This window comes from Aphelocoma coerulescens, chromosome 26 (genome assembly GCF_041296385.1).
Source record: "Aphelocoma coerulescens isolate FSJ_1873_10779 chromosome 26, UR_Acoe_1.0, whole genome shotgun sequence".
Classification (NCBI taxonomy): Eukaryota; Metazoa; Chordata; class Aves; order Passeriformes; family Corvidae; genus Aphelocoma; species Aphelocoma coerulescens.
The window spans coordinates 1,518,229-1,586,344 of NC_091039.1; the positions used below are offsets into that span (position 1 = coordinate 1,518,229).

Consider the following 68,116-nt stretch of genomic DNA (forward strand, 5'->3'; position numbering starts at 1 on the left):
GAGGGCACAGCTGGAGCTGGCCAGGCTGGCCAGATGCTCTGCTGGTTCAGCCCCAAGCACACAGGCCAATGTTCAGGCTGGACCAGCTCCGTGAGCATCTTCCCAGTTCCAAGCTGGCCCAGCTTGGCAGGCATTTACCTGGTGCTGCATCTGTGTGGTAGCAACCCCACGAGCTGGTCCAGCCCAGCGCTCGGAGCCAGGCAGATGCTCAGTGGGGCTGACACAGAGCTCAGCACTGGGTGGATGCTCCAGGGCTGGAGGCAGCACTGAGGAAGGCAGGAGGAGACAGCACTGGGAAATCAGAATGAGGAGCAGGAGAAGGCCACAGTAGGACCAGGCTCACCAGCACTCCTGCCTTCCCCTCAGCGTAAGGCGGAACCTGGTGGGAGGGGATGCAAAGGGACATCTTGGAAGCATTTGGGGGGCTGCCAGGGGCAGAGAGCAGCTGAAAATCAAGGCCCCCTCTCCCCTCTCCTGGGTTGAGAAATCACTGTCCCCCTCCCTGCCCCCCTTACCGTGCAGCCTCGGGGGGATGTGCCCACCCTTCACCTCCCTGTGTGCACACCCAGCGGGGATGGGGCAGCACATCTCCCCGGCTCTGCCCCCGGTCTGGGGCCAGCGGACGGGAGGGAGCAACCCTGGATCAAACCCTCGGTCTGAGGGTAAAGCCGGAGCACAGCAAGTCCCCCCTCCAACCCACCTCGGGGTAAGGATGACACCCCCCAGCTCAGACTCAACCCAAGGGAAATGGGGGAGCTCAGCGCACCCCGACTCAGACACCCCCTCCAAGGGGGAACAGGGCGGGAGATGAAGCCCCCCCGGAGTGAGTCAGTCCCTTCCGGGGGGAGCAGAGCATCCCCCGGGGAATGGCAGGGCTGAGCATCCCCAGTGCAGCCCCGCCCGGGGGCAAAGGGGAGCATCCCCGGGCGGGGGGGGGGGGGGGGCAGAGCATCCCCGGGGGGAGGCAAAAACGGCAGAGCCCCCCGAGGCCAGCCCCACCGGAGGTACTGAGCATCCCCACGGGGGGCCGAGCATCCTCTCGGGGGGCAGCAGAGCATCCCCGGGGAAGGCAATAATACGGGTAGAGCCCTCCGGGTCCGGCCCTGGGGGGGGGGGGAGGGGGGCTGAGCACCCCCCGGGCAGCCCCACGGGGGTCATGGGGGCAGAGCTCCCCCGGGCGGCCCCGCGCGGCGCCGAGCATCCCCCGTGGGCAGCGCGGCCCCGCCCGCACTCACCGCCCGCCGAAGTCGCTGGAAGCCGCCGCTGCCGCCGCTGCCGCCCCGCCCTGCCCCGCCCACTGCGTCACCGTCCCCGCCTGGCCACGCCCCCGAGCGGCCACGCCCCCGGGGGAGGGGGCGGGCGGGGGGCCGGGGGTCAGGGTGGGACCTGGGGCCGGGGGTTCTCCCGGGGACAGGAACGTCCCTGGGGGCAGGATGCCCCTGGAAAGGAGAGGAGCTCCTCTTTGGGGGTTGAAAGACTCTCCCGAAAGACAGGAATCCCCCCAGGGAACTCTCCTTGAGGGCAGAAACCTCCTATGGAGGCAGGAATCCCCCCGGGAGGACAGAAAACTCAGAGGTGGGGCAGAAATGCCCCTGTGGAAGCAGGAAACTCTCTTGGGGGCACAACAACCCCCCTGGAATGGGCAGAGAACTCTCCTGGGGAACAGGAACCTCTTTGGGGTTTGAAAGCCTTCTTAGGGGCAGGACTCCCCAGGGGTCTTGTCCAGCCCCGGAGGGAGGGAGGCGGGAGATCTGGGCTGTGGGGTGTCCCAAGCCCTGAGTGCCCCGTCCCCCCCCCACCATGTGGGGAGCAGCAATGGGGCCAAGCAGTGACCCCCAGACTCTGCCACAGCCTCCTCCTCACCCTGCAAGGCTCAGTTCTGAACCCAGGGGGACAAGATATGTCACCCCTCCTAATTTCAGGATGTGCAAGGCTGGACCATCACCCCAGGCTCCCCTCAAGGATAGTCTTCAGCATCATAAATGGGATTTGGGACATGAACTGCAGCGGGAGCAGCCAAAAGCCCAACCTGCTCCATCACCCTACCCTGCACAGGGGCATCCTAAACAAACAATTAATTTGGGCCTTGGAAGCACAGCCCCTGGCACAGCAGTTGGGATCCCTCAGCAGCCCTCACCTAACCTACCAACAAGGAGCTCCTTTCTGTGATCCCACTGGGAACAACTGGTTTCTGCAGCGTCATCAAAGAGTAACATCTTCCTCTCTCCAGGAGGGACATCGAGCTCATCCTCAGGATTTTTGCTGGAGGACCTTGGGGAGGTCTCACATAAATGCCTCCAACCCACTGGAGGAGGGAGCGTGCTGGATCCACCCGCCAGCCAGACTCAGGAACAACTGCCTTCAATCCCAAGAACATTTCATCTGTTTTCCACATGCCAGAGTTTTCTAAGCCAAGACAAGCTTTACTTTTTAAAAATAATACTGTGATACAGTTCTCAAATACCAATGATGAATAGGATAATCCAAGGAAAACGTTTCCAAGTAAAGAGGTGGGTGCAGCCAGCAACCACCAGGATCTGGTTTATTGACTGCCATTCACATTAATTCGTATCCATTGCCTTAAGAACAGATGCATTAGGAATAGTGTTTCTGTCAAGGAGTGGCCTTTCCTGCCTGGGATGATCAGAAGTTTTCTCAATCAAATGCGTTCCTTGCTGATAAAATGCTCTTTGTGTATTTAAGAAACACTGAAAGAAATAGGGTCAGGAAGGGAGGTTATGGACATATCAGCTCCTGGCCATGCCAGGGAAGCAGAAGGAACGTGGATTTCTTGGATTTCTCCATATTTTGTGCTTTATCCTGCTCTGGAGAGGCCCAAGAGCTGACACCACAGCTGTGAAAGCATCTCACTGTCATCCCAATCCTCTCCTGAAGTTTTGTAGGAAAGGGGCACAACTGGGAATGCAGCGCTCTGGGGTGTTCAGAGCCGTTGAGGGAGAATCGGACAGGGCTGGGCTCTTCGGTCACTGTGTAAATCCCAAAGGAGGGGAGCAGGATACCACCAGCCTCCCAGTTTAGCCATCCAGGACTGGGCAGGACTCCCAGCCAGCTCCTGGCAGTGCCCAGATCCCCATGTGAGCAGGGCACAAGCACTCGGGGGGACACATGCCCCAAAATCACCATCAGACCTTGGGCTGCCAGTCACGATTTCCCTTTTCAGATCCCCTGGAACCAACTCCTCCCCCATGCGGTGGCACCACTCCTTCAGCAAGCTCCAAGCACCCATTTCAGCCCAAAAATTAGCAAATACAGTTTACAGCTGGTGGCCACCCATTGCTGCTCCCACCACAGAGGTGTGGGTGGCACTGGGAATCCCTGGTGTGGGCTGTGCCTGGGCACTGCTCAGTGGGTGTCTCCTGGGAGTGTTCCAAACCGTCTGAAATCGTCAGGATAAACCCCTCCAATACTGTCTTTTTAGTGTCAGTGGCATTACTTTATCCTTGGCCAGGGTCTCTGTGGCCAACGGAGTTCCAGCCTCCACAGAGACACAAATACAAAACTTTTTCACCTGTTTAGACATTTTTAGCAAATAAAAAAAAGTTCATTTGTTCTAAATTACATAATTCTCTTTCATTTATTACTGTTCTATCCTCTATTGGTTATTGATTCCTCACTTTGTATGTTAATTAGTCCACCTTTTTAGTCTTTTTAGTATCTTTGCAAAGTAGGAACGTTCAACACATAGATGGAGTTTTTGTTCGCATCTTCTTTATCTTCAGGTTTCTGCAAAATGTCCTTGTGATTCATAAATTCTACATTCCAGGTGTCCAAACACACCAATACATCCTTCTCTCCCAGACTTTGTTCACTGAAGCGTATCAGACTTAGTTTATCAAAACTTCAAGTTTCAGTACTTTTCCCAATCTGTGTTCCTATGGAAGTGGCTCATGACAACTTTGCTAAATGGTGGTGAAGAGTAATTTAGGAATAACACACTATTTATAATTTATATATATAGGTGATGATTAATTAAAACAATTAATTTAAAAGCTAATTAAAACCATTAACTAAAATTATCATTTAAAATTTCTATTGTTTCCAACAGGGGGGGTGCAATCAGGGCAATTACCTCAGAGTTCCTCCCTACTGGGAGCACTGGGGGGGGCCTGCAATCACCCCAGAACCCTTTTTACTGGGGGGCCAGTTGCCTCAGAGACCCTCCCTACTGGGATGATGGGGGGAATCCCCTCAGAGCCCCTCCTTACTGGGATGACTGGGAGGGGCAATTGTCTCAGAACCCCTCCTTACTGGCAGGACCGGAGGGTGAAGGGGGGGCACAGTTACCTCAGGGGCCCTCGTTCCAGGGAGGACAGGGGGCAATTCCCTCAGAGATCCATGTTCCTGGGAGAACTGGGCACCCACTTACTCAGAGGCCCTCGCTACTGGGAGCACCAGGGAGCCAGCATGCCTAGAGGCCTTTGTGACTGGAAGGACCTGGGGGAACATTTACCTCAGGGACCCTCAGTATTGGGGATCCTCTCAGGGGCCCTCGTTACTGGAAGCACTGGGGAGTCAGCATCCTTAGAGGCCCTTGTGACTGGGAGGACAGGGGTGCTGTTTACCTCAGGGACCCTCAGTACTGGGAGGACTGGTGTGTGCGGGGTATCCCCTCAAGTGCCCTGGTGCCTGGGAGGGGGCAGGAACCTCACAGACCCTCAGTACTGGAGGGGATCCCCTTAGGATCCCCCATTACTGGGAGGACTGGGGCAGGGGGGAAGCCCCTAAGGGCCCCTGTGCATGGGAGAACTGGGAGAGAGCAGTCCCTCAAACATCCCCATTACTGGGAGGGGGCAATTACTTCACAGATCTTCATTACTAGGAGGGATCTCCTCAGGGATCCCCGTGACTGGGAGGACTTGAGCGGGGGGAATCTCCTGAAGTGCTCTTGTTACTGAGAAGACTGTGGGGGGAGGGAGAAACACCTCAGGGACCCTCAGTACTGGGAGAACTGGGCGGGAGAATCACCTCAGGGGTCCCCGTTACTGGGAGCGCTGCGGAGGGGAATCCTTTCATTACTGGGAGAACTGGGAGGGGGATCACCTCAGGGGTCCCCGTTACTGGGAGCACTGCGAGGGGGGATCCCCTCCTTACTGGGAGAACTGGGAGGGGGGATCACCTCACGGCTCCCCGTAACGTACTGGGAGCACTGCGGGGGGGAACCCTCTCATTACTGGGAGAACTGGGTGGGGGGGTCACCTCACGGCTCCCCATTACTGGGAGCGCTGCGGATGGGGTTCCCTTCCTTACTGGGAGAACTGGGAGGGGGGGTCACCTCACGGCTCCCCATTACTGGGAGCGCTGCGGATGGGGTTCCCTTCCTTACTGGGAGAACTGGGAGGGGGGATCACCTCAGGGACCTTCGTTACTGGGAGCACTGCGGAGGGGGAACCCTCATTACTGGGAGAACTGAGAGGGGGATCACCTCAGAGACCTTCGTTACTGGGAGCGCTGCGGAGGGGGTTCCCCTCAGCACTGGGAGACCTGGGAGGGGGGATCACCTCACGGCTCCCCGTTACTGGGAGCACCGCGGAGGAAATCCCCTCAGCACTGGGAGGACCGGGGGGTTCTGTCCCAGCCGCCCCTCCCGCCGCCCTGGTGACGCCAGAGCGGCGCGCGGAGTCGCGGGGCTGACGCGGCGCGGGGCGGGCGCTGTGGCGCTGTCCCCGCTGTCCCCGCGGGGCCCGGCCGGACATGGCCCCGCGCGGCCGCCCCGCCGCCGCCGCCACCATGCCCCGCAGGGGCGCCCGCAAACGCCTCAAGTTTCGCGCCGACGACGTGTGCTCCGAGCGGGGTGAGAGCAGAGCCGGGCCGGGGCAGCGGGGCCGGGCCTGGGCCGCGGCTGAGGAGGGCCGGGGCTGATGAGGGGAACGGCGCCTGATGAGGGGAGCGGAGCCTGAGGGGAGCTGGGCCGAGCTCGGCCCTGCTGGTGCCGGCCGGAGAGGAGGCCTGGGCCTGCGTTAGCGCCTGAGGGAGGAGGTAGTTGAAGGGCCTGGCCTTGGCCTGGGTGAGAGGAAGGAGAATGGTCCAGTCTCACCTAGGAGTGAGCTGGGCCCTCTCGGGTTTGTGCAGGCAGAGAGCTGCGTGCAGGAGGGATCCCTCAGCAGAGATCTGGACGGATGTGTGGGAATGAGACCTATTTGCCTGTGGAGGTGGAGCCTGGGATCAGAGGATCAGCCAGGCTCGAGTTGGGCTGTGTGAGGGGGAATGGGATTATCGTTGGCTGAGGTGGTGGGAGAATGAGAATTACGCTGGGCTGGGCAGGGGGTGGGTCCCCTGAGCCTGTTAGACCGGTGGTCTGGAGTAGAGACTTGCTGGGGACTCCTGGCCTCCATGTCTCTGCTGAGGCTCATTTTCCTGCTTGTGCATGTCCTCCTCGAGCCTCTGCCCCTCTGGGAACTGTTCCCTTTAGGCATCGTGACTCTTAGCCCTTCTGTCCCCTCCCCATAATCCCTAATCCCTCTGACCCCTGTTTCCCCCTCTGCAGTGACGGTGGCAGATTATGCTAACTCAGACCCAGCTGTTGTGAAGTCTGGACGGGTGAAGAAAGCTGTGGCCAACGCAGTGCAGCAGGAAGGTGAGTCTGCCCTGGGGCCCCTGCCTTCCCCACGTTTTGCTGGCCTCTGCATGACGTGTGAAACTCATCTTCCTTAAACTGAGAAAATGTGTGTCCTTTAGTGCTGAAAACGAGCCCATGCTGCACTGTAGAATCAGATGTTAAGGACTTAGACAGGAGGTTTTGCAGAAAGCCTGCTGCAAGTCCAGTAAAAATTGCTGAGTCTTTGTTGGTGCCTGAAATGGAAAGGCTTGCATGTCATCTCCTGCTTGAAGCAAAACATAACATGATTAGTCTTTATTACTTTATTACCACATACAAAACTGTAGATAAGTTTATTAGCAGGTAAAGTTCTTTGCAGGGGGAATAAGGTTGTGATAGTTCTGTCAAACATGTTACAAGGAAGTCTTGGGAGGGTGTTGCTGTTTCTTTGGTGAACTCTGTAAACAAGGAGTTTTCCTGGAAAGAGAGTGCAGTATTTTGGTATCTACTTCCTCCTTGTCTGGGAGCTTCCTGAATTAACACACCCCACTTGCTTGAGAAGGGATGATGTTTAGGCCTTTTAAATGTAGCTGGTCACACGTGTTGGAGGTGGATGTTGTGCTGACAGTGATGACTGAACTTGGGAATAAAGGGAAACTTGGTTTGCTACTGAGATCTTGCATTTTTGGACACAGTATGCTCTTGGCATGAGTGCCTGTCAGGGCAGTGGTGCTCGTGAGCATCCTCTTCAGCTGCTGCTTCTCAAGCTTTTAAGATCAGGGCACCTCCCTCTTATGTGGCCTCCTTTGTTTGGGGCTTCCCTCCTCCCATTCGCGCTCCTGCTCACCCATTTGTGTTCTGTCTCCTTCAGGCAAAGTCCTGCACTTCAGCATCATGCTGGCAAACTGCTGGTGTTCCGTGCTCCCTGCCCACAGCATCACCTGCTTTATCCAGTTTATCTCCTTTCCTGCTGTGTTTCTGGTTCACTCCCACCTCATGCTGGGGACTCCAGGTCACAGCAGTTCCCTGCCCACCCCTTTGCAGTGCAGTCTCAGGGGGTTTCCCCTCCAGATTCAGGCATCCTCAGGATCTCTCCTCCCCAGCCCCAGGGCTGTGCTCCAGCCTTATCTGGTGCAGCCATGACCGTGCTGCAGCCTTATCTGGCCCAGCCTTATCTGAGCAGTGTGCAGTGCCACGGGGACAGGAGCCTCTGCCCCAGCTCCAGTCTTTGGCCTTGCTGCCCTCCTGGAGCTTGGCTCAGAGTAAACCCCGTGCTGGGTGTGACTGCAGCGGGTGGGGAGCGTCCCACAGGGAGCATCCCGTGGGAGCTTCACCGGCCCGGGAGCCAGAGGCAGGAGGAATTTTTCTGGGTTTTTTTCCTCCCCATTCTAATGCCTAGGATGGGAGGATTACAACAGTGAGGTGAAGGGAGGGTGCCTCAGCAGGACTGCAGTGCAGCCATTCACTGTTCAGTGGACTTGTGCTGTTGACTCAGAGGTTGATTTTTCCTTTGCAGAGTGGGGTGGGCTCTTCTTCTAAACCCCCTTCTGAATCCCTGCCAGTTTTGTCCTCTCTTGGTTGGCTGTATTTGATGTCATAACTCACTGTCATGTGTGTTGCCACCTATTTCACTCTCTTTTTGCCTATAGAAGGTCATGTAGAGAGGGGAGTAGGATTTGGCGGTGGGGGAAACAGCTGCTGTGAGTGCATCCAGGTGCCTTGAATGCATCCAGGTTCCAGGAAAGCATGCAGTTCACAGAACAAACTGTGCAAAGTGAGATAGAACAGGTTTAGCAAAGCACTGAGGTATGTCTAGTCAGTGGGTACAGTCAAGCTCTGTCTTTCCATCTGCTGTCTTTTCATTTTAAAACCTTGTTTGGTGGTTAGAAATGAGAATATTTTTCACCTGAGTTTATTTATGTTCAGTTTCTTATTTTTTTGTTGTTGTTGTTTGTTTTTCTGATGCTCTGTCCCTGTGATTCAAACAGCACATTTTGCTCTTCAGTAGCTCTGGTGACTGCAGTGACTGGAACTGGGATGTATAAAACCTTCCTGGGATTCAGTTTGTGCTGGGTAGAAAGGCTTGAACACTATAAGCCTTCTCTAACCTCATGGTCATGTTCTATTCTTCACCCAGCCTGTTGGGTTGAAATTCAGCTCTTGAATGCAAAGCTTTTGTGCTGCTGTGGCAGTGCTGGTCTCTGTGGCAGTGCCTCACACAGCTGTAATGTAGGACCACACCTTTCTTTTTCCAAGACTGTCATTACTGACTCACATGTGGATTTTTCTCCCCTAATGAGTCCTCAGTTTACAGATCAAGTTTTTAAAATAATATTTTCAAACAGGGATATGTCTAAACATGTCCCCAGATGCAGAAAAAAGCCAACCCCAAACTCCAGCTGACTCAGCTTGCTGTTTTCCTTGCTAGGCCAGAATCTTTCCATTCACTAAATTCCAGGGTAAGTGGAGCTCCTGTGTGCTTGACACTGAGTTCCATCCCTGTTGGATTGTGTCATCGGCTGCAGGATGTTTGTCCTGCTTCGGAGGGAGTGAGTCTTCTCTGTGCTCATAAAACAGTTGCAGAGCAGGTGCTGGCTCCAGGCTGAACATGGCCATGCAGGGCAGCTCTGCTGTTCAGGGAAACCCATTACCCCTGGCCTGTTGTTTTATTTGGAGTTGTAAATAGCTTCAGCTAAACCATTGGGATCTGCATACTGTGCTGGTAATCATCCTCATTGTTCATTCTTTAAAACAAGCAGCTGAGTAATTATGTTTCCAATTCACTCGCCCCTGCTAATCTTTCCCTGACAAGGTAATCCTTGAGCTCAGGATTTACTTGCTTGTGTCACTCACCAGAAAGCTTTAAGGCAGTGGTTCCACTGAAGCATCTCCTGAACTTGCATAGCCTTTTCCTCTGTGCTGTTGTACTTACTGTCGTTTGTCATTCCAGTAAAATCCCTGTGTGGTTTGGAAGCTTCCTGTGTCCCTACTGAGGAAGTTCTCTCCGTGTCGGGAGAGTCCTGTGACAGCAGTGATGAGATGGATACCAAGGAGAGCATCAACGGGAGGGCTGCCTCGAGGAAAAAGAAGAGCAAAAGGCACAAAGGTGTGGTCACCTGCCCTCCTGGGGCTCTGCGGGCTGGTCCTGCATGGGGGATGCTCATGCAGGGGATTTACAGGATGGTCATGGGGCTCTTGGGGTATTCTGGAATTTGTGTGTGCATAAAGAAATGCCAAGGGTTTAGTCACTTGTAAATCTGCTGGCACTTGGTCACAGCAGCTGTATTTGCACAAAGGCAGAGCCTGGGGCATGAAATCAAAGCCTGAGAGCTCCTTGCTTTTAGCAAATATCCCTCAACCTTGGAAAACAAACACTGCTATTCCAGAGTTGTGAAACTTTGCCACTGGCCGTGTTGCTTCACTGAATATGGGGTGGTGGCAGCAGGTTTCCTTTGGGGTTGAAGTGCTGCTGTCCATGATGCAGTTGCTGGCAAAACACAAGCTCTGTTTTCAGGGTGTTTCCAAGGCTGTGGTTTGTTACAAAAGTGTTTAAAGGGCTCTTTTCCCAGCAAGGAAGTGCATTTGATTCTAGTGGCATCATAATACATTAATTCAAGGGAGATGTATCCTTCAGCCTTTACACTTTGTGCAACTCCGTAGAAATCCAATGGCAACGCAGTGTAAGCAGCAAACAGCTCTGCTGCGCTGGGGAACCCTGCAGAAGTTTCTGGTAACAGGTTGCTTTCAGGTTGAGAAGCAAATTTTAACCAGTTTTCTTGAGCTTGATAGTGATTTATGTAGCACGTCCACCACAGAAGGTGGACAGCACTTGCTCTGGGAAGGGAGTTAAAAGAGGCGTCCTTCAGAATCCTGGCAAAATAATATCTGAGTGGCTGGAGCTATGAGTCTGGGAAGACAATATTCTTTTCTACCACAGCCCTCTCTTGTTTCTGCTACATGTTTAGGGAGGAAAAGTTGGTGGTAAAACAGTGATGCTTCTGGCTGCCCTCTGAGTTCAGCAGCATGGAGTCTGATGGCTTCTTGAGCCAGAGCTGACCCAGCTGAGGGGGTGTAGCAGCCTGTTGTGGGTGTGCCTACCATAAATCTGTGCTGTGGGGAAGTGATCCCATCCAGAGCTTTCTTTGGCAATTATCACATAAGGATAAAGAACTGCTGTTTGTATTAACCTGCTGTCTCAGGGTTAGATCTGGCACCCTCAAGTTCCCGAACACCCCTCCTAGGCCACAGACCTCACAGCAGCTTTTCCTATTAGCACTGTGCACACATTGTATTTTCCTTCTCTGTTCTTAACCTTCCTAGTGCTCAGTATTGTTCACCTACAAAACACTGCAGGAATGAAAGGAGTGTGAGCCCTCAGTTCTGTCTGAGCAGTTCTGACACCTCTGAGAGGAAGAACAGGCCATTCTCTCCATCTGAATTGCATTAAAAGTTCCCATCCAAGAAGCTTTAACGAAATTAAGATATTTAAGAAAAACAGCTGATTGCCACTTGCAGAACAGAATTTCCCTCCCTGACAGAGCTTCTGCAAAACTATTGTGACCACTGGAACAAAGAATTGACAAGCCTGGCAGTATCAATGCTCAGAGTCTTCAATTGTGAAGCAGTTTTGCTGATCTGTTAAATGTGCACTTTTGATTAAAAATGCAGGAGCTTGGCCCTCCTTTACGTAAAGTTGCCTCTTTATTTGCCATCCAATTTTTATTTCTCAACTTCAGTGTGGTATTTCAGCTGTGAAAGGGTCAGGCATCAAAACAGGGTCCAGAAAGGCTTTGTGGTTTCCATCCTTGCACACAGAACTCACTTGGACAAGGTGCTGAACAAAATGACCTAACTGTGTGCTTTGAGCTGGGCTGCTGGGTTAGAAACCTCCAGAGAACCCTTTCAGCCTGAATTCCTTTACCAATCTGCCACTTTGCCCACTTGTGCAGCAGGGATAGCAGCAGCAGGTGTCCAGCACAGGGGAGGTGTCATGGCTGCGTGGACACTGATGGGAACAGGGAGGACGGCCACTGAGGTGGTGCAGACTGGGGCTCAGGCTGACTCTGTGTGTATAATTCAGGTGTGCAGCACGTGTCTCTAGGTGGGAATCAGTGCAGATGTGATGTCCTGCACTAACACACCCTCGTTGCCTTTAGAAGATGCCGAAGCGGGAGGAGGAGAGGAATATCCCATCGACATCTGGCTGCTCCTGGCTTCCTACATCCGCCCTGAGGACATCGTCCGGTTCTCTCTGATCTGCAAGAAGGCCTGGACTGTCACTTGCACTGCTGCCTTTTGGACCAGGCTCTACAGAAGGTGAGGCTCTAGAGGGTTTTTAAACTGGTTGTGGGAGGTTTCAGTAGCGAGCAGTTCTCTGCAGAGCAGGAAATAAGGGAATAATTCCCATGGGGCCTGAGCCCTGTGTTTTCACTTTGGTGAAGTGTTGTGGGCCTCATTTGGCAGTGGGTTGTGGAATATTCTTCTCCCACAAAGACAGGCTGGGACAGCTGGGGTTGTTCAGCCTGGAGGAGAGAAGGCTTGGGGAAGACCTCCCTGTGGCCTTCCAGTAACTTAAGGGAGGCTTATAAAAGGGAGGCAGGGAGACTTCTTAAATGGATGGGTGGTGACAGGACAAGGGGCAGTGGTTTTAAACTGAGGGCAGGGTTAGATTGGATGTTAGGAAGAAATTCTTGGCTGTGAAGGCAGTGAGGTCCTGGCGCACGTTGCCCAGAGCAGCTGTGGCTGCCCCATCCCTTGAAGTGTCCAAGGCCAGGTTGGAACAGCCTGGGATAGTGGAAGGTGTCCCTGCCCATGGCAGGGGGTGGAATGAGCTGAGCTTTAAGGTCCCTTCTAACCCAAACCATTCTAGGATTCGAATATCACATCTGGAAATGGATCTTTGTGGTGTATTCCTGTATGTTCCCTATAAAATCTCAGAGTGTTGTGTCCTTTTCTGCTTGCCATGGCCCAACACTTGTGGATGTCGACCTCTCCAAGTGCGTATGGCACGGTCAGTGCTGAAAGGCAAACATCACTGATGGACACCTTGCCCTGCCTCAAGTTCTGATCAAGGCCACCTCCCTGTAATTGGGGCATTTTGGAGGTGTACAGTGGCAGGAGTAAGTGAAAGCAAGGAGGGCAAAGGGGCGGTCAACACCTGATACAAATCCTTCTGTCCCAGTGCATGCCACTGGGATATTCCTTCAGGACAGAACATTTTCTTTACACAGCTCTACCTGCTGCCCAGGAGGCACAAGCAGCAGGGACACAGAGTAGAGAACAGCTGTGGTCATCCTCACCCCTGGTTTTAAGTGTGACATTCCCTAGCAAAGGCTCCTTTGGGATGTGACCAAGGAATGGCCCTTGAGCGCAGGCGTTCAGGCTGCTCAGGCAATGCTGAGAGCTGCAGTCAGCTCAGCTAGGAGTCCCTGGGAACCTGCAACAACCTGCAGCCCTTTGTGCAGCCTGCAGCCACATCCCCGCCTGGTCTCCGGGCAAACTAGGAATTATTGGGAATTGTAGCAGGATGCGTGGGCTGGAAGCCTGCCTGGTGCAGGTCAGGCCTTTGAGGCTGCCATGTGGTGTCCTGTCAGCAGCACAACCCCCTTGCAGCCCTCCAGGTTGACCAGAGGCCTGTGGTCAGTCAGATGTGGAGTTTTCCCCTGACATGGATGTGTCCCTGGGGGGTCCCTGGCCCGTCTGGCTGTGCCCTGGAGCTGACACCATTCCTGGTTGTGCAGGCACTACAGCCTGGACGCGTACCTGCCCCTGCGCCTGCGCCCGGAGTCCATGGAGAAGCTGCACTGCCTGCGCGCCTGCGTCATCCGCTCCCTGTTCCACATGTACGAGCCCTTCGCCACCCGCCTCTCCAGGAACCCCGCCATCCCAGACAGTACTCCCAGCACTTTAAAAAATTCCAGAGTAAGTGGCATCACTCAGGAACTGGGATTTGTCTGAGTTGTTGCTGTTACTGTTTGGTTTGTTTTATTCTTTCTAGAAGAAAAACAGATGATGTGGAGATGGTCACCAGTGAGGCTGAAGTGTGTAGAATGGTCACTAACTGGGTATTCTCAGTGGAATTTGTAAAAGTGTACTGGTTACTTATATCTGTAGAGTTACTCTGTGGAGTAACTTCTGCCTAAGTCCTGCACAACACCCTTGTAAGCAGCAAAAGAGCCCTGGTTTCACTGGGTGTCAGAACTGCCAGGGATGTTTGCAGCTCTCCCCTACTCTGAACGAGGCTCCATAGGATCAGCTTTTATGTTTTGCTTTATTCTGACGCTGTCTGCCAGAGTACAACTTCTCTCTGTAACAGGCCTCTGGAGAGCTCAGGAGTGACACTGATGCCAGGAGTTGTGTCACCCTGCTTTCCTGCAGGTCATCCATGGTCTGGTGTCTGGGTGAGGCGGGGTGGTGACGCTGGGGTGAGCATGGCAAATGTGCAGAGCCAGTGTCTGCTTTGGGACTGGGCTGCACTTGTGTTGGGCTGTGAAGGGTTTGTCTGTGGTGTGGGCAGGTGATTCCCTGTGCTGTCCCAGCTTGGACCACTTGCATATCATTCCTCTTTAATTGCTATTGACCATTAACTCTGAAATGCCTTTGTGTCTCGTTTGGTTTTAACTTGCAACTGGCCGATACTCTGTGAGCAGCTTAAGCAACAATGTGAATTCTCCACCCTCCAAATCCAAGGTCAAACTGAAGTGGGTTTCATTGAGGAGTTGTTCTTTCTTTTCTACTCAAAATAGAGGAACCTCATCTATCCATATGTGACATCCCCCCCTTCTTCCTTCCTCTCTCTGTCACAGGCTGTCATAGGCTCAGGGAGCATCCAGCAGCACACAGGAGGTGGTGCTGCAGCACAGGGATAAGCACATAGCTCTGTGTGCGGTCTTATCTCTGCATCCAGAGCTCCTTGGTCTCTTCCTGAGTCTCCAGGCTGGGGATCTTCATTCTTACCAACTGAAAAAGCAAGACATTTTGAGGAAATTCCAGCTTAACTGTAGTCCTGAGCCCAAGCTCCCACTGCTCATGGCTGTGGGAACCCCAAGGCAGTGCTGGCAGGGTCAGCATTTTGGAAAGATTCCTGGTGACATCATAACGGCTTTGGTGCCCACTGCTAGTGCTTCTCCTGTACTAATGGTTGGAGGAGGATCCTTTAAGTGCAGTCTTTCATTGTTCAGCTTTTAAAAAAAGGAAATTAAATGGAAATGAAATGGAAATTAAACTTTGTCAGAGCAGTAGAAGTTTGACCTAACCCCTTGCAGCATGAAAGAGCCACCCTGAGTCTGGTCTTGCTGTACTACTGTACTGCAGGACTCTGAGCTCCACTTGTGTGACTGTGCACAGAAATTCCTCAGTACAGAGGGTTTGGAGGAGAACCTGGCACTGCCTCCCCATGTTCTGGCTTTCCTGGGCTTTGGTTGTACCTTTGTGGGTTGCTGACACTAACGGCAACGCCTACCTAAACTGCATGTGGCTAGAGGAGAGCCCAGCCCTGGGTGTGATCCAACCTAGCTTTTCCTCTTTAATTTCCTTTTTTCTTTCCCTAGCCTAGCTTGTGTGGGACACTGGAGCCGTTATGGTGTCAGCAGAGGTGTTTGCCCTTTAAAGACACCCCATTATTTTGGGCGGAGCGGCAGCCGCACGGCGCGTCTGAAGGGCAGGACGGCTGACCCGAGGACGACATCCTCTGCCCCTTAGGAGGTACTGACCTTTTGTGCTTCACTACTTGCCATGACCAAACAGGTTGCTAGACCAGGCTGTCTTTGCAGGTGAACTACAAATACCACCGATGGTGGAGTTAAACTCAGCAGCATCTGCTGCTCATCCGAGTTGAAAAAGATCTCGAGAATGTTTTTATTGGAAAAAACCTGAGAGCTGCTTCCTCCCAGGTGGAGGTTATTCCATGCATGTTTCTGAGCTTTACTCCACAGAGCTTTGTTGTTCACCTCATGAAGATTGTGGAGATAAAGGTCCTTTAAGGAGTCTTGTTTATGGATATGACTCAGACTTGAAGTAGAGGGTCTTGTATCCCCTTTGGTCTCTTCAGAGCCCCTGTCGTGGAGGCTGGCTCTGGCTTTGTTTTATTAGGGTCACTCCATCCTGGAGTGAAGTTAAATGTGTGCTTTGCCCCGCAACCCAGTCAGGCCTTCTCTCTTCAGGAGAGACTGTGTATGGATCACAGGGAGTTCTCTTTACCCACATGATTCCTCCTTTTCCTGCTGACACTGATGAAAGATAAGACCAGCTGTGGTGGGCTGGCATCTGTGGTGTGGAAAAGCTTTGAGGGATGGCTGGACTGACTTGCCAGGTTCTTTCCTTGGCTGTTGAAGGCTGGTCTCTTGTACTGACTGGTAGGCAGGGATTTCCCTTCTGCAGGAGTTCTCCTGAGCCTCCTGCTCTAGGACAAGCTCCTGGGCTGGAGCCTGTGGCCACACAGTGATAACAGGTGAAGCTGGAGCAGTCCTGGTGTATGTCTGCATGGGAGGGCAGTGCTGGTGACCTCTGAGGCTGTTTGAGGCTGGTTTCCCATTTTCTTTTGAAAAGAGACAGGAGGTTGGTCAGACTGTGCTGTCCTGGCAGTGGTTTTGGACTAAATGATGACAGTGCTGGTGATGGCAAGGTCAAGGTCTCCATTTGAAACCACAGTGGCTTAGGAACTTCTTCATCCATCATCTCATAGCTCATGTACTGGTCTTTGCATTTCCCTCTGGATCCTTCTCAATCCTTATTCTGTTCTCCGCTGCTCCTTGCTTTAACCTTGTTTGGAACCCAGTTTAATGGGAGTTGCTGGTGGGTGGAGGGAAGGGGTGAATCTGCACCACTCATCCCTGCTTTAGGAAAGGCACAAATGGAACAACAGGATTTTGCTGTTTGGCACATCAGTGGCTATGTGTTGCATGAGGAGTTGGCCAGCTTGAAACTGGGAGATCTACACTGCTGAGAGGGTTCTTGGAACATACTTAATTTGAATAAATGGCTCCTAATTTTTCCTGTGTTGTTTGCAATTGGAAGCCTTTATGATCTGTTAAAACTTATTTAAAGTGGTGCTTCTAAGGGTTTCATAATTTTGTGTTTCTTTTTTCCACCTCAGTGTCTGCTTTTCTGGTGCAAAAAGATTGTAGGGAACAGACAAGAAGCAATGTGGGAATTCAACTTCAAGTTCAAAAAGCAGGTATGAAAGAAGAACCAGATCAGCTGTGACTTTTGTTTGAAGCAGAAATTATTTTTCTGGGGGGTAGAAGGGAAGTTGGAAACTTTTTGTGCATCCAGACAATAAATGCAAACTGATTCCCATGGTAAACTAAAGCACATTGTGGAACTACACTCAGTTTCCAGTCTGTGTTACCAAGGCATTTAGAATCCCACATTTTTATTTCCTCCTTTGGTATCCTTTCCCTGCTCTAAGATGTGGATCATTTTTTACACCATTAATCTCACCTTTGGGTCATTACTACTGATTGTTACCAAAACCCAGACTGTCTGACTGCAGTGGTCAAAATGTTGACCCAAATCTGAAACTTACTGTTTTGCCAGGATTTCTCAGAGAAGTGAAGACAGCCAGCACTGCCAGGGAAAGCCTCCAGTAGTGGGTCTTGGGAGAAGCCAGTAATTTCTGGCAACCTTGGGAATTGTGCAGCTTTCCCCTCTAAAGAAATGGTCCTGAAAATTGCCCATCCTGAGTGGTGGCATTTTGTTGTTAATGTGACATTTTGCTCAAACACCTGGGGAGGAGGAGAGACCCTGCCAGGCCACGCTGGGGCGGAGCAGCCAAACCCAGCAGAGGTTCCTGCTTTGCTAAATCAGCCTCTCTTTCTTTCAAGTCTCCCAGATTTAAAAGCAAGTGTTGCAAAGGTCTCCAGCCCCCAATCCAGTATGAGGAAGTGCACACAAACCCAGATCAGGATTGCTGCCTGCTGCAGATCACCACCTTCAACTTCATCTTTGTGCCAATCGTCATGGGCATGACCTTCACTTTGGTGAGTGGGGGAGAGCTGCCAGGCTTTGCAGATGAGGTTTCTGTAAGGACATGAAGAGGGCACCTGGAATCTCCTGGGTTGGAAGGGACCCACAGGGATCATTGAGCCCAACTCCTGGCCCTGCACAGGACAGGCCCAAGAATCCCACCCAGTGCCTCTTCTGGGCTGTGTAAATCCTACTGCTCTATCAGCAAACCAGTTCTGGGAATCGTATGGTTAATAAAGAGAGGAAATGCTCGGGATCTCAGTTTAATTTCTCCATTTCCGTTGGTTCCTCCCTGTTTGATGCAGTAAATAGAGAGGATGTAGAGAATCCGCCAGGAGCTGTGGTTGTGCAGTGTTTGGGGGCAGGTCAGTTACCAGAGCTGCAGCAGGTACAAGAGACAGGGAGCAGCACAAGTGGAGGTGTGCCTCTCACAGGAAAATATCTCCTTATGGCAATAAATTCTGAGAGGAAAATCCCACATGAGCAAACTCTTTGAATGTGCGCTTGGTCCCTGATTGGGAGTCAGGGTTTCCGAAGTGGCCAGTGCTCAGGAGAAGTTCGGTCTGGCCTCACTTAGGAGTTGGGCAGTGAGTTCCAGACTTCTGACAGCCACTTGCTTGCAGGTTCACTTAGCATCAGACTCATAAAATTACTTAGGTTGAAAGGGACCTTTAAAGATCAAGTCCCAGCACTAAGTTCACCCAAGTGCCACATCTGCAGGCCTTCTGAACCCTGCAAGAGATGGTGGCTCGTGACTCCACCCCTGCCCCAGGCACTTCCAGTGTTTTACAACCCTTTTACAGTTTTACAGCCCTTTTACAACCCTTACAGCTTCCAGCATGATTATTTGGGACTGGCAGCCAGAGGGAGACTGTTTGGATCCTGTGCTGTAGCCTTGAGAGTGCCACTGTGTGAAACACCTTAGACTTGTACAATTCAGAGGGATTTTTAAAGTCTACAAGTGTTGTGTTGAGAGCTCTCTCAGTCACTGCGACTTTCTGAAGCAGCTCTGGTCTCCTCTCTTGCAGTTCTCCATCTCGGTGAGCACGGACATGCGGCACCACCGCGTGCGCCTGGTGTTCCAGGACGCGCCTGTGCGCAACGGGAAGAAGCCGCGCGTGGAGCAGGGGGTGCAGGTGGTGCTGGATCCTGTGCACAGTGTCAGGCTCCTGGATTGGTGGCACCCACAGTACCCCTTCTCCCCAAAGGCTTAGTGCTCTCCTGAGGCCGCAGGGGGAGCCAGGGGACTGAATCTGGCAGGCTGAAGAGAATTTCTAGGAACCAGGAAATCCTATTTTTATTTCTGAAATAAATTCTGCAGTCTCCTTGCAAGTGGTTGAAGCTGCTGAGCTAGTTTGTATGTATATAACTTCTGGTCAGTAATGAGCAGAGCTGAGTGTAAAGCAAAAACTATTTGTAAACACACTTTTATGTAAAATTGACATTTTATGATTTGAAAGGAGCTCCCTGGAATTGTTCATTTAAAATCCTTTTGGTGCTAATCAAAGTGGTCCTGTGTTCTCTTGTTGGGTAAGAAGCAGGAGGTTTTGCTTTCCAAGAACTTTCCTTTTTGCTTTCCAGGAACAATTTACAAACAAAATCCATGTTTGTTTTACTGCAGCAGGATTGTGTTCATGCACGGTGTGATATTTCAGTGTCTGAGAAGCAGTGAGCAAGACAGCAGTGATCAACAATAATCTTAATTCCCAGCCCAGCAGATCCAAGTTTAAGGAAAGAAAAAGGCATAAATGATCAAGCAAAGGAATTACTTCAAAGAGGAGTTGTAAGGCAAAAGTCTCACTTGAATGTAAAGGTACTCAAGTTCTCACCCTGGTGTTTGTCTTTGAAAAGGAGATCTAAACTTCTAAAACCAGAAGGTGTTTTTCAGAGAACATAGGGAGGGAGAGGAGCTGGAGGGGATAAACTAAAATAACTGAAGCAGCGATGAAGGACTCAACTCTGTGTCTTTTCTAAGAGCAGTGTGGAAATCTTTCCTGTTGAAACCCCCAAGCAACCACAGATCTCACTTTTGACTAAACAAATTGATTTCTGTGAGGAAGAAGCAACCCTGAAACTTCCTGTGGCTCTGGGCTGACTGAGAAGTGAGGGGTGCAGGGGCTGGGCCTGTCAGGAGTGTGGTCTGACCAGAATGAACCTGGCTGGAGGTTTAATGGAACACGTGGCTCCCTGGGGAGGTGCAGAGGAGGTGCTGCATGGCAGGGCAGCAGCTGTGCAGATACAGACCCTGGACTGAGCTTTGTTGCCTATCAGATACCAGCTCGTCAGTCCTACTGCGCATCACATCTGGTCCCAAGCAGGAGGAACAGCACTTGTCCGTGGGGAATGTTCAGTGAAGCTCTTCCACCGCTGCTAAACTTCTGTTCGTGCCAGCAGGTAAGTTTTTAAATTAAATTGGTTTAGTAGAGATACAGGGCAAGAAAAATGTGCTGTCCCTGTGATCCTGGGACTGCCATGACAGCAGAGCCTGGGCTGTGTTGTGCTTGTGGTGCAGGAGAGGCAGGGTTGGGCCTGGAGCTGTGTGTGAGGGCTGCAGGGGCTCCATCCCGAAGGAAGCTGCTCCAGGGCAGTGGGGGACAACAGTCTTCCTTCTGCTGTGGGGTTAAACACCACTGAACTCGGGGACAGGTGGTGAAGGTCAGGCAGTGAAACGTGGTCAGGCTGCAGTTTCCTGTTTTCTCAGAGAGAGGTGGCTGCTTTCTCAGAGCCTGGTTCCGACTGAACTTCAGGCTGTTTCCTGCTACACTCCCTGAAAGCTCCCTCTTGCGGGATGATGCCAGGGCTATGTGCCTGGTGATTGCTGCTTATGCAGGGTCTGGAGGGTGGGAGCGGAGGGGTTTGGTTCCTGGTGCAGGCTGATGGCAGGAGCACAGAGCAGGCTGGTGTCTGTGTGAGGCTGTGCCCTTACCTGTGGGGAGCTGCTCCGGCTGGGAACGGCAGCCTGGGCCCTGCTCTGGCTCCTGTGCAGAGCGACAGGACAGCTCCTAGCGTTGTGTGTTCCTGCCATCTGGCAAAGCAGGAATACCTTCTGATCAGGCATATGGCAATTCCAGGGGGCAGAGGTGCTTGGCAGCTCCCAGAATTCCCTGGCTGACCCCGGGTGGTGCAGCTGGAGCGGGCGGAGGGGCGGCACAGGCTGTGGCAGCAGGAAGCACGTGGATGGGATGTTTCCTGCTACCGACAGACTTGCTGGATTCAAATATGGATATTTAGATACAGACAGATGCCCCTAAGCCAGAGGTGCCCCTCCCAGGCCAGGCCTTTTCTAGGCTGAAATGTATAAAATGTACAAGAACAATTCTCAGTCTTTTCCTTTACAAAGCTCCCGGTGATCCCAGTGCTAGAGCTGGGATCAGCAGTGCTGGCAGGGATTGGGGACCTGTTTTGATCCATGTGGGGAGGCTGGGGAGTGGCAGAGATGCTGTGGAGGGGGGACTTTGCCTCTGTGTAGAGCTGCAGCTGCAGGTGTTCCCCTTGGTCCTTACCCAGAGCATGAGACCCTGAACCCTGAGCTGAGGTTTGCTGAGGGAGGGTGATACCAGAGCTCAGCCCTGAGCAGGGGATTTCCACTTTGGCCCCCAAGCCCAGCCTCTCTTGAAGCCTGAGTGCTAAAAAAGTCCTTTTCAGTGTCCTCCAGGGTGGGATGCAGTGAGTGCACCAGCAGGAGTGGTTGTGGTTTGGTGTCACCCGTTTCTGTAGGACACAGCTCAGAGGGGTCCTCAGTGGTGTGGAAATGGAGCCCCAGATCAGCATCACGGTGGCTCTCCCTGTGCTCTCCCTGCTGTGTGAGGCCCCACTCTACCTCTGCTTTTTCCTGCTCCTGAATAATGGAAGGACTGTAAACAGATCCTGCCTGGCTCTCTGGTTTCCTAGGGGAGACAGGAAGGCTTGGCCACCACCCTCGCCCTCTTCCTGTCCTTGTCAGGAATCCAGTGTCCAACAGGAGCTGACCTGGGTGAGGTGAGGCTTGGGGAACGGGGCTGGGCCCTGCTGTGGCCCTTGTGCCTGTCCCACTCCAGTGCTCTGTTCTGGCCTCAACTGGGGGAACTGGTCCTCCCCGGCCCCCTGAGCTGGGTGTGCCTGTGCAGCCACAGGCCCCTCTCAGAGCAGCCTTTGCACTTGGGGCTTCTCTTTCTTCTTCAGCTTATTCCAAAAGCAAGCAAAAATGTGCCTTTTAGCCTCATTTCAGCCACCTCCCTGTTTCCCATGGTCAAATATTTTGGTGAGCAAAGTGTGTTTGGGTTTGGAGCCAGAGGGAGGTTTGAGAGCAGCTACGGCTGCCAGGCCCTGGTTGGTTCCTGGGCACTGGGACTCTGCCGTGGCCCTCACAGGGGGCAGGTGGAAGGACCTTTTTCCAGCACCCCAAACATCATTTGGGACTTGCTCCATAGCACAAGGGGATGGCTGGATGAACTGGGTCAGGCTGGGCTTGTGGCACCTGCTTTGAGAGCAAGAGGACCGAGGATGTTCGCCTGGGCACCAGGAGCTGTGTCCTGGCTGTGGATTCCTTTCCTGCTCCAGGCAGGCTCATGGATGTGCCTGGAGAGGATCAAATCCTGCCCTAGCACTGCACCCTGAAGCAGCCTGTGGGGACCAATGGGGGATTTGGTGGCTCTGCTGCTCCCCTGGGCAGTGCTGGCTGTTCCTATGGCAGGGCTGTTGCACCCTGAGCGTTGGGGACTCAGGGCTGTGCTGGGGACCCCAGGGCTGTGCTGGGTGTCACAGCCCTCCCCCTCTTCCTTTCTGTGGGGGCAGGAAGGACCAGGTTTCCTTCCTGTGCAGGGATGCGGGTCAGGGGCAGCTGTGGTGAGAAAAGCCCTCCCCCTCTTGCTGCTGCCGCTGAGCCCCACGGCCCTTCCCACCCTGGGCCACTGAGCTGCAAAGCTCTGCTGGGCTACACCCGGCTCCCTTGGAGCTCCTGGTGTCCTCCAGCCGCTCCCCAGGTGGGAATCCCGGACTGTCTCTGCTCCAGTGCAGGTGGGGTGTCCCCACTGAGCCCCTGGGACCCCAGTGGGACAGAGCCACTGCCATCCCACCATAGGAATGTAAGGATTTGAAACCAAACAGTGTAGGAAAAGCGAAAGCCAGCAGATCTGGGAGCCTGGGGACGTCTCTTCCTCCTGCCCAGCCCCATCATCTGCTTCCTGCCCTGTCTTATCTCTCTCTCACAGAGGTGTCCCAGGCTCCGTGTGCTCCCAGGGGGAGCAGCTGGGGCTGGAGGTCGTCACGGGGGATTTGTAGAAGACGGAGCCTGGCAAGAGACGTGAGGCCTTCCTGGAGGTAGGAGAGGTCCAGGCCAGCAAGGAGAGAAGGGAAGTGGGATCCACGCTTCTTTGTGAATAAATTGGGTGGAATGGAGGGGAATGGAAGGGGCTTCCTCTCCATTGGGATGCTGTGGGTGAGTTGCCATGTGGGAAGGAGCTGGTCTGGTTGAGAGCTGGGGACAAGCGATGCCATTGGTGGCTCGTAGGTGCTCCAGAGCCATGTTCCTACTCTGGGTCTGAAGGAGGGAAGCAGTGGGAGAAAAGGCTTGGAGGGTGGAGGCGCTGGGAACAAACTGGGCCATGGAAGGGCCCTATGTGGCCCACATTGGTTCACTGAGATTAGAAGGGGCTTCATTCCCAGCCCAGCTGCAATGCCCAATGCTCCAGTGAGGAGCTGGAGTGTGTGGGGAAGCCGTGGTGTCCTGGGGGTACATCCTGGGTGGGATTCAGGTTCTGCCCTGGCCCGGGGTGCCAGGGGTGCCATTCTGGCTCTGCAGCCCCAGAGGCTTTTGCCACCTCAGCACAAGAGCTGGAAAATAAATGGGAAAAAAAGCTGTGCCAGCTCCATGTCCCCAGCTCCTGGCTCGGTGAAGGGGCAGGTTCGTGCCAGAGTTTGGGATGCTGGGGCTTGGCAAGAGCCCCCAGTGAGGGTTGGTGCTGCCCGGGGGACTGGAGCTGCCAGCGGGGATGGGCTGGGTGGCACACAGCCGGTGCCGTCCTGGGATGTCAGTCCGTGAGGATGCCCGTCCGTGAGGATGCCCGTCCGTGAGGCTGCCGCAGTTCCCGCGGTGGGCTGGGGGCCCTTGGCCCGTCCCACGGGGGTTCCCGCCGGCCTGGCCGGTTCCCCGAGGCTCCTGGGGCAGAAGGTCGCCGGTGGACACTCCTCCTCTGCGGGAGGCAGGCAAGGACTCGGGGTGGGGCTTTGACGAACGAGAATCCAGAATCCGGCCAGCCTGGGGAAGTTGCCAGGGCCGAGCACCCCGGAGAGGCGACGCTGCCGCCCACCCGTGAGTCTCTGCCCTCGGTGGGCGCGTCCAGAGCGGGGCTGGCCAGGAGCCATCTCCTGCTGCCGTGGGGAGGGGTGCCTGGGGACCCGGGGGGGAGGGCAGGGGGCTGGGCTGGGGGTCCCCCGGCTGTCAGGGGTGGGGACAGGATCGGTGTAAGTGTCCCCTTGCCAAGCTCCCTGCAGGGACCCCCCCCGTGCTGTGGGACACCTGGGCTGACCGAAAGCTTTGTTTCCCAGAGCCCTGCGCTACTGGAACAGGGCATTTTCCCTCCTTTGTCCCCGTGGGACAGCCCCTGGAGCAGAGACACCCATGGACGGTGGGGCCAGACCCTGGGCTGGCTCCCAGGGGGCCCAGGAGCCCTCATCCCACACAGCCCCGAATGGCCACAATTTGCCCATGGGGGACGTTGTGCTGCCACAATTTCCAGTGTTCCCCACCCATTTCTGGTGCTGGGTTCCACCCCATCCCTTTCCAATCCGGGGACCCCCAGGGCGGGGCCCTGAGCTGTGCCGCAGGAGAGCTGGTGTTTACCCCGCTGGGTGACACGGCCTTTGTCCACGCCTCAGTTTCCCCCAGCGTGGAAGAGCACTCCTGGCAGTGGGAAGGGAGCCCTGGCTGTTCCCCCCTCCTTGGGCAACCAGCCCTGCTCTCCCCAGTGCTGGCGGAAGCAGCTGGAGCTGCCTGCACGCTGGGAGCTTCCTCAGAGCCTCGTGGGACTGAGGCTGGGAATGGATTGTTCCTTCCTTCTGCCCTGGACTGAGGCTGGGGAGGAGTTTGGCTCCAAGCAAGTGGCTCTCAGCTCCTCCTGGCCAATGTCCCCACAGCGGGGTGGTTTTTGGGGACATCTGCAGTGGGGTGCTGAGCTGTGGGGAAGGTGCATGAGGTGCTGGAGCAGAGTGTAGGGACAGGGATACTCTGTGGAGACACCTTCAGCTGGAGCAAGAGCTCGCTGCACCCCTGGTTGTGCCCACTTACCTGGGGTTACTTTGTTCCTCCACAGAGGCAGAAATCCAGAGGCCAGTTAGGGGGCTTATTATGGGGCTGCACTCGTTATCTTCTGTTCTGTGCCTGTGATCCCTGTTCCCCATGGGCTCCCTGCTCCTTGGCTGAAGGAGCAGCATCTTGTTTTCCATGCAGGGTGGGCCGTTGGCAGCCAGACATTCCCCAGCAGCCAGAAAAACCTTTGGCCACCCAGAGTGGCCAAATGCCCAGCCTGGTATGTGGCCAAGCCTCGCCCTTCCCAGCTCACCCTGTGGCCCTGGCTACAGATCCTGGAGGTCCAGGCTTGGAAATCCACCTCCAGGGTGGCGTCAGGGTGTGATGTCCCCGTGGCTCGGACGGGTCCCTAATGCTGCTCCCCCCTGAGGTGGTGAGGTCCCCATGTCTCCAGAGCTGTAAGGGGTGGGGAGGCCCCACTCTCTGCTGGGACCTGGACAGATTTTGAGCAGCTGCAGGAGCTTGTTGTCCCTGCCGGGGGTCAGTCCTGCCCCGCCTGGGAGCGCGGCTCTGGCTCCAAGTGTTTACCTCCAAGGAACGAGCTGTGTCCCTGGGCGGGGTCAGCGCTCCAAGGACGGAGTGGCTGCGGATCGGGGGCACCTGCTCGGCGCCAGCCTCTTGAGGAGCTGACAACCCCTCCAAAGGACTCCTGGGAACAGAAACTGGAGGGTTCTCCTTAAAATAAGCCCAGCACACGCTCCAGGGCAGCGGCCCCAGAGGAGCTGTGCTCCCATCTGTGTCTGAGGCCCGCCGGCGGGCTCAGAGCATCCCCTTCACGGCGGTGGGTGGGGCAGTCCTCGGAGGCCCAGCCTTCGTTTGGGAAGGCTTAGGAGGGTTTTTCCTCCATGTTTGCATTCAAAGCTGCTTTGACCAAGCCAAGCCAAGGCACTGTGAGCAGTTTGGATGGGGCCCAGGGTGTTTGCCCTGTCGGGCCGGGCACTCACCTGGACTCAGCGGCTCCTCTTCCAGGGCAGCACTGTCATATTTATAATGGAAAAAACCCCAGGCAAACACAGGAGCCTTTTAGCCTCCTGCCACACCTCTGCCTACAAGGTAAAATATCTCAAGAGCACTGCAACTTCCTTGAAAATGACACTGTCCCTTCAGGGACGCCTTTCTTGCCTATCAAGCAGAGGATGGGGCTGGGACAGGGCAAGCTGGTGCCTGCCTGGAGGAAGGTGGGGAACTGCTTCCACCTCACAGTGCTGGAAGAGCAGCCTGAGCCCATTTGAGACTTGAGTGTTTCCCAGGGCTTGGTGCCAAGTCCTGGGGTGTTGGTAACTGGTCCTGGGATGTTCCCACAACCCAAAAGCCTTTCCTGAGGCACTGTCACCTGCATTTCTTTTGCCCCTGGCTCTGGGGTGCTGCTTGGGGTGTCCCAGGGCAGCCGAGGTGTCCTGGGGCTGGTTTGGGGGGATTTTGTACCTGGCTGATTTTGTCCTGGTCAGATTGGGGTCTCTCTGCCCCTGCCTGCCCAAACGGGACAGTGCACAACTGTCCCCTGATGCCCCATGGCTGCCCCTGGGTGTGCACCCGTGGGTGCTTGGGGCAGGGGGGCAGTCCCAGGGGTGTATCCAGGTGCTGTCCCACTGTCCCATCCAGGCAGTGCCCTGACATGTCCCCTCTCCCCAGGCTTCAGCCAGCGGGGGCCATGCGATGCTCCCTGAAACGCTCCCTCATGGCTCTGCTCGCTGCCTCCTTCCTCCTCCTCCTCCTCCTCCTCCATGGGGACAGCTGGCAGGAACAGGATCCCCTGGAGGTAAGTCCCCAGCCAGTGATGTCCCACTGGAGAGGCCACTGGAGCATCCTCTATCCCTTCCTGCCCCACATGGACCCCAACCTCAGCTCTGGTCTCTTCCCTGCCCCATGTCACCCCCAACCCCCAGCTCTGCTTTCTCTCCCTGGGGGTGCCCTGGGCAGCTGGACCCCCCTGAATCCAGGAGTTGGGAGGGCAGGACAGGGACTCCCATTTGCTTCTGGGTGCCCCTGCTGTCATCACCCCTTGCTTGCATGGTGCTCTGGGGTGTGACCTGGCTTCCTGTGGCTCCCATGCAGGTGGAGCTCAGGGGCCTGGCCCCTGACATGATCCTGCAGCTGCTGCAGCCGGAGGGAGCCCAGCGCATCCTCAGGGACACAGCCAAGCTCTCTGCACTCCACAACGTCTCCTACCAGCTCCTCGCTGGCTCCCCAGCTCCCCGAAAAAGTGAGTGATCCTGGACCCTCTGGGTGTGCACATCTGGGTGTGCACAGCTGCACATCCCAGCATGGATGTGCCCTCTCACTGCTGCTGGGGCAGGGAGGGGCTGTGTCCAGCCTTTTTGCATAGGGACCTGCCCACAACCTCCTCCAAAACCTCCACAGCCTTCATTGCTTGCTCTGGGATGGAGGAGGAGTTGGAGAAACTCTACGTGCTCCAAGCAGGGTCCAAATTTCTGCACCTTGGGACTGGGGTGACCACAGGTGTTTTGGGCTTCCCAGACCTCTCTGGGGAGGGTTGCTGGGATACCATCTCCCTGGGGTTGAGGTTCCAGTGGAGATGGTGAGCTGGACCACTGGGACAACCCCACTGTGTGGGAGAAGTGGGCCGAGCTCTTGGACAGGTGCACAAAAAGCAATTCCCATGCAAACCCCATGGGAAGGAGCTCAGGGCAACCCTGTGAGGCACATGATGCTGAAACCAGCACATGGATGGTGCTGTCCAGACCAGCAGCAAGAGAAGCTGAACCAAGGCAGCCACTGCTGGGCTGTGGGGAGGGCAGAAGGTGCCTGATCCCTGTGTGGGTGCATCTCCATGGGAGTGTGGTGTGGGGAACGCTTCCAGGATGTGCAGCCATACCAATAAGCCATTCCTGCCCTATAGACCCTCTCTGCACTGTTACTTGCCTGCGTTTGGCTTTTTTAAGGTGTTTTTCAGGAATATTTCTTCAGAGGAGCCCCTGCCTCCTCAGCCTGCCTCTTGCTGCCATTTGGGCCAATTTTGGGCCCCTCCTGAGATGCTGGAGGCTTCAGCTTCAGGAAGGACCCACCAGCCTTAGACATGGGGTTACAAACAGCACTGACCCTGTGGGCTGGCCATGGGAAGTGGTGTTTGGAGCCCTCTCATTACATCTTGCAGAGCAGAACATCACCATGGTGATCCCAGGTCACCCCTCTGCCTGTTCATGCCTTTCCCTTGCCTTGCAGGATTCCTGGCAGTGGGACTGGCATCTGTGCAGAGGCCGCGTGGTTTCTACCTCCTGGCCACGCTCCAGTCCCTTTTCAGCCAGTCCACGGAGGAGGAGCTGCAGGAGATGGTGGTGGTGGTGCACCTGGCCGACACCGATCCCAGCTGGAACGTGCGCGTTGCCGCCACCATTGCCCAGAAGTTCACTCGCCACATCCTCCTGGGCCGGCTCCTGCTCATTCACGCTCCCCCTGAGTTCTACCCCACCCTGGAAGGCCTCAAGAGGAACTTCAACGACGCGGAGGAGCGGGTGAGGTTCCGCTCCAAGCAGAACGTGGACTACGCCTTCCTGCTCGCCTTCGCCGCCAACCTCTCCTCCTACTACTTGATGATCGAGGACGACGTGTGGAGCGCCAGGTCCTTCCTGACGGCCATCCGCAGGGCACTGGCTTCCCAGGAGAGCTCGAACTGGGCCACCCTCGAGTTCTCCAAGCTGGGCTACATCGGAAAGCTCTACCGCTCCAGTGACCTTCCTCGCCTGGCTCACTTCCTCCTCCTCTTCTACCAGGAAATGCCCTGTGACTGGCTGCTGGTTCACTTCCGCCAACTGCTCGCCCAGAAGGACGTGATTCGCTTCAAGCCATCCCTCTTCCAGCACATGGGCCTCTACTCCTCCTTCCAGGGCACCGTCAACCGGCTGGAGGACGAGGATTTCCAGGCTGATGCCTTGGACCTCCCAGACAACCCGCCAGCATCCCTGTATACCAGCATGTCCATCTTTGAGAACTACGAGCCCCTCAAGGCCTACAGCTCGGCACAGGGGTACTTTTGGGGCAAAGACCCAGCAGCTGGCAGTACCTTTTCCATCGTGTTCAAGCATCCGGCCCGAGTGAGCCGTGTCCGGGTGCGCACAGGCTCCAAGGAGCGCCCGGGCGATTTCCTGCGTGCAGGGCTGCTGGAGCTGGGCCAGCGCCGGGACCGCAGCCAGCACTGCTCCTTCTACATCCCCGTGGGCTCCTTTGAGAAGGGGATGCTGGAGCAGCGGGGCCTGGAGAGGGTCCTGCCCGGGCCTGTGGAGTGTGTGAGGATCCGGGTGACACAGGACCAGAGCGAGTGGCTCATCATCGAGAGTATCGACATCTGGACCACAGCAGGCACTTGAGCATGGGTGTGGCAGGATGTCAAAGCAGCTGGATTTGTTTTTAAGAGGTCCTTTATTTTTCTCATTCCCTTTTTGGATAAGAAATTAAATTATTGACTCCCACTGCCCCATGTCTGGAGGGATGGGAACCACTGCTGTGAGCTGTGGATGGGTCTGGGAGCAGGGCCCATCAGGATGTGCCTGCTGGAGGATGCCCCAGTGAGCCAGGGAGGGGGAACAGGAAGGGAAGGGGCTTGGGAATTCCAGGCTGGGCAGTAGAAAACCTTTCCTCCGGGGGAGGATGAGGTACAGGAGAAAGCTGATCAGCTAATTAACAAACCAAGTAATTAATCAGGCAGTGGCATTTTTTACAGTCTGTCCACACCTTACCTTCTGTAAGTTTTCTAACTTTTTCCAAAACTCTTTGATTTCTAACTGCATTTTTTCCCCCCTCTCTGATCCCATTTCCTAGCTGTTCCTGGAGGGATCAGGGGAAGGTCTGGGTGTGCTGCTCACCAAACCCCTCACCCTGCAGACTCAGCAGCTTCGTGGCAGCAGGAAGCCCCCGCTGGTGCCCGCCCATGTCCCGGTGCCAATTAGGGGTGATGGCCACCAGCTGGACCCATCGGCCCGGCAGCACCTCCCACCAGCGCTGCTTGTTCCCGCCCTCGAAGGGAAAAAATCAGTTCCCAGGGACCACACCTCGTGTCCATGTGGGATTCACACGGAGAGGGAAGGACAGGCAAGATGGGGCTTCTACAAAGGGGAGAAAGGCCCAGAACTGAGCTCCAGGGACCAAAGATGGGCCAAGGAAAATGTGACCGGTATAATGTGAAGCTCTGGGTCCTTTTTAGCCCAGTGAGGTGCTGAAGGGTAACTGGGGTACACACATTCCAAAAGCTGCTGTTTGGGTTTGTGTGGCAGGGTCAGCTTGGAGGTCTGGGTGCTCCACTAGCAGCTGCTGGCCCCAGCACACAGGGCAGTGACTGGCATGTCTCCCAGTTAGGCTTTTAGCAACCATTTCTCAGCTTCCTGCAAAAGAAGAATTTCAATCTGCTCGGCTTTCCGATGGGATAGCCCGGAGAAGTTAAGTCACTAACCTGTGCCAAGCAGGACTCTGGTCTGCCCATGTTCCCAGCCTGGCTCTCCTGGAGCAGGACAGTTGCTGTCAGGAGGGAGCAGTGTCAGGGACACTCCTGCAGTGCCATAACCACAGCTCTGGCTTGAGGTGGCATCAGCTCACCTGCTGGGCACTGGCAGGTAGATGGAGAGCCCCAGACCTGGCACGATGGGATTTTTCCCCTGAAAAAAAGCCATCCAGGTAGTAGATATTTGTTTGCATTTTATATGGAGGTACCTCCCCAACATTCCAAATGTTCTCAGTGGGATCAATGTACACATGGCAGAACCACTCCAGCTTCCTCCACACAGCCCAAATCCGGTCAGAGCTCTTGGAGTGTTCTGAGTGGCACAACTGCCCACTTCCCAGGGCCCTGACAGGTGTTTCCAGTGCTCCAGGAGAGCCTTTGCCCCAGTTCTCTTGGACACAAATGCTGCTGCCCACCCTGGGAGAGCACCAAGGGTCACCAGTGTGGGTACAAATGGAAAGGTTTCACCCCAGCAGGTTTTTATCCACTGGTAAAGCACAAAAAGATAGAAACATAAATCAGCCTTTTACCTGTTGGACTCTTACTGGTGTAGGTACTAACAGGTTTTGTGATATTCACCTGCCCAGAAACAAGCTGGAGTCTCAGTTACACTGGTGTAAATCTGGACAGACTCCAGAGGTATGGAAATCTCTCCATTTACATGAGAGTAAGTGGAAGCAGCAGTGCCCACTGGCAGAAACCCCCTCCCCTTTGTTCCTGTGCTGCACATGTGGCTCAGCACCACAATGCCCAGGGAGCATCAGTGCATACTGGAGGAGGAGTGGGTGGCTGCTGCATCCTGAAGAAACATCACATAATTTATCCCACATCAAAATTCTCCCACTATTTTTATCCCAGGAAGACTCAGCCAGCTCCCAGCCCTCTGTTCCCACCTCCTGCTGGGGGTGGGCTGATGGAGCCCCGTGTCCAGCCGAGCTCCATGCTGCAGCCAGTAGCCCAGGGGCCAGCACGGCCAGGCAGGGGAAGGGCAGGGGATAGGACCAGAGAAGCCTTTGGGGCTGCTGCTCCCTCTGGAGATGGTGAATCAGGGAGGGCTGGAGGTTCTGTTCCACCACCAGGGTGTCCCGATGCGGCAGAGCCCAGCAGGGCCTAGCTCAGCATCTTGTGCCGGTCGAACACCGTCTTCCTCTGCTCCTGCACCTGCCGCTTCCAGCGCTGCTGCGCCCCCTCCACCCGCTCCAGCACCGTGTTGGCCCTGGCGCCAGCCGGGGCGGGCACTGCGGCCAGGGAGCGAGTGTCCTGCAAGGAAAGGAGTGGGGCTGGAGACCAGGCACTGCCCAGCCCCAGCACAGAGGGAGGCATCTGACTTGGGGAGAAACTGCACCTGAAAGAGCAATTCAAGGTGTGAGTTGTTCTGATGAAGAACCTCCTTTTCAGAGCTCCTCAACACCAGCCCCCAAGTCCTTGCTCTTGGGGATCACCCATGACTCCATATAAAAGTCCCCAGGAGAGGAACTGCACTAAGTGTAGAGCTCTGCTGGAAATCCACTCCTGGAGTCGGCAAGGAGCCACAGTGCTGAAGTGAACCACATCCCCCTGCTAAAACCAGGCTGATGATGGGTGGAGATCCATCATGGCACAGGAGCAAGGCCTATCCCAGAGGATTTACAGTCCAGCATACTGGAGTGAGATAAACCTCACCTAACACCAGGCATTTACCATGTGCACCTGGATCTGGATCTGCATTATTGCTGCAGAGCAGGGTGCAAACCCACGACTTAGGGATACAATTCATCTCCTCTGGCAGGACCTCCTTTTTCAGCAGAGGGAGGCAATGGATTGGACTGTGAGCACTGAAGCAGCTGCTCCTCACATCAGAGTATGAAAGAATTGAGCCAAATAGTTTATACTCACAACAAAGTACAAACAGGACAGTCCAACCCAGTGCTGCAACTGCATGAATTTTATGCAGCAAGAAATTTGTCCTCCCTGAAAATTGGTGTGTGACAAAGAGAGAAAGAGGGAGAGAGGGGCTTCGTCTTTGCTGCTGGGTGCCAATCATTTTGCCCATGATTTGTATGCCAGTGTCCCACAAAAAGATGGGGTCTGAATGGAATTGCAGTCTGGGAAAAGCACAAGGAACAACAGCCTGGATACAACTCAGGGCCCAGCCCCAGAGCATGATCAAACAGCACCTCAGAGACTGGTGTTTTAAGTGTCTAGAAGATGTTTTGGCCAACACTGAAGCTCATCCTTCCTTGGAAGCCCAGCACCACGAAACTCCACCTGGAACACTGCACAAACAGGATCTGTTTGACTTTTGGTTCCCTCTAGATGGACAAACTAAATTCAGGCCAGTTGGTACAAAGCCCCCTCAGCCTCTGAGGGCAGGGCTTGCCTTGGGCTCGTTACACAGAACTTCAAATATTCCTTGTGCTTCTGCATGACCTGCAGAGATCTGAGTCTAAATGTTCACCTCTGTAAGTGCCCCCAAAGCAGTAGAGCTGGTCCCTCACTGGATCAGAGGAGAAAAGCAGGAGGTCACTGTTTTCCTGTCCCCCATTCTCCTGCCCCCCTGTCTGCACCCCCTGCCCCCTCACCTCGCTGTCCTCCTCATTGTGCAGGGGCTGGGTGTAGGGGTCTGGCTTGCGGATCAGGGGGTCCACGAGCACCAGGAACGCCATGTACAGCAGCAGGGCCCCCACCACTGACAGGTAGATGATGATGATCACCTGCAGTTGAGGACAGCACAGGGGGAAAGGATCAGCAGCATAGATAAGAAGCACCACAGAGGTCAGGAAGGTCCTTTTCAGCTGCCTCTGATGTGTGATCTCTTGTTCTCATTTTGCTCACAAGAGTCTCTTGCTCTTGCCAGGAGGCCAAGGTTGTGCCATCACTGCACAAACTGTGCTGATGCTCTCACTGTGCCAACTGAGGGTGTGTTCTGCACATATGGGGCCCTGGTCAGAGATGCTTGGCACTGTCACATGTCCCCAGCAAGAAGAGTGGGCTCCCACACAGCTCCTCACTGCCAGGAGTGCCCCTGGTTCAGACACAGAAGTCATAGAAGTCACAGAATCCCTAAATCACTGAGGTTGGAGAAGTGTGACCAATCCCCACCTTGACACCCCACTCAGAGCACTCAGTGCCACATCCAGTTGTTCCTTAAACACCTCCAGGGACTCCACCACTTCCCTGGGCAGCCCCTTTCAGTATCCAACACCCTTTTGGTGAAGAAATTCTTCCTAATGTCCAACCTAAACCTCCCCTGGTGCAGCTTAAGACCGTGTCCTCTTGTCCTATCACTGGCTGCCTGGGAGAAGAGGCCAACCCCCACCTGGCTACAGCCTCCTTTCAGAGAGTTGTAGAGTGAGCCCCTGGCACTGCCACCATGTACTCGCTGTGACAGCTTGCTCTTTCTGGGCTCTTCTCCAGGAACCTACCAGTGTGGCAGTGCCTGGGCTGCTGTGGCATGGCAGGGAGCAGGGCACAGGCAGTGACTGCAGTTCCCCTGGGCTGGTGTGGCACAGCAGGGGACTGAGCTCAGGTACCTTGATGGTGGTGGTGCTGCGCTCCTCGTACTTGCACTCGCAGAGCAGGCAATAGGCCTCCACGTCATTCCCAGGCACTGGCATGGGCTCCACCACGTGCAGGCAGTTGCTGCAGCACAAACAAACCACAATCAGCAGCAGCATGAGGTGAAACCAGTGCTCTGTGCAAGGACACTGGGGTGACTTTGTGTCCCAGCTTTCCTGTCAGGCTGATAACACTGATCTGGTGTTAAGAGCTCCCCTCACAGCCTAGCTGGCCCAAAGTCCCTGGGGTAGACTGTCCCAGCACCTTTTGCAGGGATCCAGTCCAGGTGGAAGGGATTGGAGGGCATACCCTACATCTGCCAAGAGCGGTGGGTCAACATACCATCCCAGATTCCTCAATTTCTGTTTAACACATGCCCCTGGCCTGGGCTGAACATCACACACCAAAGCAGCTCCCTCTGCAAACATACGGGCAGGAAATCCCTTCCTCAGCACCAGCTGGGAACTCCAGAGCTTGGCTGTCATGGACCGACCCCTGAGGCTGCTCCCACTCACTCACCAGTCCTTCTGGGACACATTCTTGTTGTAGATGTGCCCACTGATGTTGCGGTACGGGGGGCAGATGCACTTGCAGCGAATGTCCTCGGAGCTCTGCAGGGCACAGGAGCTATGTGAAGGAGGGGACACAGCTCTGTCCCCTCACACCCCACCTCTGCTGTGCTCCACGCACGGCTCAGTGTCACCCACCTTGCTGGCCTGTGCTGGGGGACACAGGACACAGCCCAGCAGCACCAGCAGCAGCACGGGGCTCGCCGAGTTCCGGGAGCTCTGGGCAAACATCCTGGGAGCCTGAGAGAACAAAACTCACATCCAGGATAGAGCATCTCAGCTGAAAGCAGCCACAACAAGGTAGTCAGAGATTTATTTTGGCCCACTTGCCTCTGTTTTGCCCAGGAAGAAGAAATTTGTTCCTGAATCATGGCTGATGACAGCCAGAAACTCTTGGAAACATTTAACACAGATCCCAAGAACACTCCTGTCAGAAGCTTCCACCATGTACAACCACACATGCAAACTACCCCAATCCTGCAAAAATATTGCTGATTTCCCTACAGCTGGACTTGCACAAAACCTCCTGTTCCTCTTACTACCCCGGAGCCCAGATACAGATATTTTGGTGCTGACAGTTTTGCTCAGTAAAAGACAGAACCAGGAAAAGCATGGAGCAAGAGTGACCTAAAGCAGTACACTGGGGCCTTCCTGCTGCACTGTCATCAATGGTAAATCATGACACTTGAAGTCTTGCTGCTGAAGGGAATGATGTATTTTCCTGTCACGAGCTATGGGAAAGGCATGGAATATTCCTAAGTATTTCAAACCAATTCCTAAACCTCTTTTATCCCAAGATACTTGTTCAGTAAATCCTGATTTTAAAATTACTGCAAGCTGGTAGCTTGGTGAATTCATTAACGCCTTTTGCTACATATCAAAGAATGGTTTGGGCTGGAAGTGACCCTAAAACTCATCTCCTTCCAACCCCCGTGTGTGTGGATAAAGTTGTTCCAGAGACACATGCTTCCACAAATCCGTTAGGATATTAATTTATTCCCTGTGCCACAAAAGGCAAGTTGGCCTTGGCCAGGCTGGCATTCACCCTCGGAGAAAAAAGGTGGAGCAGGTGTTGGGGACCTTGGGACAGCACAGAAGAGCTGCTTCAGCAGAGGAAGGGGAAGGGAATTTACACCTTCATTAATCAGCTCCCAGGTAATCTCACAGCTCACTCCAGGTACTTGTACTCCATCACCCGACCTGATTCCATTGGGATTTAAATCACTGCAATATTCCGTCACCCTTTGCTTTATCTTATGTCAGCACCTTAAGTTCACATAATGGATTACAAACACCAAGTTCCTTTCTTCTTTATCTAAACAAAACACCAGTGACTTCTAACAAGCTGCCAGACCTCCAAAATGCGTCCCAGTCCTATCACCTCGTGCCAGGACTTATTAAGGTTTTGCACCACAGTTTCAAAAATCTCCGCAAACAATGGTCCTTTCCAGGACGATTCCCCTGGACATCAGGGGTTCAGATCTTCATCACAGATTTGGGGAACAGGACTGATCTGAGCTGCCCAATGTACGTTCCCCATATTAAGTGGGTCTGGACTTTCGTTTGAATTTTTATCACAACAATAGGGCATGTACCTGGAATTCAGTTTTAGCCTCTCAGCCGAGTTCAAAATATCTGAACAACTCATGAATGTCACTTTTAATAATAGTAGGGGAAAGCACGTGATCCATAAACAAAAACTTGGAACCTGGGCAGAGTTCATGCACCATGAACTGCAGAACACCCTCAGCCACACAAAGGATAATTACAGCATATGTATCTCCAAGTTTGACAGCAAAGGGACATGTGCACACATGCCTTAGAGCTATTTTTTCCAGACCCAGCCTGCACCAGCCATGTGGCCAAAAGCAGCTGCATCTGGACCAGTAAGCACAGTGGAGGGTGTGTGGTTAAGGTGAAGTTCTCGGGTGCTGTGAGTGTGGCAGCTCTCAGGATGAAGCCCCACAAAAAAGGCTGCCCAGAGCACAGCTGCACCCACCCACCCCGTGCTCCTTCTCCCTGAGAGCACCCAACAATCACATCTTTAACCTCCCCATCCCTGGAAGTGTCCAAGGCCAGGCTGCACGGGGCTTGGAGCAGCCTGGTCTCGTGGAAGGTGTCCCTGGCCATGGCAGGGTTTGGGACTGGATGAGCTTTATGGTCCCTTCCCACCCAAACCATTCTAGGATGATTCTGTGAACATCACCTGGAGCCCTTCTAAGACTTCGGCCCGTTTCCCATCGCGGATCTGTGCTCGAACCACCCCCGACACCGACCCGGGCCCAGGGCAGGGCCGGACCCCTCGATTCCCGCCGGAGGTCTGGATGCTCCCTCATCCCTCCAAGGGCTTCCACCTCCCGCTCCCGCCCGGCCTCCCGGGATGCCTCCGGCAGTGCAGGCCGCCGCTGCCCCCCGAGCCCCGGCTCCCGCACAGCCCCGCCCCGGGTGCGGGGAGCGGAGCAGGAGCAGGAGCAGGAGCAGGAGCAGGAGCAGGAGCAGGAGCAGGAGCAGGGCCCGGCCCCCCTCAGGCCCCCCGGCCGTACCTACCCCGTATCTGCCCCTTACCTGCCCCTCGCTCCGGCCCGAGCGCGGCCCCGCCCCGCAGGCCCCGCCCCGGCCCTCCCCGCGCGCCCATTGGCTGCGGGGCGTGACGCTAGGTGACAGACAGCACCTCTGGCCAATCGGAGCGCAGGCAGCCCGGCCGGGCGCTGAGGGCGGGCCCGCGTCCCGCAGAGCTGAGGGGATGCGGCGGCGGCGGCGGTGCGGGTGTTCGCATCCGCCGCGGGAGTGCTCGGGCGGCATCGCCGGAGCCGGCGGCCTTCGGCGGACGTGGCCCGGGCAGCTCCCGCCTGGCTCCCCGCGCGGGGCAGTGCTGCCCCGTCCTGGGGCTGAGCCGCGTGATAGTCCCGCTCCTTCTCAGCCCCTTCTCCCCTCACACCTCCGTTCTCCCCTCACGGTCCCACGCCCCCTTCGTGGCTCCTCTGTTCCCTCACACCCCGCTCTCCCCTCACGGCCCCGCTCTCCCGTCGTGGCCCCTCTCTTCTCTCACTGTCTCCATTCCCCCCTCACAGACTCCCTTCTTCCCTCACACCCCGCTCTCCTCTCATGGCCCTGCTCTCCCCTCACGAGGGCGGTGCTGCTGTGTCTGTCAGAGGGGAAAGCCCGGGCCGCAGTGGTGCCCTTGCTTCTGTTTTTGGCTGATTTATGGTTGTAGATGATATAAGTGATCCTTCAGGTTGAGGAAAATTCCGCAAATCTCAGAGGTTTATGTCCAAAAAGGAGATAAAGGAGTCCTGCAATTTTATTCACTGTCCACTGGGGCACACGCCCGTGGGATTTTATCTCGAGGTTTCAGAGGGCGAAGCCTCCTTTTATCCCAAGCTCCCGGGCACACATTGCCCTCTTCCTTTCGCCATCGGCGGAGGCACTAGGAAGGTACAGCCTTCCTGAACCGCCTACCCCATAACCCCTCTTGTTATTTTACACCGTAGTTCAGAAACTCAGGCTTCTGCAGACTCACTCATCTGTTTCAGGAATCAAACTGTCCGGGCTCTGCAACAAACCTGCTGCCTAAAGTTAGTAGAGACATTAAGACCCATTTCAAAGACGTTAACTCCAATACCTTCACCTGTCAAATTCTTTGTAAAGACATTAGCTTTCCTCTCAAGGGGCTTATCTGCTTCTCTGGCACTTTGCTGCTTTACCTGGTGCAGATTTACCTGGTCTGTGCTGCTGGGTAAAGTCAGGACCTATTTTTTTTCAGGTAAAAAAAACCCCTTGATGGAAAAGAGACCTAAACCCCTGGTTTAACTTCTAGAAATAGAATCACAGAATCAGTTAGGTTGGAAAAGACCTCTGAGATCATCGAGTCCAACCTGTGCCTGACCCCCACCTTGTCATCCAGTCCAGAGCACTCAGAGCAATGTCCAGGCATTCCTTGGACACCTCCAGGAATGGGGACTCCACCACCTCCCTGGGCAGCCCCTTCCAAAGCCTGACCACCCTTTCCATGGAGAAATTCTTCCTGATGTCCAACCTGATCCTTTTCTGGCACAGCTTGAGGCCATTTCCTCTCCTCCTGTCCCTGTTCCCTGGCAGCAGAGCCCGACCCTCCCGGCTGCCCCCTCCTGTCAGGGACTTGTGCAGAGCCACAAGGTCCCCCCTGAGCCTCCTTTGCTCCAGCCTGAGCCCCTTTCCCAGCTCCCTCAGCCGCTCCTGGGGCTCCAGCCCCTTCCCCAGCTCCATTCCCAGCTCTGTTCCCAGCTCTGGACTCTCTCCAGCCCCTCAATGTCCTTCCTAAACCCACCTGCCATGGACCCCTCGTGGGAGGGTGTTTCCAGTTCTGATAGAGTTTGCCTTTTCGATAAAAATAAAAATGAAAAGCATAAGGTGAGTTACAGACAGAAATAGGTATAGATCAGAGGGGAAACGTCTGTTTGGCAGATAGTTCTGTCTCTTGATAAGACTGATCAGTAATTAACTATTGGGAGACAGCAAATGTTGATCACAAAACCTAAGAAGCAGGATTCGCCTTAATCTTGTCAAGATAAGAGGAACAACAATTTACTTGAGACCAACACAGAAACCGCTGAATCATTCTACAAAGGACTGCTCATGCTCCAGAAAGAAAGGTAGAAAGTGCATTGTGACAAAGACTACTGATCTTCATCAGAAAGACCCCCGAGGAAGAAGAGGAGCCTTCCTCAGTGAGACCACCAGGACACACCACACATGTGACACGTATGCTAATGGTATTAATGACTTCTGAGAACTAATTTGTATAACCACTCCTATCCCAAGGAATGTGATGATTATTCACGAATTTTACCCATTATATTGTGTTGTAGGAAGTGCTGTGTGTATGTTAGAAGGAGCGATCCCTCACACACCTGGCTCTGAATAAAGCAAATACCCACTTCTCTGACTCTGTCCCAAGTGTCTCTTGGCCCTGTTTGGGGTGATTCACTCTGACAGTTTTAACTTTTTAGAAATAAGTAAATAATTGAGAGTGCTTGTTTTAGGGCTTGTAGAATGTATAGGTTGTGGAGACTGTCAGGTTTTAAAATGTCCCACACTGCTCTGTGCCCTGGGCATTGGAATTACTGATGTAAAAGTGTTTTCATAGAGTCATAAAGTCATGTGGTGGTTTTGATCGGGAGGGACCTCAAAGCTCATCCCATTCTACCCCCTGCCATGGGCAGGGACACCTTCCACTAGCCCAGGGTGCTCAAAGCCTCATCCAGCCTGGCCTTGGACACTTTCAGGGATGGGGCAGCCACAGCTTATCTGGGCACCCTGTGCCAGGGCCTCCCCACCCTCACAGGGAAGAATTTTTTCTTAATACTTAATCTAAACCTACTCTCTTTCAGTTCGAAGCCATTCACCCTTGGCCTGTCATTGCATATTCTTATATACAGTCTTGTAAATAATATTCTAAAGCGTTTTCTCACCCCATTGCTGTAATGTTTAAAATCCTGGCCCTGACATGGCTGTGTTTTCCCCCTCACTCACTGGAGTCTGTACAGGATAATGGTCTAAGTCAGCTGGACTGATCTGAGGAAATATTCCATGAGAATAATCCTGGGTATTAGATGCAGAAAGATCTTCTAATTCCTTCCTCCTACTCTAGTGTTGCTGAGCGGAAGAAGCTCTTTGGTGCTAAATTAGAGCTCTCCCTTCAGAGCAGAACCCTGGCCCTGCCCACGGGACACTCAGTGCTGTGGCATGGCTGAGTTTGTTCAGGTTTAAAAGCTCATGGCCACAGGGATTTTCTGTGACTGACTTTCATCAGGATGGTGAGGAGGTGTTTTTATCTCTGACATGCCTGTTGTCACAGCAATCTGTTCTGTGTTGTTTGCAGCCTAAAGATCCATACCACTGCTTCTTGTGGGGCTGCAGAAGGCTGCATTGGCACTTGGAGGAAGCAGCCTGGACTGGTGACAAGACATTGGAAATGCCCTTGGAGGAAGTAAAGGAATGGCCCAGGAGGCTGAGAGACCACATCCAGGGATGAGGTTTTTTAGGTGAGTGCCTCAAAAACAGACTTACTCAATACAGGATGAGTTTGAAAGTTGCATTTCAGTTCAAGTCCCTTTTCTGAGTGGCTGGTTTCAGAATCCTTGGATGGGAGAGTGAGTTGTGTGTACAGTTCCTGCAGTGATGAGTGGGAAATCTTACACATACCTCCAGGAGACTGTTTCCTGTTCCCTTCCTTGTTGACTTTCCCCCTGGCAAAGCCGCCTTTTTGTCTGTCCCAGATAACTGGGATGCAGCAGGCTCAGTTACCTCCTGGATGCCATCCCTGTTGCTGTGTTTAAAGCCCAGCAGTAGTGGGAAAAGTGAGAGTTTGCCTGGAGGGAGCAGGATTTGCTGCTTTGTTTCTTCCTACCTGTTGCTCAGCCTTCTCCTCATTCCTAAATGCACCACTGGACACACCCAACAGATGTGGTCATGTTTCCTGAATTTCTGTGTGTGCTGAATGCAGGTCCCTTCAAAAATCTCTCCAGTAGTGGGTACTGAACCCTTAGAGATCTTGCCCTGAATTCCCAATAATTTGGGTTGATTTTAGCCACTGATACCACCCTGCAGGGATCTGTGACTCGCACAGGGGTCTGGGAAGAGGCTTTGGAGACCTCGGGATTAGCAGTGACACCATGGGGCTGTTCATTCCTGATTTCTGCCTCCCACTTTGCTGGCAGCACAAAGGTGAGAGGTGCCTCAGAGGAGCCTTCCATGGGCAGTGCCCTGGGAACAGAGGCCAAACACAATTCACGTGGCACAGAAGGAGAGGGGAGTGGGAGATGGGAAACAGAGAAACACAGGTGTGTAAAAGAGGGGAAATGCATCAGTGTTAATAACCTGCCCTGTTCCTCTCCTGTTGGAAGCCGTGCGGGACGAGGAGCCCGGATCCCCGGCGGGGGGAGCGAGAAACAAAGCCAAACCAATATGGTTGAATAAATGAGCTCCGTTTATTAGCAGTCTAAAGACACTTATATAGTATACCAGCTTGTTAGCTCCTAAGTGGCTTAAAGCTTATCAAGACACATTTCTATTTCTACATAATTGGACTGCATTGGCAGTTTTCCACAGTCTTGTTATGATCAAAAGAATTTTGTGCTTGCCCCCCTCATATCACTCCCGGATAGCACAGCTGCAAGTTCTTTACTCCCTGTATGTTTTCTCAGGCTGTTTGTTTCCTTCACACAGGGACTTTCCCATGGAAAATGTCTCTCACACACAAGCCTAAAAACCTCCAGCCCAATTGCTTGCACAGTTCTTTTATTGATCCCAATAATTCTATTCCCCAACGCTCTCCCCTTACCCACGTAATTGGGCCTTGCTGGCACTCGTGGTGGCAATCTGAGGGACAGGTGGCATTTTTGTTAACAAGAGCAGGGGCTGAGGACACACAGGAACAGCTTGTCCTTGTTCTCTCTGGACACGGGTGTTGGTGACAACCCTGCAAACCTCCTTCCAGCCCAGCGCCGGGGTCACAGCAGCTGGCACATACTTAGAGGACATTTTATTTTAAATTGTGAACAGACACATAGACTTGTAAATATTTTAGAAATACACCCTGCCATTATAAAAAGCATCCTATAAATCAGGGGGAAGACATTTCATTCTTCACCTGCAACAAGATGATCTGGTCTTTCTGTTGCCTATGAAATGAAATGCTTTGGGAATTGTAAGCTGACAAGAGAAGACTCCAAGCGTGCCTGGGCAATGGGCCAACCTCTGGGGCTCTCTTCCTCGTGCAGGATGGGTGGTTAGACCAAATGATGGCAATTCTCCTTCTCTTTATGCTTTCGGCTCCCTTCCAACTCCAAGGAAGTGGTTTGTGGTGCAGTGCCTCAGTTTCCTCAGTCAAATGGTACCACAGCACTGGGAGAGGTTCTGTGAGGGTGGCTGAAGAGCTCATGAGGGTCATGAGAGCTGCTTGTGAGGGTCAGTTCTTGAGGGCTTCTCTCACCCTGAAAGACCTGATGGTCTTAAAAAGCCTCATGGAGATTTGTGAGCACACATTAATGAACAAACGGTGTCAGTCCCAGGCAGGAGCAGCTGCTGTGTGCGTGGGAGCTGACAGAAGATGTGGCTGCCCAGCAGGCTGGGCTCTGATAACTCAGGAGATAGAGTGTCACTGTGTGCCCTTGGGCCATGCACACGTAGGCTGGGGTTGTGCAGGGCCCTCTGTCCAGCATGACCTCCCATGGCATGGACAGGGAGAGAACAGCCATTAATGTCCACCCATGAAGGATAACTGTGGACTATGGAATTTGGGGCTGGTTCTTGTGGGTCACAGCTGTGCAGCTGTGAAGGTGTGATGGGGAGGACGCTCACAGTGTTGGTGATGGGATGGCTCCGGGGCAGTGAGGGGGAACCAACCCACACATGGCTGATTCCCAAAGGGGGGACTCCTGCTTCTCCACCTGTGCTGTTTTTAATCATTTCTGCCCCTAGACAGGAGACCACTGCCAGTCACAAACCATGTGCCGGGGAAGGCTCAGGCTGGACATTAGGAAGAATCTCTTCACAGAAAGGGTGATTAGATACTGGAATGGGGTGCCCAGGGAGGTGGTGGAGTCACCGTGCCTGGAGGTGTTTCAGGAAAGCCTGGAGTGATGCTCAGTGCCATGGTCTGGCTGACAAGGTGGAGGTCAGTCACAGGTTAGACTCAATGATCTCAGAGGTCTTTTCCAGCCTTGGTGATTCTGTGGTTCTATTGATTCTGTGGAACAGGATGGCTGAGGAGCAGGGCCTCCTTCAGGTTCAGCCAAGCCTCCTGCACTGCTGAGACTAAAGGAGAGAGTGGCTGCACCCCAGAGCAGTGCTCTGGCCCACAGAGGAAGCCTCTATGGGAGAACAGAGGGAGAAGGGAATTCTCTGTGGCCAGAGATATTTTTCAACGACTGATGCTCTGTCCTGGAGCCTGGGATCCTGTGAGGTGGTGCAGCCTTGCTGTGAACCAAACAAGAGCTTGAGCCTCCTGGGAGGGAGCTGCCATGGGAAGGGGCAGGGAATCGTGCTCTGATGGAACTGAGGCAGGTGGAGACTTGGCAAAGCCAGACCCAAAATATTTTCATCTTCCAAGCCAGGGGTATAGAGCACTGCCCACAGCGGGGGCACTTCCAGCTCCTTGGGTGTAGAGATGTTTGTGAAGCTCCAGTGCCACCCTTCCTGCTGTCTTCCCCCTGCCACGTGTCTGATGTGAGGGAAGAGGGGAAGGAACAGAATCAGGATGGCTGGGATGGACGATGTGCAGGAAGAGGGGAAGGAATAGAATCAGGATGGCTGGGATGGATCCTGTTTGTGAGGCTGAGGGGCTGCAGCCTCTGGAGACTCCTCCGCTCTGCACCCATTCCTGTTCTGCGTGGGTGTCCCAGGAAGTCTGGCTCCTCCTTACTTGGCAGAGAATCACTGCCATTGGCACCCTTTTCTGTAACACCTGATTCAGCCAAAAATAAGTTTCTCCAAGACTTTTGATGGAATTTCATGAACAATTATGCTTAAGTGTATTTTTGGCATCAGGCCTTCTGGGGCTTGGTTTTGCCTTCTAAGGTTGTGCAGGAGGGCTGCAGTCACCCCAACACACCTCATGCTGTGACTGCTCCTTAAACCTGGCCAGCTGGTGGGCTGGGCTGATGGTCAGGGACCCCTCCTGCCTCCCAGTGGGTGTCCTGGTTTAACCCAGCTGCCAAGTCAGCCCCACACTCGCTCCCTCCTCCACCGCGTGATGGGCGGAGAGTCAGAGGAGTGAAAGCGAGATATCTTGTGGGTTGAGATAAATCCGTTTAATAAGTAAAGCAAAAGCCATGCACCCAAACAAAGTAAAACAAGGGATTCATTCACATGTCCCAACAGCAGGAAGAGTGGGGGAAAGTTCTCTCCGTGAGACCAAGGAAGTCTTTGCTAATAGAGGTCACTGCCTTGGGGGCATTTTATAGCCAAGACCCCATGGTTTGGAAGGGTTGCTCAGTGCAGTATTGGATCACGTCTCAGCCTTCTTCCCATATGCACAGTCGGGGTTTTGTTTCCCTAAAAGTTCCCAAGTGGATACAGAATTCATCATCTTCTGACCTGCCATGCTGAGTTGCTGCTAAACAGCTGCTCTGTCTTGGAAGGGATGAAAGAATTTCTGGGGAGGCCCCTGGGCAGGATGAACTTCTCTGGTGGGACTGGGAGGGCACTGTGGTTATAGAATCCCACCTGTATTTGCCCCCCTTGGAGCAGGATGCTCTCCAGAAACCTTAACAGAGACTTGGAGAAGTGACTCAGTTGTGTTTGGTTTGGAGGAGGTGATTTCAGTGCAAATAAAGTATGTTCTCATTTCCTCTGGCGCAGAAGAGAACACGAAATGTTAATAGGTGGGCAGGTTCCCTCAGTACAACCAAATGTGCTTTCTCAGCTCTGCCATCAGCCTTTATTGTGGGGGCCCCGGGTGGGCCATGCCTGTGGATCCAGCAGTATGGGTGGGAGTTTTACCTCTCCCTGCAGGGCTGACCTCGAGGAGGAAGAGAGCCAGGGAAGCTCCAGCTCCAGTAACTGGTTGTCTCCTGTAGGGCTCAGCTCAGAGACGGCTCGGGGTTTGTCAGGGGCTTTTGCAGCCCTTGGAAAACGGACAGGGAGTGAGCACAGGCCTTCTATTTCTGTATTGCTTGGAGGAATTAAAATGTAAACCAGAAAAGCAAACACAGATATGCAGGTGGGAAGCTGCCAAAGGCTCCCAGTAATACACTGGACATTTTTATCTCCACACCTTTTGTTGTCAGCTGTAGTGACAAACATATATTTATGTTCAATTGATGTGTTACACTCATCTGACATCATCCTCAGTCACCCAGCTGTGCTGAACTACCCCAAACTGTTGTGTTTCCAGCTGTGGGACTCCTAGCACTGAGCAATTGTCTGTGGTGTGGGGTTTCCCTGGACATGATCTTTTTAGGTCAGATGTCCTCCCCAGAGGGCACTGACACTTTTGTTAAAAATTATTCCCTCCTGTTTAAATTAATCTTTTTGCTGCTAATTTGGGAAGTAACAAGATAGCGGTGTGGCAGGCAGTGCTCTCAGCACACGTGTAGGTTGTATTAAAAATAGACATTAAAACAGAATTTCTTGGGCCCTTTTAAAATGACCTGGACCTTTGTCAAGAGAGGTCCATGCTTTTCCTCCCCCAGCATTCCCCCCTCCTTGGAATGCTGCTTCCCTCACGATTTTTTGATTAGCATTGCTTGCTGCCGTAGGTTTTATTTTTCATCTCATATTTCACCTTCCCCTTCTCCATGTCCCACTGCAGCCACTGACCAGGACAATCCCTAGCCAGTCTGGGCAGGGCAGGAGGAGATAATGTTGCTGACAGAAGACTACAAGAGGCAATTAACAGCTTCTCCAGCATGTAGGCCCTGATTGGGTACAGGTTATTCCCTACTTGTCAAAGAACCTTCTCCTTGGAAGGGAAGACAAAGGAGGGCCTGGACACTGAACCTGCTCTGCATTTCTGCTGTGCTGGCTTTCTCTCTGGGCAGGATTATTAGGTTCCAAGTGGTGTTTTTTGTCAGGAATGACCTGTATGAATGTGACACATCACCAGTGAGTGCTTCCACATCACTGACACGGTGCTGGATGGTTCTGGACTTCTGGCCTGTGGAACAGATGGGCTCAGGAGCAGTGGGAGTGAGCCAGAAGTCCTGTTTCCCTCCATTGCTGTTCTGGGCTCAGTGACAGAGGGCTGGGAGGGGTGTGTAATGCAGAGCAAGTTTCAGCCCATGGCTGTAGGAGTGAAGAACATCTCTGGAGGACTGTGCTTGCCCTTTCTGTGGAAACACGGGGGACCTACAGTGCTGGGAATCACAAACCTCTGTGAGCAGCCTTGGTGCTGGGAGAGGAGGTGGGAGCTGCTGTGCCAGCAGGTGTCTGGTGCAGCACTGGAAGATACTGGTAGGTTATGGGAAGGTGGTGGCAGGACGTGGTCATGTCCTGCTTTGGAATGCCCTGGCAGGGATGGAAAGCCTGACACCAATGTCAGCAAGCACTGCACTGGTTGTTCTGAGCATGTCCTGAACCATAGTCTGCTGCAGGGATGTGGAGTCTCCACTGGAGCCTCGCTGCAGGGGTTGGAGCAGTGCAGAGATGCTGTGAGAGCAGAGAAATGCCTGCTCCAGAGGGAGCTCTGGATTGCTCAGTGATCCACCAGGCTGCCCCAGCCTTGGGGGACAGACCTCTCCTGCTTGGTGCTGTGCTTTCCAGTGTCTGTCCTGGCCTCACAGGTATCTCGTGGGTGGCAGTGCACATCCCAGCTACCCTCCCAGCTGGCCCTATTTATGGAGTTCCAATGTTGGCAGGTAGGGAAGTGAGACATTTGAAGCACGAGGGCCTGACCTGGCGAGGCAGCGATATTTATTTGAGCTGATGAAACTTCTTGTCATTGCCCAGGGTTAGGAACTCTGCACATGTGTCCTGAACCATCATTTCCAGGGCACGAGTGGGCTCATTACTCAGGACAAAGCAAACAAAATGTTGTTAGAGTGGGAGGAGGGATTTCTACCAAATAAATTATACCCCGTTATCACCACATGGAGGGCAGTCACACGTCAGAACATTTCTCCTGAGGGCTAAGATGACTTCGCTCCCTTTTTACTTCACCAGTCTGATGTCCCAGAGCTGTGTAATTTGTCTTTCCCATGCACACAGGGCAAGCTGGGGGGGGTGGTGAGGGGGGGGTGGTGGGGGGGGGTGGTGAGAGGAGCCACTCAGCCACAAGTCAGATGGGCAGAAATGTCTCCCCTGGAAAGATTTAAAGACAATGGAGAGTGTCTGTTTTAGTGCCCCCATTCCTGCTAGATAATTGGGGAAATTCTCCTGAAAATTGATTTTGCTGCAACAGGAAGATTTCAAAGCCTCTTCCTAGGCTTTCCTTCTCGGGGAATGCTCATGATGGGTAATACAGGGATGACCAGATAGTCCCTAGGAGTGGTCCCAGCCCTGCAGGGTATCCCAGGAGCAGGGATCATCACTGTGTTCAAAGTATTCAGCTCTTACTGGTGCAGAGAGCTGTGATCCTACAAACCACTGCCATTTTTAATGTTTGTTCCCACAAGAGCCAGAAATACCTGAGCAGGTAGAGCTCTTGAACAGTTTGGGCTTGGATTAGAGACTTCAAAAGTTCCTTCCCTTCTGTGATTCTGTTTTATGACACAGTCACGATTCAAGGCATTGCACAGGGATTAGTGACCAGCAGACCCCCACTCTGTAGATGTCTGGTCCAGAAGGGATTTATTTCAAACCCAGGGCAGATAATACTTAAGTGTCTCTGCAGACTCACCTCCTGTTTGCCCCAAAACAATCTCAGCCCATGCAGACAGACATGGACAAGGCAGATGTGCACACCTCAAGTGCTCCCCACCCAGGTAACCCACAGCCCAAACAGTGCTGCCACCGTTACCATCCATCACAGCTGCTGAAAATGCCTCAGATACTTCTGCTGGCTGAAGGTTCTCTTGCTCCCCAAGACCCAGGAGGACTCTGGTCCAGTTCAGAGAGCCAGGGCTGGAGCACCAGAGCTGCTGGAAAAGAAAGGGACTTTGCTTGATTGCTTTTTCTTCTCCTTTGGCAAATATTTCAGTGCAGATGCTGAAAACCTTTCAATTCACTAAAATTTGCCCGTGTATGCTATTTCTTCCAAAGTCAGTCCCTTTTTTGGGGATCTCTCCACAGGGCTGATGAGCCACATTCTGTGTGTGTGTCCAGTCCTGTTCTGGGGTAGAAGAATTAATTTAGGCACCCTCCTCAAAGGGCTGACAAAATACCTTGGGGCTGGTCACTCGTGAGCATGATGAGGAGCTGGAAGGGGCCAGCTGGCAGGACATTAATGGCAGCTTGTTTGTACTCTGAGCAAGCTGTCCTGGCCCTCAAGCTCTTCTTTTCCTTTGGGCAAGTCCTGCAGGGCAGTAGTGCCCACCTACTTCCCATTAGTGCCAGCCCCTTGGAGATCCTACTCAGGTCACCCTCCGTGTGCCACCCGAAGAGCCAAGCCACACCTGTAAAGGCTGAGGGCAGTGCCAAGGAGCATTCCAGCAGGGAAGGTGGGTTTATGCTTCCCCTGAGACTGAATCACGAAATCATTTAGGTTGGAAAAGACCTTTGAGGTCATTGAGTCCAAGCTATGCCTGACCCCCACCTTATCACCCAGCCCAGAGCACGGAGTGCCACATCCACTTGTTCCTTGTGATACAAGGGGCTTAGATTTTAGGGGTTAAGTGCTGTGGGTACTGCTAGTATTGCAAAACTTTCCAGGTGCTTGCTAAACAATGTACTGCTTGCTGAACATTTGCTATACCAGCCAGGCAAAGGGGAAGCATGTAGGAGGATAAGGATAGGATGCCAGACCATTGATAAGAAGAAGAAACCATGACCAGAATTCCTGCTTTCGGACCTTGGAACTGGCTCGAACCAGCTTTGGAGTTTGGGCTTGGACCAGGACCTCAGAGAGCATGCACAGGGAAGCAAGGTGAAAAGTTCAGGTCTGAGGTAGAGTGTTTACTTCATCAGAGGATGACTTCATCCCAGAGACCCCAGCCCACGACCACCAGGCAGCACTGCACAGGTGTAATAAGATGCTGAGCTAATTATAATACAGAGAGGAGAAAGACGATGAATATGTACGGGTGTGTTGTGTAACCTGGTGCACCTGCAGTTTGTAACCAGATTTATTTCAAGCTGAGCACGGCAGTTGGCACACGTGGTTTTTGGGGGTTACTCCCCATGCGTCCGGCGCCGCAATAAACGTACCTACTTTACAGCTTTTGAGCTGTAGAGTCTTACCCACATATCACTGGGATACCTCCAGGGTTGGGGACTCCAAAGCTCCCTTGGCAGCCCCTTGCAATGTTTAGTCACCCTTTCTGTGAAGAAATTCCTTCTAATGTCCAACCTTCCCTGGCACACTGTGAGCCCATTTTCCTGAGCACACTAAAGCTGCAGAGGGTTCTGAGCTCTGACTGGACAGGGGTGGCTGCAGCAGGACCTATCCCCATCGCAGCTGGTTGAGCTTGTGTGATCTGCAGGGTTGAAGGGACAGTACACACGCAGTGTTGTGTCCTGAATCCCTCTCTTGCAGGGCAATGTTTGACTGACCCAAGCAGCCCCTCTCTGTGTGCTCGTTCAGACCCTGGCAGCAGAGGCAGGGCAGTGCTGCAGCCAGACTCAGCTTTCCTGCTCCAAACCAGAGGCTGTGACAGTGGTGATGGATAGACAGGGAAGGGACATGAGGGAGCAGAGGGGAGGGTGTGTGTGCCCCTTCCCCGCAGCTTCTCCCACTCCGAAGGTGTTTATCCCAGTGACAAGTGCTATGGGCCTTTCATAACTGCTGCATTAGCAGAGGATCAAGTGGCACTTAATGTGAGCAGTCTGCCTCATAAAGTGTGATGGGAAAGGTCGCCAAGGTCGAAGGGGAAACATTTTCAGCAGGCTGACACAAGCCTTGGCTTCTGCCTGACAACAGGTGCCAGTTTGCTGGGCTGCCCTCCCCTCCAGCATTGCTGCTGCCCTATCCCCTCCTGTGTGCTGGCTCCAGGCTCTGAAGCAGCACCAGGAGTGTCTGTGAGCTCCATGGGGGCACACAGGGAATAAACCTGCTGCAGGATGCAGGGAAAAGGGGATCTGAGGCCACTGGTTGGCTTCTGAAGTGGGGAGAAAAGGGAGTCAGGGGTGTGACAACATTTCCTTGTGAAGCTGCTCCAAGCCGAGTGGGTAGGTCGAGCATGGCTGGAGCCATGGGTGGGTTTCAATGCCACAATAAACAGCTTCACTCCTCAAGGCCATTGGTTTTGCTGGGGTTTGTCTCTCCCTGTGCTGGACTTATGTTGGGTTTCCTGAAATGGAGTTGCTGTGTCTCAGCCAACCTACAGTTTGAATAACCCCAGCTTGCCCAAGCCAGATGAAATCTTGCTGCTGCCCCTGGCAGGCCTGTTCCTGCAGTCAGAAATGTATTGATGGCTTTGCAAGTCTTCTTGCCCTCCTCTCTTGCTGCTTTGGTGTCCCATCTGTCTTACAGAGTTTCATTTGGGACAATGCAGGGTATTCAGTCCAGGCCAAGTTGCTGATGACAAGATAATTAAAGACCAAGCAGGGGAGGAGCAGCCTAATGAGGGAGAAGTGGGAGGAAGGGCAGTTTGCCAGCACTGTGCTGGGAGACTCTGGCTCAGTGGAGCTAATTGTGTGCTGTAACTGATGGTTCAGGGGAGGCCCTCCTCACACAGACTGCAGGGCAGAGGAACAGAGATCTGTTTCAGTGTTCTGGGAGACTGGGATGGAACCACACCTTCCCAGTTCCAGGGCTTCCTCTATGGTGCCAATCTTCAGCTTTAATACGGAGTTCCACTCTCCTACACCATTGGAAATGGGACACCTGGAGAGCACAGTATGGCCATGTCAGTGCAAACAAAAAGCCAGGAGCAGGAGTGGCATCTCCTCAGGACCAGCACGGCTCAGGCTGGAGGTCCTGTGACCCCCAGCAGCCCTGACCATGACCCACAGAATCGCAGAATCATTTATGCCAAAAAGACCCCCAAGATCATCCAGTCCAACCATGAACCCAGCACTGCACAAGCCACCACTAACTCACGTCCCTAAGCTCCACATCCACGTGTTTCCTGGATACTCCCAGGGATGGTGGCTCCACCACTGCCCTGGGCAGCTGTGCCAGGGACTGATCAGCCTCTCAGTGAAGAAATTTTTCCTAATATTCAATTTAAGCAGGCCCTGGCCAGCTCCCTTCCTGCCGCCCTGTGAGGGGAATGGGGCATGAAAGGGAGGCAGGTTCTGGCACTGGCTGGAGTAGAGGCTCTGCTGGTTCATTTCATTTGGAATGTGGGTGCTGGGAACTCAGGGGTTACCCCAAGTACTCACAGGGAGTCAGCACAAACAGCCAAGCACTGCAGGTGGTGATGGGGCTGTGCCAGAGCTGTGTTAGCACCTGTGTTAGCTGTGGTCTCAGCACCTCACCCTGAGTCCCCTTCACCCACTTCATCCAGAGTAGTCAAAACAAGGCAATTCCTCACCTCTGGAGAATGATGGAGTGTGAGAAAACATCATTTATGAGTATGAAGAGACTTTTATTTGGCTTTGCTTCCTGCAGTTTCCATGCTGAATTTCCTTTCTGAATGGTGGCACTGAAATTTCTTTGATTTACAACCAAATTACTCAGTGCATCTCATCAAACATGGGGAAATGACTGAGAGCTTCTTCATGCTCTCTGCAGCTCCAAAAGGGACTGTGGACTGTAGAATGGTTGTGTCTTGTGTGTTTTGTTCTGAAATCTGGAGAAAGATTTTTCTAGCTGTTGCCTCAGGAATGCTCATTTCTCAAGTTAAACCATGCAAGAGCTCTGTGTTTCCCACCTCCTCAAGAAAGTCCAGGGATTCCTGCTGCAGCAGAACGTTCCTAACCATAAGGCATGGCCTGAGGGCTGTTGTAGCAGTTGTGTTTGGCACAGGCTCTGCCAGGGATCTGTCTGCAGGGAGAGCTCTGTCCTTGAGGCCATGTACCCAGCCGCCTGCACTGCCCTCCCTGTTCCTGCAACCTCTCCTCACAGCTTCTAAAATTCCTCTCACCACGGGGGGGCATTTCCTTATTATCAACACCTGCTTGGACAGGCAGAAGCACTGACCCCTTCCAGAGTCACTGGGACTGAAAGCTTTGGGGCATAACTCTGCAGAGGTGTTAAAGCTGGCTGTGGGTAATTTATGGTCTGCAGCAGGGACACAGCCCCTGGGTGCAGGGTGCTGGGGCAGGAGCTCTGCTGTCAGCTCTGCTGTCAGCTGGGTGTGCAGGGGGAGGAGGGGACACTCTTTGGTCACAGCTTCCCACATTCTCCATCACAAGTCAGCAGAGTCGTGAACCACAGGAAACTGTGGTGATTCTGAGGCCCCAGAGCCCCCAGCAGGTCCCATGAAATGCTGTCAGAGGCACCTGCACACAAGTGATGGAAGAACCATCACAGCAGAGAACAGACACACACAAAAGGGGTATTTCTGTTTGGATGAAACACCCATCTGGGGTTTCTGTCTAAAGGATGTGGAGGTTTTGCAGTGGGTAAGAATTGGGACCTCCTATTCCAAGGGCTTCTCTGGCAGGGTGTTGGCAGCCTGTAAAGCTGCTGTGACACTGCCTTGTTCAGCCAAATGAGTGACCTGGAGTACCCAGAGCTCTCCCCATGGCCCTGCTGCTGGGCTGGGCCACAGGGGCCATTGTGCTGTGCACACAGTTCATTGAAGGCTGGCAATTGAAAGAGAATGTCCAAGGGTCAGGACAATAAATTGCCAAAATAGCTGTATGGCAAGTCATTCTCAACTGACATTTACTGCAGCCAAGAGTTTCTGAGCTCAGTGTCTCCTGGCTATTTGTCCTCCCAGATCTCCTGACCTTAGAAAAGGCCTCTGAATTTGAGTGGCAGAAAGTTGTGACACTGAGTTCCCATTAGAAAATAAATCTATGTTAACTCTGTCAGACACTCCACCTTGTTATTCCAGCCAGGAGGCTGGGCTAACCACATCTGCTGGTTAAAAGTCTCCTGATATTCCTCTTTATGGACAGTTATTTTTTTGTCCTTGTAAATACCTTTTTGGTATTTACCTTTGTAAGATATTTAATATTTTTATCACCCATCTCTCTTTTGTTGGGCTGAACAAAGTCACCTTACTCACTCTATTTTAATACAACTTGCCCTCCACTACCTGAGCAGCCCATGGTACCACCTCCACACATCCTCCTGCTTGAGAAAATTGGTTTTCAACATGGACAAGCAGCCATGTTCCCTGGATTGTGGTGGAGGCCTCAAAAATTTGGATCAAAAGCTGGCACTGATGTTTCCCTAACAGCAATACTTATGAGCTTGTGCTGGAATTGCACCTGGAGTTTTCCATCCACACGCTCATGGTGATTTCCATTCCTGTGTCCTCTGTTCTCCAGTCAGCTTTGTCATCATCATTTTTGCCATCATTATGATTTAAAACAAAGGCTTCACATATTCTCACCCTCTCAGCACTGCAGAGTCAACCCATTTCATCTTCTTTTTTTGGTCTAGATTTTTTCACTGCTTGTCTTAAGGAATTTGTACTGTCCTACCTAGGTTGATATTTGTCAATTCTTACTTAATCACTTAACCAGGCTTAGCAATCAGACCTGGTTGGAAAAGGCATAAAAACTGGCAAAACACCCCTTCTCAGACTCACCAGGACAAGAAACCTGACAGAATCTGTAGGTGGGAGGAAGATGTGAAGGGACTACCTTGGGGAATCAAGGTCATAGTAGGACAAAATATCTATTTTTTTTCCATCTGTGTTTGATGTGGAGGTCCCTACACTTGGGTCTTTCATTTGTGAGTGTCTCCACTTAAGTCAGTCTCAGACTGAAGCCTCAGGAAGCTATGTAACATGGAAATGAAGGAAATCAGCAGATTTCAAGGACCAGATAGATGAAAATCTGCCCCAGTGCAGGGATAGAACAGCTGAACTGTGGTCTTATACTTAAAATTGACTCCATACTGTGACAAAAACTTGAGGATCAGAGTCAGGCCCCTGAGTGGAGCAATAGATCCAATTCCCTGGCAGGAATGGCATCTTCATAGCACCTGTACAAGGTCAAAAGAACCTGATCACTCAACGGTTTCCTCCTCACTGAAGGCAGATGAAACAACGTGGATCTTCTCTGAGTACACCCAAATGTACTCCTTTCATAAGCCAGGATTCCTCAGTTATTAATAATAGATGATATCAGACTGCAGCATGGCAGCAATTCCTCACAGAGCTGTAATGACAGACTTTCTGGTAAGCAAAATCATTAGAAGAGAAATGTTGCCAGGAATCCTAAATCCCTGACTCTGGCATGCTGAGGTTTGGAAGCTTCCACCTCCAAACTGCCTTATGGGAGATGATTTGTCAGGATGGTTTTCAGCTCAGGAGTTCTCCTTTCTGCAGTGCTTGCCCTTCTTCATGTCATGCCTTTGCTGACAGGCACTGTCACTCCACCTTCACCTTGAGCTCTCTTGTATTAATTTTTGTTGCCTCCTTTATCCCTTTATCCATTTCCACACATTTAACAAAGCAAGTTTCTGCAGTTCTGCCCTGGTACTTGTACACAGAAACTTCACTATCATCTCACGTTCACTACTCAAAGTTAGCACAACCATTCCACCTGGAAAGGAGATGTTCTTGGGTGGGTGCCAGCTTGAAGATGAACACATCTCTGTGTGCCCATCATAAAGCTCTGCACCCTGGGTTAAATCCAGAGACGTGGCCGGCAGAGCAAGGGTGGTCACAGAGGGGACAGAGGGACAAACTCTTCTTTGTGCTTCCAAATTACGACAGGCAATGGCCACAAGTTCCATCTCAGGAGGTTCAGGTTGGGCACTAGGAAAGGGCCTCTCCAGGAAGCTGGTGCAGGTCTGGGACAGGTTGTCAGAGTGGGGCAATCTCCATCCTTGTGAGAGTTTGGGGTGCTTGTTGAGACTCAGTGGAAAAGCCTTGGCTGCTCCAATCTGGTGTTTGTTCCAGATAGTCCTGCCCTGAGTGGGAGGATGGATTGGGGACCTCCAGAGCCCCCTTCACTGCCACCTCTGTGATTCAGTGACCATTGGTGACCCAGCTGCATCTCTCTGTCACTGGCCAGGCCAGGTGTCTTTCAGGTTCACCAGGCCTGAACAGGCTGCCCAGGGCAGTGGTGGAGTCACCATCCCTGGAAGTGTTTAAGAAACATGTGGGCACCTGGGGGCAGGGTCTAGTGGTGAACATGGCAGTGCTGGGGGAATGTTGGACTCAATGACCTTTGAGGGCTTTTCCAACCTCAATGACTCCATAATTCTGTGACTGTGTGACTTTGCTTGACCCTGAGCCTTGTAGGAGTGCTCTGCCCTTGCATCTCTGGAAACAATGCTTAGGGCAATGTAAAGTGGCAAATAATAAACCCTTTTCAAGAATTACAGCAGATAAATAAATCCTACAGGCCTCAGCTGCTCTGTGGAGACTCCTGGCTTTCCTGCCACCTTCTGACCAGCTCTGGGACCTGTGGATGGTTTGCCTGCTACACCACAGAGCTGAGGGTTAAAGAACATTTCCTGGGTGAAATGTTTAAGGAATTGCTAAAACCACTTGTGTTGAAAGGGGCCCCAGTTCATTGAGACTTATAAAGTTAAACTGGGGCCAATCTTCTCCTTTCCTCCTCTGGTTGAGCTCAGCAATCAGCTGACATAGTTAAGCTGACAGTCATTAGATTTATATGTCCTTTGCTTCTGGCATTCTGTCCTGTCTGCTGGGGCAGTTTGGGGCTGGTGACCTTTGTGGCATGTGGCAAGGCCAGTGAGTCTTGGCTTCTGCCGCAGACGGCTGTGGCTTGTTGTTTAAGGAAGTTTATTTCTCAAGGCTGTGGTCAGCAGTGAGCGATGCACTTGTGCTATTTTTGCAGGCATACCTAGAGAGTCAGGAAGGAGGCCAGAACCCTTCCAGAGAAGATAAACTGCAGATCTCAATGCCCTTATCAATGAGGTGTATGTTCATAAGGTACAAATTGTCCAGCTGGATAAATAAAGAGGGAGAACAGGGGCAAGAAAGGCACCTGGAGTATCAGACAGCCACTTAGAAGATGATGGATAGATGGGAAAATACTACACCAGGAAGAGAAAGCTGGATTTTTAGTGTAGATGTATGGGACAGAGAACTAAAATTGCTTTTTGAAAGACAAACATGCACAAAGCCCAGAAATTTTATCTTCATATACTTGCAGAAGGTGAGCAGCAGCAGTTAATGGTTTATTGGATCGCTCCTTACTTTTTAGAGCTCTTTAGAGCTTTCCTCTGGGTTGCTGAGAATCTTGTTCTCTGTGCTGGATTGACCCTCCTGCATCAGCAGCTCCCTCTCTGCTCTGCTGCCAGTTTGGAGTGGGATCCAAGTCCCTCAATACTGCCATGAAAAGGTGGGAAGGATGTCCAGGAGAGAATCTCACCAGTGCACTCCTGCTCCCAGCAAGGACTGGGAAACTGTCAGCATGACCCAGCTAGCCTGAGGAGCCAGAGGGAGTCCAGACTGGTCCTGGAACTGAGGAGTACAGGTCAGCTGGTTTGGGTGATAAACATGTGAAGCTTCTCCCCTTCTCCTCTCCACTGAGGGCTGCCCAGACAGCTCAGCCCCTCTGGGGTCACTGTGGGGAAAGAAACTTTGCTGTGGTTACCCCTTCAAACTGGAACTCACTGGGTGCAAAGAGAGGAGTGGTGAGTGTAAAATGAGAGATGCCTGAAAAATAAGCTGAATGAAGCTGAAGAGCACATGAATGAGAGCATGACCCATCCACTGTCATGGTCACACACAGCTCTGAACCGTCTGGGACATTCAGTCTGTCAGTTTGAGAGACAAGAGATTGACAAGGACATGCTGGATTTGGAAATGCCCAAACTATGAGCAATTTGCTTGCCCTTCAGTTTGCCCCAGAGCAGCAGCCCAGGTCTGTCTCAATGCAGGGTTAATCAGAGCCTTTGCGTGGGTCTGGTTTCCTCCTGCTCAGCTCCTGGCACTGGCATTGTCTGCCCCAGCCACCCTTCCCAGAACATGGATCTCCCTCATCCATCACAGTTCTGACACAGGATCCCTCTCTGACACCCACCCCTCCTTTCCTCCCTTCTCCCAGCCTGACCAGGATGGATGAGCACCCCTGACATTATCCTGCTCCTTCCCGTGATCCCTCCATCCACCCATCCGTCCCCCATCCATCCATCTCCCTGAAAAGTGACCTGCTCACTGTGTCCCTCCCCAGCCCGGAGCCTGCCTGTCTGTCTGGCCAGGAACAGCAGGACGTGCCTGGAGGTGGAAAACACAGAGCGTGCTGTGGGTCACCAAAGCAATCCAGGAAAACCAACTCCTGGAAACTGCCAGAGACAGTTTGTGAGCTGGGCTGTGGACACGAGATCATCAGCCTGTTCCTATTCAGAGGCTCTGCTTTTCCCAGGCAGTTGCAAACTCAGCTGTGTTGAAGGGAATTATATTGCAACGAGGTGACAAAAGTCAGTGGGAGACATTAAAGGAGGGGAAGGTGATTTATTTGAACACAGAATGTTTTCATTCACTCAGGATCAAATACAGGGACCCCTCAGCACCAAGATGTATCCCAGTGGTTTTCCCAGCATGCAGGCACCAAGAATTGTGCATCCAGGTGATCCCACTGATGTCAGGAAAGGCTCCAGGTACTCGGTACGTCTTAGGTCTGGATGCTTCAAACTGAGGTGACTTGAAAAATGAAGTTTTGCATCTTCAGGAGCCTTGAAGTGGCTTCATCTTCTCCCACTGCCTGGGCCAGGCTGTGTGGCCATCTGACCATGGTCTTCCTGGGCATCTTCAGTTCTGGGCTTGGCTCATCCCTGGGGCAGAGAAATAACTGGCAAAAGGAGACTCCCAGGGTTGGGTTCATAGCTGGTTCACCTTCACAGCACAGCCCTAGCAAGGAACCACTTTGGCAGAGACTTCTGAGATCTTCCTTGCTGCAGCTTTGATCCTAAACAGAAGGATTGCTGCCTGTGGCACTATATGAAGTCAGCATTAGTGTGAAAGCAGGGCAGTAGCTGCACCTGCAGGGATGAACCTGGATGAGTACTTTTGTGCTGGAGAGCATTGATCAATCCACTGCATGTGCACAGGAATCAAATGAAATTCCTTGGGAGAAGTCTTGCAATGGTTTTGAAAGTTAAGACAGCGGGATCTCATAGATTCTTTCTAGAGAGAGCATGGAAGGGAGAAACATCTCAGTTTGGATATCTCAGAACAGCAGAAACTCCCAACAAAAATGGACTTTCCTCTTCAGTTCCAAAGCAGGGAATGGCACATTCATTAAATGGTACAACTTTTCCTGTCACATGCAGGGGAGTGAGAGAAGAGGGAGGTAAATCCCTCTTTGCTTGACTGTCCATTGCTGGGTGCCCTGCCTGCCTGCTCCCTGCCTCTTCCCAGGGCTCTGCTCCTGCCCTTCCCTCCAGCCATGAACAGGAAGGGCACATGAGTACACGGGTGTTCCTGAGGGCACAGACTGGCAGAGGGGATAGAGAGACCATCCAGGAAACCAGCAGGGGAGCAGAACCACCACAGGGGCAGGAGGGTTTACGGAAGGCAGAGTGGGAAGGGAGGGAGCTGAGTTTGAACTGTGGTGCTAAAAGCCCCCGTTGTGCAAGAACTTGGGTGAGCTGATGTGTCACAGAAATGTTCTCTTGGAATCCAAGGATAGGGCTGTGAGGGCACTAATTAGGGCCTAATTGCCCTGAGCAACCTCACTTGGGAATCCCTTCCTACGCCTCTGCCCATGGCCAAGGGGCTCTACTTATACTCAGGCCTGAGCCTTCACCCCCTTCCTGCACTTTGCTGCAGTTGCATCAGTTTTCAGGTTTTCCTGAATTGTTGTTTGGCCTTCCCAGATTGACCTTGGACCTGACTTCTTCCCTGGCCTTTGACGATCACGGGACTGTTGATGGGGACACTTGAAGGAGCCTGTCACCATCCCCTCTCCGCTCACCCACTTCAGGTGCTGGGTTGAGCTTATCAGATCAGTAAGGTCCCTGTCCTGCCTCTGCTGGGGCTGCCCCTTCCACCAGGGAACAGCTCCCCAACACCCAGCTCTTACAGGGACGCTGAGGTTCCTGGCCTGGAGCGAGCCCTGTCCCACGGCAGAACAGGTCACACCTGGCTGCCATGGGCTGTGTGGGGACAAAATGCTCAGCTGCCTTCATGACGTGGTCAAAGCCCTCACAAGACCATCAGGGACCCTGCAAGCGCCAGCCAAGCCAGAGTGACAGGGTGATGCCAGACCTGCCCTGGGCCAGGGCCCAAGGCAGCACTTGTAGGCTGGGCACTGCTGGGCGTTGTCTGGGCTGGTTTGTGCTGGGGTGGGAGGTCAGGTTACCCCAAGAGCAGTCAGGGCTCACAAGGGCAGGCTCCTCTCTGGCTCTGGGACTGTCTCAGGTGTGCTTGGGACATCTCCTTTCCACCTGAAGGAGCCTGGAAAAGGGAAATCAGAAACCCAGTTTGGTTCTCCCAGTTTGGCTATCCCAGTTTGGTTCTCCCAGTTTGGCAATCCCAGTTTGGCTATCCCAGTTTGGCAATCCCAGTTTGGCTATCCCAGTTTGGCTATCCCAGTTTGGTTCTCCCAGTTTGGCAATCCCAGTTTGGCAATCCCAGTTTGGCTATCCCTGCTGCTTAAGTATTGGTTCATCTTTAAGTGACTGAATTCTTGGAGCAATCCCATGTGCCCCTGCTGCCATTCAGAAGGCGTGATTATTGATCTGCTGGGAGGGGATGGCTAAGGGTGGGGGAAAGGGACAATAGTTGATAAAGAAGCTCTGGTGACAATGACCCTGTTTGCAGCTGAAGCCTGTGGAAGGCTCCCAGTGCTTTTGGATGCTGCAGTAACTTCTCTGCCCCGCAGGTGCTCCCAGCCCTTTGGTCCAAGGCTGTAGGACAGCTGGGAGGGGAGCTTGGCTTTCCTCCCTGGGAGTGGGTAATGGAGGGGATGCATCCCCTGCACTTTCCCTGGTAAAGTTTCTGTATTTCAGTGTCTTTCACTTCATGTCCAGGTGTGTGCTGAGCTCCTGGCCATGGACAGGTCACTCAGCTGATGGGCTGGTTCTCCACAGGATCAGCCTCTCCACAGCCAAGACTTCCAGTACTCCCTGCAGGAGTGTGGCCTTTAAAGGCGACAGTGAATTGTACAGGCTCAGGTGTCCGAAGGGACTGTGATGTGTCACACTGGACGGCTGCTTGAGGGGTGGCAAATGTCATCAAAAATAGATCTTTGTCCCCTCAGAGAGGTGCTCTGCCACCAGCTGCATCCTGGGTTGGTGTGGAGCTCGTGCTTGGGTCTCAAACAGTGCTGTGGTGTCTCAGTGTAGGACACTCCTGTCAGCACAGTATGCTGGGGCTCAGAAGGCTGGCTGGGATGTGACCATTGTGACAATGTGTACAGCTGCCTCTGGTGTCCATGGCCACTTCTTTGGGACTCCACACTGAGCATGAAGCTTGAGAAGAGCACAGAGGGGATTTGTGGTCAGTCTGTCACAGCAAAGGCTCAGAGTTCTCAGACTTCACACACTAATGGGTCATTTCTGTGTTTTGTCCTCATTTGTTGGAGAAGTGACGGGGTTTTGTGCCCTCAGTACAACTTCTAAAAGACAATTTAATGGCTGTGTTCAGATATAAAAGGGGAGAGGGCCAGGGCTGACTGAGTCAACAGTGTTTGAGGATAATACCCCATGGGAGAGTAACAGAATTTGTCTATGTCATAAATAACATTGAATAGCTTATTTTGGCAAAGAATTTTCATTCCTGACAAATGCCATTTTGAGACAACCAATAACCACCTGCTAATTTGGGATGAAATTAGAATTGGAATCTGATGTGCTCAGGTCAGCTTGGACGCAGTGTTTGGTGGGTTTCCAGTGGAGTCTCTCATATGTCTGATAGGAAATAATCTTTATGAGGCTGTCAGAGGCAAGGGAATACCCAGGCTTACAAATCCTTGCACTGGTTTATTGGGAAGGCCCATGTGAGAGGACTGCTAAGTAAAGCACATTACATAAGGCTGCCCTTTGAGGTGCTGAGGTCTGGTAACTGGGACATATTTTCAAGTCTATCAGAATGATTTCAGCATCTCCTGAGTTGTCACTACTTCTCTTCTTTTTGAGGCAGAAGATGTTTTTTCTCTTCTACCACATTAAATGGGACCTTCTGAGTTTTGCTGCCTGTAAAGGTGCATAAAGTGTGTGCAAATGTGATGCTTTGGGATGTGTCACCTGCACTTTTTGGCTTAAATCTGTTACAGTGCAAGCTCAGCAACTTGTGCCCCAACTCTCTCCTCCACAGGAAGGATGTTTAGCTATGGAGGGGCAAGGTAGGAAACCCTGAGCAGATTTCAGTTGGCTTATTCAGTATCAAGGGACTGAGAATCTGAACTCAAAAATCTGGTTAATCTGAAGTAAAAATTAGGGAATGATATTCCCATTTGGAAAGTACATTAAAGTACAGGCAAACCTGCTGTCCTCCTGCTGGTTCATCTTCCTGCCTTTGCTGTTCCTTTGTACAATGAAAGCTTTTGAAGGCGGGGTGCACCTGAGGTACAGTTTTAGTCAGGGCACAACAGGCCCATTGCCTGGTGTGGGGGTATTTCTTTCACTGGATAGGAGCAAAACCTTTGGAAATTATGTTTGCTTTAGGTTCTTGCCTCTCGTGGGCTGAGGCTGGCATGGTTCCAGGCAGGTCTCATCCCACGGGGTTTGCCCACCTTCCAGGCTGGAAGAGCCCCAGGTACAGCCTCTCCCACTGGCACCCTGGCTTCCTTGAAGAGGGCAAGACAGAGAAAGCTGAACTTTATCCTAATCTGCTTTTTAGAAGCACTGATGTGCTCATGTCTACCTGGAAGTATTTGCCTCTGAAATGACTGACTGGCATTCCCCCAACATGTGACTGTCCCTGAGATGGGCAACATGGGCAAGGAAACGCCTGAAATGTCTGCAACCTGCAGCCCTTTGGGTGACCCATGGGTGCCCACTGCCCTCTGCAAGCTGAGGAAACTGTCTGTAACCTCTTCATCCCCCGTCTTTTACTTTGAACCTCTGTCTTGTTTTTCTCAAGACTTATCTCCATCACTCCAGGTGACTCTGGATAAATTCTCACAGCAGAGGAAGCCCTTACTAATACAAGTCTGCTGAGGTGTCTGATCTCCATTTCCACCCTGACCTTTTTGTTCCTAATTCCCTCTTAAAGTTGTTTTATTCCAAAGGTGTACAAAGGATTGTAGGTAACAGCAGCTGCTCTTGAAGCAACAGGAGTTCAGGCTCAGACTGCTCAGTGTACACTGCAAATTCACATTAACACTGTGAGATAAATTCACATTAACACTGTGAGCTGCTGCTGTGAAGGGCTCTGTCCATCCCTTACAAATCTGACTTTTCAAGGAGTTATTTTTAAAAATGAGTGTATGTGAAGAAGCCTCATCTTTAACCATGCTTGGCCACTTACTTTTATCTGAAGTTCAATTCATCTGTTCTGTTAGAGACCCTACTTATTCCTGGAATGGGTTTCAAACCAGCTGAACTCCAGTTTCCTTTAAAACATCGAGAGCCCTTCAGCTGTGTCAAAGTTTGTAACAAGTTGCTGTGAAGAGGAAACACACTCCACAAACAAAGCACCGTGCCGCTGACTTGTGAAACACTGAAGAATTACGTTCATCTCAAATTTGCTCAGCACCATTACTGGAACGGACTGAAATAATAACGAATAGGAGGCAGGTGCCCGGGTGCCCATGAAAGCCGCAATCCTCTGGATGTCTCGCAGGCTAACAGCCCTGTGACAGGCGGCCCCGCCCGCGGGCGGCACCGCGCCGGGACAGCCGGGAGGGAGGCGGCACCGAGGGGGAGCCTGAGGGGGCTCCAGCCCGGCCCAGTGTGACCAGCACTGACCCCAGCCCAGCCCAGCCCAGCCCAGCCCAGCCCTGGCTGCAGCTGCGGCTGCCACAGCACTCGGCCAGAGAGGACACCCAGGGGGACACCGCAGGTGAGTGCTGGGCCCCTGCTCCGGACCTGCAGCCGTAATTGCTGTGTTGGATCCGTGTGACCGCCTTCACAAGGCAGGAGAGGTGGGGGGACAGAGCCTGGACAGGGACAGAGCCTGCGGAGGGACAGACCCCACTGAGGGACAGACCCTGGACAGGGACAGAGCCTGCGGAGGGACCGATCCCACTGAGGGACAGACCCCACTGAGGGACAGACCCTGCACAGGGACAGACCCCACTGAGGGACGGACCCTGTGGAGGGACCGATCCCACTGAGGGACAGACCCTGGACAGGGACAGAGCCTGCGGAGGGACAGACCCCACTGAGGGACAGACCCTGGACAGGGACAGAGCCTGCGGAGGGACAGACCCCACTGAGGGACAGACCCCACTGAGGGACAGACCCCACTGAGGGACAGACCCTGCACAGGGACAGAGCCTGCGGAGGGACAGAGCCTGCGGAGGGACAGACCCCACTGAGGGACAGACCCCGCGGAGGGACCGATCCCACTGAGGGACAGACCCCGCGGAGGGACCGATCCCACTGAGGGACAGACCCCGCGGAGGGACCGATCCCACTGAGGGACAGACCCTGGACAGGGACAGAGCCTGCGGAGGGACAGACCCCACTGAGGGACAGACCCTGCACAGGGACCGATCCCACTGAGGGACAGATCCCACTGAGGGACAGACCCTGCACAGGGACAGACCCCATGGTGCGACAGACCCTGGGAGCTTCATTCCTGCAGAAAGGGGAGCTCAGTGACCCTTCTATGAAATCACAGGATTCATGGAACAAGTGAGGGTGAAAGGAGAGAGATGCCCTCTCTTTCTCTATTTTTCTCTATTCCCATGTTTTTCTGTATTTCTGGAGGGTTTTTTCTATATTTCCGTTTTTTCCTATATTTCCATTTTCTGGAGGGGGGTCTAAGCAACCTGATGTTCCCCCCCCTTGGTGGGGGGGTGGAACGAGCTGAGCTTTAAGGTCCCTTCCAAGCCAAACCATTCTATGATTTTATAATTCTATTATTTAGATTATTTCTCCACTGGATGCTGGCATAATCTCCTGGCTCAATATGACACTTATTTTATTCTGGTATTTTAGTGCTGGATAGAGTGTGACAGTGAACAAACTTCAGAAGGAATGGGGCAGCATTCCCAGAAATGGGAGTCTCCTGGCACCTCTCTCAGTGCCAGCCATTCACTGGTGCTGGCACAGGTCAGGCACTACCAGGACAGTGTTGAGATTAATTCCAGTGTCCCACACAGACAATGGGAAGGTGGCACATGCTGTGGGCTCTTGAGGTTCCAGAGACAATTTCTTACCATTTATTTCAATGTCAAACTTCCCAGCACATCAGGGAATGAAACATTAAAACCGCTGCTCAGGCTGGGGCTTGTTTCATCTGTCACCACCGGCAGGTTACAATAAATCCTAGAACTACATCAAGAACTCAGAACTGGGGGTTTGCTGTACCTCTGGTTTGAGGCAGAGAGGGGAACTGAGATAAATCCTTCAGTCTCTGCATATTATTGTTTAATTTGCTGCATGCAGTGAGCTTTATTAACCCTCTGCATGCCTGAGGGGTGCTGTCTGGGAAGTGCTCCCAACACACCCAGTAAATTTTAGCTGGAGAGGGACATTTAGCAAAGCCCAATGGCCATGTAGGGCCAAACAGAAGTGGTGCAGGCACCCCTTGTTCCCTGCATTCATTAAAGCCCGGAGGGACTTAAACCCTTGTTCTCTTCAGTGTCTCAAGGCGGGTGGAAAGTCCTGGTGGAAGGATATGTCTGGTAATAGGCAGATGTTTAATCACATCTTTGGTGAGTCTTTATTAAACGTCTGTTGCCCACTATTTTATTTTTGTGGATGGAAAATGGTAAGTAAATCCCAGCCCTGGGATTGGAACATGCAAGGAAGGTAGTCATGGGAGCAGCTATTACTGGGAAAAGTGGGCGTGTTGGGTTTATAGGCAGCCAGGCTGCAACTGAATCCTAGGCTGTGCTAGCAAACCCCTCCAGTCAGCCATGGATGCAAACACTAAACCAGTCCTGAACAAGGGAACAGAAGGAATTCTCTGTACTGTGGGAATGAGGGAGCTGATCTGCACTGTGAAAGCAGAGCACTGGTGCCTCCTGCACTCACTCCCCTGGTTCTGATCTCCTTGTATTGTGTGAAAGGCAAGTGAACTGCAGTGGGTCTGACCCTGTGACCGCTGTGCTCTGTGTGCACAGTGACAGCAGCCCTCAGCTTGCAGGTGACAGAGGGACACACTGGCACCTCAGGTGGGGAGGGAAAATAACCACAGGTTCGAGTCCAAAACAAGTCCCTTCAATTTCTTCTGGACTCTACAACGTGGATGAACTGGTGTTAAGGGACTGGAATGGGAATGGGCATCTCCCACTGAAGGAAGCAGCAAGTACTCGGTACTTGGAACATCACATTTACATAAATTCAATTGTTGTGGGTAGGGAAGACTCACTGGGGCGCCCACATGGTGTGACTGTTCCTCCTCCAGGTGCAGGGCATTCTCCTGGGAAAACCAAAACGCTCTTCTGTCACCCAGCTGGCCCCTGGCCTGATCTGAACAGACACTGTCCTTGTACTCACACATGACCAGCATGACCAGCACTGCCAGGTTCACCTGATTTGGTGTAGTGTGTTGGGTGGTTGGAGGGCTGCAGGTACCTGTAATCTTCCTGAATTTGGGTCTTTATTCCATATTCCATACCCATTTTCTTGTATAGTGTTTATGGAACTCTCATCACTGTTATGTCAAGGTGGACTTGGAACACGACCACTGAACTCTGCACATCTTCACTCATTTAATATGTGAATATTTCTGCCCCAAAGAAGCCTCCCTGCCACGGCCTTCACCCTCAGCGCAGTCAGGACTGGCCACCAGGCTGCAGGGAAATGGGGTGTCTTGGCTTGGTTTTTGACCTTGGTCATTTATTTATGGACTGAAAACCCAGACAGGGTTTTGAACCTACCAGGTCTTGGTTTCTTGAGTTCTTGCCCTTTCTGAGCCATGTGGGTGCCAAAGTCTGTAGGAAGAGCTGTGCCAATTGTCACTGCTCAGAGCAGGAAGACTTCACACCAGTATTCCAAGAAGGGAATTACAGGGAAAACAGAACATTGGAAGAGTCTTGTTTCCAGTTAAAACAGACTTTTAAATTCAATCTGAAATAACTGTCCTTCAGCTGTTGCCTCTTGACATTTCTTCACTGCCCTTCCTTAGGCAAATGGACTTTCTTTCAGGGAAAAACGTCCCCTCTGCAGGGAAAGCAGTGCCCACTGAGCGTGCCGGCCTTGCTGTGACGTTCTGCAGGCTCCCAGTGGCACGTGGCGGCTCAGCCCTGGCACACAGGGGTTAACAGGGCCTTGGGTGGGCGGGTGGAAAACAAGCTGTGAAATGGAAGAAGGTCAGGCTCTTGGAGGAGGTTGCTCTGTTGCAGACAATTTTAAATTATCAGTCCCTCTGGAGGAGAGGCCCCAAGAAAACTGTAAAACCAGGGCTGGAAATGAGGCAAAGCACGATCAGGTGTGTGGGGGCAGTGACACAGGAGCAGTTGTGGCTCTCCTGGGACTTGCTAGACCCCACTGTCTGTCTAATTAGGAATCCCTCAGTTATTGAGACCCAACAGCTAAATGTGATTGGAGACTGAATACCACTGGCACTTTTCTGTGGGGAGCAAATGCCTGGAAAGGGAGAGCACATGGGAAGAGGAACAGCAGAAATCACTGTGGCTCTGGATAGCTCAGGCCCTCTGAGATAACTCTGCTCTTGCTGCAGCTGAGGAGAGCTGAATTCAGGTTTCAGTAGAGGCAGGTAAATGCTTCCTGTGGGAGCATTCCCAGGGCTTACTCAAAGTGTTACTGTCTTTAGAGACTTGTCTGGCAATGTGTTTTATTAAAGGTGCAGCATCCAGTCAGCAAAGTCACAAACTGCTGTCCTGGAGCAGCAGGACTGATGTCTGAGGGAGCATCTTTGGGATGATCGTTGTCCAAAGCAGGTGAAAATGCTGTGGGAGTCCCACACTGCTAGAAAGCAGTGGCTGCTACTGAGAGGATTTCCCAGCAGCAGTCCAGATTTCCCAGATCCTTGTTGTCTTATTTTCTTGGCTTGTCAACTTTCAAATAGTTTATATTTGACTTTGTAATTGCTTCTACTTTCTACTTTTATATCACTGTAAAGGTAACAGGGGATGTAGAACTGAAGGATCTTAGCCCAGGCATCAGTTTTAGCAATTCCATTTTCTTCTGTTGACATGGTTTTCTCATGAACTGGGAAAGTTTAAACACTGTCACCAGCAACAATGGTCAAAAAGAAAGAAGGAATGAAGAAAATTACTCCAGAATTTAATTTTCATATTTATCTTTTTATTTGTTGGTTGAAATGGTGATTCCCAGCTCTGCAAGGGAGAAGTTTTTGATGCTGGGTGAGAATCTTCTTTCTCAGACTAGTGGAAATGGTGCTCTTTGTGGTTCTTCTGTCCTGATGCAATCTAACAGGAGTCTAAGCTGTGACACCAAGGGTTTTGTGTGTGTTCCCATTAGCCTTAGATTTTAAAATTATCATCTTCTCATAGGAAACCAGAGGAAAGCCCTGTTCTGGTTCTGGCCATCACAGTAAAAACACTTCTCTTGCCACCTTCTGGAGCCAGCCCTTCCTCTCCAATTGAACATGAGATTTAGTATGAATTTATTCACCCAATGCAAAGGACAGCAATGACTGGGGGCTCTCAGGCCAAAGTGAGTGAAAGCAGCCTTCAGGCCAACCAGGTTTTGTTGCCTGAAGGTCGAGCTGCTGCGAGAAGGGAACCCAGACTGGCCACCTCTGGGAACATCAGGAACTAAGCAAAGGTCCCTCTGCTTCAGGGGAGCTTTCTGAGCAGAGGAAGGAAGGTTTACAAGTTGCAAGGGCAGACTGCAAGCAAAAGATTTGCAGTCACAATGCACTGCTCTTGTACTTCTGGGGTAAAGCTGTTCATGGAAATCACAGATCCCAGAGTGCTTTGGGTTGGAAGAGAACTTCAAGATCACCTAATTCCAACTCCCTGCCATGGGCAGGGAACCTTCCACTAGTGGATTAAGTGGCCTTGTTGCTGCTCATGAGAAAGGGATCAGCCCGTGGCTGTGTTGGAAGGAAAGGAGCAAACTGAGGTGTGTCTTTTAGCTGTAG

General features: G+C 52.7%; 3 protein-coding genes across 9 annotated transcripts; 2 read left to right on the forward strand and 1 right to left on the reverse strand.

Moving 5' to 3' along the window:
- Positions 1–5,656: 5,656 nt before the first annotated feature.
- On the forward strand, positions 5,657–18,862 carry TMEM183A (transmembrane protein 183A). Of its 2 annotated transcripts, none has more exons than XM_068996085.1 (8): positions 5,657–5,812; positions 6,506–6,595; positions 9,507–9,662; positions 11,713–11,872; positions 13,297–13,477; positions 16,650–16,730; positions 17,380–17,535; positions 18,550–18,862. In XM_068996085.1, exons 1-8 carry the CDS (start codon positions 5,713–5,715, stop codon positions 18,733–18,735), a joined length of 1,110 nt encoding a protein of 369 aa, XP_068852186.1. In that variant the 5' UTR covers positions 5,657–5,712; the 3' UTR covers positions 18,736–18,862. The 2 variants fall into 2 exon arrangements, with proteins under 2 accessions (XP_068852186.1, XP_068852187.1); XM_068996086.1 differs by having other exon boundaries at positions 11,716–11,872.
- An 89-nt stretch (positions 18,863–18,951) lies between these two features.
- Positions 18,952–29,233, forward strand: LOC138099046 (alpha-1,6-mannosyl-glycoprotein 4-beta-N-acetylglucosaminyltransferase-like). 5 transcript variants are annotated; one of them, XM_068996082.1, is made up of 5 exons: positions 18,952–19,915; positions 22,711–22,819; positions 26,439–26,565; positions 26,862–27,009; positions 27,990–29,233. In XM_068996082.1, the coding sequence occupies exons 3-5, from the start codon at positions 26,458–26,460 to the stop codon at positions 29,129–29,131; spliced, it is 1,398 nt and encodes a 465-aa protein (XP_068852183.1). In that variant the 5' UTR covers positions 18,952–19,915; positions 22,711–22,819; positions 26,439–26,457; the 3' UTR covers positions 29,132–29,233. The 5 variants fall into 5 exon arrangements, with proteins under 5 accessions (XP_068852183.1, XP_068852185.1, XP_068852182.1 ...); XM_068996084.1 differs by lacking the exon at positions 22,711–22,819; XM_068996081.1 differs by lacking the exons at positions 18,952–19,915; positions 22,711–22,819 and adding an exon at positions 23,720–23,810 and having other exon boundaries at positions 24,948–26,565.
- Positions 29,234–30,439: 1,206 nt separating this feature from the next.
- On the reverse strand, positions 30,440–36,976 carry TMEM9 (transmembrane protein 9). Of its 2 annotated transcripts, none has more exons than XM_068996088.1 (6): positions 36,930–36,976; positions 34,503–34,604; positions 34,315–34,406; positions 33,771–33,879; positions 32,820–32,951; positions 30,440–31,518 (listed from the first exon to the last, which is right to left on the reverse strand). In XM_068996088.1, exons 2-6 carry the CDS (start codon positions 34,593–34,595, stop codon positions 31,369–31,371), a joined length of 576 nt encoding a protein of 191 aa, XP_068852189.1. In that variant the 5' UTR covers positions 34,596–34,604; positions 36,930–36,976; the 3' UTR covers positions 30,440–31,368. The 2 variants fall into 2 exon arrangements, with proteins under 2 accessions (XP_068852189.1, XP_068852188.1); XM_068996087.1 differs by having other exon boundaries at positions 34,503–34,644; positions 36,930–36,963.
- Positions 36,977–68,116: the final 31,140 nt, after the last annotated feature.

Coding starts and splice junctions, on each gene's coding strand:
- TMEM183A (XM_068996085.1), top strand. CDS start 5,713: ATGGCCCCGCGCGGCCGCCCCGCCGCCGCCGCCACCATGCCCCGCAGG. Junction 9,663..11,712: donor GAAGAGCAAAAGGCACAAAG/GTGTGGTCACCT, acceptor CGTTGCCTTTAG/AAGATGCCGAAGCGGGAGGA. Junction 13,478..16,649: donor GCACTTTAAAAAATTCCAGA/GTAAGTGGCATC, acceptor TTTCCACCTCAG/TGTCTGCTTTTCTGGTGCAA.
- LOC138099046 (XM_068996081.1), top strand. CDS start 26,311: ATGCCCCATGGCTGCCCCTGGGTGTGCACCCGTGGGTGCTTGGGGCAG. Junction 26,566..26,861: donor AGGAACAGGATCCCCTGGAG/GTAAGTCCCCAG, acceptor GCTCCCATGCAG/GTGGAGCTCAGGGGCCTGGC. Junction 27,010..27,989: donor CTCCCCAGCTCCCCGAAAAA/GTGAGTGATCCT, acceptor CTTGCCTTGCAG/GATTCCTGGCAGTGGGACTG.
- TMEM9 (XM_068996088.1), bottom strand. CDS start 34,595: ATGTTTGCCCAGAGCTCCCGGAACTCGGCGAGCCCCGTGCTGCTGCTG. Junction 32,952..33,770: donor GCAGCACCACCACCATCAAG/GTACCTGAGCTC, acceptor CCTCAACTGCAG/GTGATCATCATCATCTACCT. Junction 31,519..32,819: donor ACAATGAGGAGGACAGCGAG/GTGAGGGGGCAG, acceptor CTTTCCTTGCAG/GACACTCGCTCCCTGGCCGC.